The sequence below is a fragment of the Lepidothrix coronata genome, unplaced genomic scaffold (assembly GCF_001604755.1).
Source record: "Lepidothrix coronata isolate B3197 unplaced genomic scaffold, Lepidothrix_coronata-1.0 Scaffold111, whole genome shotgun sequence".
Classification (NCBI taxonomy): Eukaryota; Metazoa; Chordata; class Aves; order Passeriformes; family Pipridae; genus Lepidothrix; species Lepidothrix coronata.
This window is the reverse complement of record NW_016690291.1, coordinates 561,991-628,731: the sequence shown is the minus strand read 5'-3', so window position 1 is coordinate 628,731 and position 66,741 is coordinate 561,991. Positions and strand designations below refer to the sequence as shown.

The 66,741-nt window shown below is 38.9% G+C and overlaps 1 protein-coding gene across 3 annotated transcripts; it reads right to left on the bottom strand.

The window, feature by feature from the left end:
* Window positions 1-6,034: 6,034 nt before the first annotated feature.
* On the bottom strand, window positions 6,035-41,623 carry BOD1L1 (biorientation of chromosomes in cell division 1 like 1). Of its 3 annotated transcripts, none has more exons than XM_017824503.1 (25): window positions 41,429-41,623; window positions 40,993-41,117; window positions 39,524-39,714; window positions 37,687-38,307; window positions 37,070-37,216; window positions 35,541-35,710; window positions 34,428-34,551; window positions 33,924-34,068; window positions 33,189-33,264; window positions 26,205-32,286; window positions 24,118-24,185; window positions 22,573-22,642; window positions 20,616-20,659; window positions 19,611-19,698; window positions 18,467-18,543; window positions 17,730-17,814; window positions 16,986-17,059; window positions 15,646-15,721; window positions 15,531-15,565; window positions 13,587-13,632; window positions 10,916-10,950; window positions 10,717-10,801; window positions 10,122-10,275; window positions 8,356-8,499; window positions 6,035-7,282 (listed from the first exon to the last, which is right to left on the bottom strand). In XM_017824503.1, the coding sequence occupies exons 1-25, from the start codon at window positions 41,621-41,623 to the stop codon at window positions 7,174-7,176; spliced, it is 9,066 nt and encodes a 3,021-aa protein (XP_017679992.1). In that variant the 3' UTR covers window positions 6,035-7,173. The 3 variants fall into 3 exon arrangements, with proteins under 3 accessions (XP_017679992.1, XP_017679993.1, XP_017679994.1); XM_017824504.1 differs by having other exon boundaries at window positions 37,067-37,216; window positions 41,429-41,564; XM_017824505.1 differs by lacking the exons at window positions 22,573-22,642; window positions 24,118-24,185.
* Window positions 41,624-66,741: the final 25,118 nt, after the last annotated feature.

The window sequence follows — 66,741 nt, the reverse complement described above, 5'->3', positions numbered from 1 at the left end:
ATAAAGGTTTCCTTTATAATAACCTTCATTTAAACTGTTTCCCACCTGTTTCCCACCTAGTTGAAGATGTTCCTTCTCATTGTCAACCTTTAAAGGTCCTCCCTTCCAACCCAAACTACAGTTCTCTGATTCTATGAAAACTGAGCTGCCCTGGCCTAGACTGAATCTCTAGAAAGCAGCAAGGGAAGAATTTCCACAATACTGAGACCACAGAGAAACAAGAGGCCTGTGATTATAAAAGAATGTACATTAATAATAATTAATATTGTGATATCTTTCTTGGAGGTAGATATCCATTGGGTGTCACACCTCATCAGCAGGAATCCTTCATGGTGCATAGGGAAGCAGTGAGGCCAACCAGGTGACTGGTGAAATGTCTGAGCTGGACAAACAAGCCTTCAAAGTCTGTTTAACACCTAACTTGGGGTGGAAGGGGATGGCTTCTCCTGTTCAGAAGCCACAGACATGAAGTCTACCTTGAAATTAAAAGCCTAAACATTCCTTTTTGACAAATATGGAATGAGGTGGTGGTACATGTATGCCCCTAACATCCATTTCCTCAATATGCTGTGGAGTGGAAAAGTCATCTGTAATGTGGACAGTGAGACCTGGTCCCTTGCTCCTGCTTCAGCAAGTAGGGCATGGCATGGGATATGAAATATCCTAACAGAAGAGAAAGTAGTACCCACCTTTGGATACTGCACAGCCTCACCTTCCTGAGATGTGTGTGTTTAAGTCCCCCCATGCTCTAACCACAGCATAAAATAAGCCTTCTTTCTTTGTGTCTTTGGAAAAAAGGCTAACAAGGTTCCATCCTTGGTGAAACCTAAGCAGATAGATATCATCCTCCGGCACCACATGCTTGTCCTTGAGGAGCTAATCCTAGATGTTTCCTACAGGTCAATGCTGTCAACTTCCAGGACAGCTTTGTGGATTCCATCTGAGGAGCCAAGCTTTGGTGCTTCATTTGGATTCCTAACTTCTTCAGGGAGCCAACTGGCTTAAATTCAGATGTTTCAACATTACACCCAGTTTAAACTTTAAGCACAAAATCAACATTTATATCAGTTTTAGAAACGGGGCTCCAGTTTCTAAAGGACCTTGAAAAATCTTATCCCCTATCAGAATTTAAAGCATCCCTTTAGGGATGCTTTAGGGAGGAGCTGTCACACCTTTCAAGTCATTCCACTGTTAAACCACCTTAACAACTGAGAAGTGACATAGCATATTATAATTAGTTTAAATTTGTCTGGCTTCAGCTTTCGAAAGCTGCATGATCTCTTCTTGGTACATGGTAAATGGTAAGGATCCCTGAACAGTTGGATAATCCATCCTTCTTGCAAGAAGCCTCCTTGTTTTGTCACTAGAAAAGATAAACCCCACAAATTACCTCACTGTCCATTTATACACCAATAACTTGATAGAGGTACCATAAATGAACAGGAGAGCTAATGGTGCACCTGGATGATCAACACAAGGGCACTCAAATCCATGGTACAAGGGTAGGGTGATTTCACAGCCCCTCTCTGCCACGTAGACATCTTCTTTTTGCAGGTAGCAATATTTGCACAGCTCTATCAGCAGCTGGTTTAGTAAAATTACCACATTAAAAACTAATCTGCAGTTTTGTTTTGTAGAGGTAATGTCAAGACTCCTGGTTCAGCAGTCAACTCAGCATTGGCATGACAGAAGGCACTGGCCAAGGGGTAGAAGAGGGAAGGTGAAAAGTGCCTTGCAGTCACAGTTTGACCATGAAACCCCACCCTAGGCTAATTAATTGCACAGTCAGTGCCAAAAATCTATTCCTGCCCTACTAAGTTATGGTCATTTCAAACCATATTTTTCTTCCCCAGTTTTTGGCAAGAGTGCTATGTTCCTAGCTTTAAATACAGCTATCTAGGGACTTCCAGAGAGACATTTATTTTTATTATGTTTTTCTTTTGGACTTTATTCACAAAGTCAGCAAGGATAAGAACTAAAAAGCTGAGATTTGAAAGAGGAAGGGGGTTTAAATCAGAAATACCCTTTCAATTTTAGTGAAAAATCAGAATCTTGAAACAAAGACTAGAATGTCTACATTCGAGTTTCCTTGGTGTATAAACTTTTGTGTTTTAGTAGAAAAGAAACCCACTCAGTTTGAAACAGGCCCCAGATTTTTGAGAAGCTGATGGAAGTAATGAAGTGTGACGTACATAGCTGGGACAAGGAATATACTGGAAGAAGCGAGCACGGTATCTTTAAGAAGCTGCCAAGACCTGCAGAAGGCTGACATGGGCAATTTCCTCTGAATGAAGCTACAAGCAAATGAAGCAGATGGAAGGCTGTTGAAATTGAAGATATGAGTCTTCTGAGCTATAGACAAAACGAACAAGCAGGCAGTGTTGAGAATAGCAGAGTTATCAAGAGTTTGGAGTAGGTGTGTACTATCTGAATGTTCACATGTTCAAACTGAAAATTTTAATGGGAAGAGAACAAAAATATACCAGCTACATTCACTCTTTAAACAGGTAGCTTTAAGGAAATAAAATGCTGCTTTGGAAGTCATTCTGCATCCCGGCTTCAGAGCAGCAACTCTCTTCAGAGCAGTGACTCTCAGCATCACAGAGGTACCACTACCTTTTCCGAAAACAAGGGAGTGACAAAAGTCTGTGGTGGCAAATGATCTTTTCCTAATGCAAAACTTGATACAGGTATCAGACTGTGGCCACTTTTAGTGCAGACATCTAAGCTGGTGTTGGACTTGCATCACAGTGAACACCTGTTCATTGTCACTATGACCAGGAGCACGTGCTGCTCTTAGTTGCCAAGTTTTATGGGACAAATTTTTTCTGAGTTTCTGGACAGATGGAGGCAGCTCACAACAGTGAGCAGTCTCTGAGGAACTGTCCTGTACAGGATGGTCTCAGAACATAGGTTGAGACAGAAGAAACAGTAGATTCATGTTTGGGACAGATGTCAGAGATTAACCCCTGCCTCTCCCAACTGAGAACTAGATGTGTTACTAGAGAAGATGTTGGAATAGAAAACTGAGGCATTCAGACATCTGCCAGCATCAGCAAAAACTTGCCCCAACTGCTGAGCAGTTGGATCAGGTTCTAGAGGGAAATTTCACCAGTTGCAAGAGTTACAAGCTTGCCAGACCCCATCAAAAAAACAAAAACTGCAAATGAACTTTCACTGGTGACTCTTTAGCTGGTTTCAAAAAACACCAACATGATGAAAAACAACTGAACAAAATCCATTTCTGTGATTTAAAAATCTATATAGTACATAACCCCATAGTATTTTAGGTTGATAAGAGTTAAGACATGTAAATAGCTTTATTCAAGTAGAATGCACTAGAAACATAAAGAGATACCGAGAGCTAGCCAACAGTCAGCTGGTAACAGGTAAGCAGGACTCAAGTTCCTGTTTTGTAAAACTCAGCAGGGGGGACTTCAACTCTCTCTCTCCTGAACCGCTTTCAGGACATTCTGTTTCATCATGGTGCAGGACAGAATTTTTTTCCTGACCTCTCTAAATTTGCATGGGCTAGGAAAGTATCTTTGCTTTACACATGTATCAAGATTCAAGTTGGAGTAGGAGCCTAACTTCCAAACAAGAGGAATGTGCGTGACTGTGGCTAAAGACAGTGGAGTCTTTCCACGTATCCTCCTCCCCTCCCCTTCTTGCAATTGTCTTTGATGGGCCATATAATTTGTCCTAAGATAAGAACACCATGTGGGAATTGCAGGAGGGACTGTCTGGATGCTCACAAAATAAATGCATTCTAGAGACCAGGGAGCTGCGATGATGGTAACTGATCCTTGGTACACCTGGGCTGCAAAAGGGTAGAAAATGCTGCCAGAGATGAGTGTCCTGGTTCCGGCCAGGATAGGGTTAATTTTTTGCAGTAGCCTTGAGGGGACATGGCTATGACCCAGAGGTTATTCTATACCACCTCAAATCCTTGCCAGAGCATGGGGAAAGGTACTCCAGTCTGGGGAGAAGGGGCTCTTGCTGGTCATGGCATACATCAAACCTGAATACAGGGAACAATCCTTTCTGGATGTGTGCACAGGTAAAAGCACTAAGATCCAGTCACACATGGAATTAAAATCCTAAAGTAGCTCCCACAGGTGCTTTGTCACTTTGCCATTGTGCATTGTGCAAGGACAAAGACTGTAAATGTGTATGTTTCTAGCTGGACCTGCTTACATGATAACGTTTTAGACCTGCTGATCTTATACACTGCATTGGCATTATTTACATACTGTCTTAGCAATAAATTTAATCATAATCATCCACATAACCAGCATCACACTTCTTGTGCCTGATTGAGAGTTTTCTCTCTACTACTCTGCCACAATGTGACTCCTGCTGCATCCAAGGGAAAAACAATTCTCCCCCTCCCTGTTTTCCGTTCAGAAAGGACTTTGGGAGACAGAAGGTATGGAAGACCTGAAAACTGTAAACATTCACTCACAGAATCATCAAGGTTGGAAAAGATCTCCAAGATCATTGAGTCCAACCTTTGACCAACCACCACATGAACTAAATCATCAAGGTATTTCTAGAGTGCTTCCTGCAACGGTGACTCCACCACCTCCCTGGGCAGCCCATTCCAACGTCTAACACTTTCAGAAAAGGAATTCTTCCCAACATCCAGACTGAACCTCCCAAGTTATGCTTAACTACAGTAGACTATCCCTGTAAAGCATAATAGCAATTTAGATGACACTTCGAAAGTACTTGTAATTTGAGACTACTGAACAAACAAACAAAAAAAACCTCCAAATAGGGATTGCCAGTGATTGTGGCCTGGCAGAAATGTCTATTTTGTTCATAAGGAAGAAGCTGCCAGTGAGTAAAACATGCGTAAGCTGAAAGTTTATGGAACCAGCAATTTTTACCCTCCCTTTAAGGAAAAGTGGCTCTCCTGCTGAAAGATAATTCCTTTAATGCCTTCATATTACAGAATAATTTAATGAGATACACTGCCTAAACAAGATGTTCCTAAATGTTATCCATCACTAAGGGGAAGGACAGTAGAAGATCTTCCAGGAGCTTAGCTTAAAGAAGCTGGCACTGATCTTCAGAGCTGTATTTCTCTACTGAAATCATTAGACAACAGCCAGTCAAAAGGATGTGCCACAAAACACACGTGCTTTGTCAATCACTATAATCCATCAGAAGAGCTGTGCCTGTGAAACAGGCAAAGACAAACTGTACCACAGCAGGACAGGTACTACCAGCAGAGAGAATAAATCATAACAACGTACAGTGTGCAACGGGGGGCTTCCTTAGGAACCTCCTGAGCAATCTCAGTACTGAATTCAGTGTAAGGAAACAAATGGAACAGATGCAGGGAAGGACTCCAAATCCCACCTACAAGACAGTAGATGCACCCTTTGAAAAACAAGCAGTTCTTGTTGAGCCTCACAGAACAAAGGCTGAGATGAAATCTACAGCTTTGGACTATGTATACTGCAGGGGGTGAAGGGAAAGAAAAACAGGAAAAAAAGAAAATATTCAACTTATCCTACAACTGCACACAAAAGAGAGTATACACATTAGTATCAGTAATATGTAGTAATGTATCAAGCAGTATGTTAACAAGGTATGTACTAGTATGGCAGCAGAGTTAAGGTAGAAAGCATCAGGAGTTATTTTTCAGAGCAAGGATATTTTCTTTTTAGACTAATTTGCTTAGAAAAATATTATGTGTGCACTTTTACAGTGTGCTAAGCCAGGTAAACATGTTCCCTACCGTTTATATACCTAAAATATAAGCACCTGTAAACATTTTTTAAAGACACTAACCAGGTAAAACTTATGGATATGACTCCAACCACACGCATTTGTAAAAACAAGTTCCACAGCAAAACAATTAAAGGAAAATAAAATATGGCAACTCAGGTTTTTGGCAAACATTTTATAATTTTTATATAAAAATCTCAGTAAGAAACCTAGCAGAATATCTGACGGAAACATCTGCCTTACAACAAGTTCAAAAAAACTTCACAAAAAAAAGAGAAATAAAGAAAAAAAAAAGTAAAATTCCAACCCCCAAAATATTTTTTAATTATAAACCAGAATATCAACAAAACACTTAAAATAATCTCAGATTGTTTGGCAATTCATCACATCATAACAAGAGACACATTTGATCATATGAAAAGTTTAACTTTATATACAACTTCACTTGAACATTTGCTCTTACCAGAGTTAATATACATTAAAAAAAGATTCTGGCAATAATACCAGCTTCTGTTTTTAATACCTGTGTATAAAATGTAACATAAAATGCTGAAGCTCTATAGTTAGGAGAAGTGACATTTGATTTCAATGGGTCCCTCTTTGTTGAAAAAGACAAATACTGAAAGAACAGCTGTTTAGTTGCAAAATAAAACTGTTTCATTTTAGGGTGGTGTTGGCTGTGAATAAATCTAACCTAATACTATTTACTTCTTGAGGTGGGTAGTAAATTTACAAGTGAAAATATAATCTAGTTAGATTACATTTTAAATTTCATACTTTGTCACAAATGTGAACAGAAAGGAACCAAGTCCCCTTCACTATGCTAAACTACTTTAATGCATGCGAGAAAAATACTTTACCAACTGTCTGAGCATATTTTAGAGAACTTCAGACTTTCGACAGTCCTGGGGGAGCAGAGGGGAAGTTTCCTACTGACATCTGCATAGAATGTAAAATATATAATTAAAAAACCCTAAGGTATATACTAAAGTTTACAGACCAATGCTTTCCATATAATAAATAAAATGTCCATCATCGATTAGATTCATACACAGAGTAAAATACAACCTATTTTTACAAGTTTATGTACAAAATGTATTAGTAGGCACATGTGTGCCTTATGGGTTGGAAGCATTTGCATTAGCATGTCACATTGGGAAACTCCAACTTTCCAAGTCAGTGATAAAATATATAACTACTTTGTTTTTCATTCAGATACAAAGTAAACTTATTTTTCATCTGAAATAAATGTACATAATATTCTGTATAAACAATAGTTTATAAAGCTGTTTAAAATGTAACTTAAAAGTACTGCATTGTTTAACTTAGAGCTCTGAAACAAGCACGTGCAAATCCCTTTGCTTTAAAAAAAATAGAAGCACAGATGTTTTTCTTCCTTTAGACTTTTTCAGGAAGAGTACTAGCTGGTAGAGATTATCGTTTTGCTTTCTTTACTGGTGTTTCCTCTGTTTTCTGCTGGCCTTTTCTCCGTACCACTGTTGGGCTGTCCTCCCTTTTACGCTTTGCAGACTGCGCCTTTAACCTGAAAGGCATTATTAATAATTATTTTAACAATGGTAGGGTCTGTAAAACAAAAAGAGTGGTCAGGCACAATTCTCTTTAGAGGACAAAACTAAATTGTCTATCTCTGATGAATTACGAGGATATATTATTTAAAAATACTAACACACTCACATGTTCCCATCACATCTTAACAGGACACTGTGTACTAATAATTCTGTATTTTGAAGAGTGCACCATATGCAGAATTTGGGGCTAGAACTCTCCTTCCTTCTTTTCTTTGGAAAGGTTTGTGGGTTATAACAGAATATAATGGACTACATTACCTTGTACCCTGTCTCACAAAGACAGAATAGCGGCAACAGCAGCTCAAGTCTTGCATACACAAGAGGGAGTAAAGGGCAGAGGTCATATACCCTTACCTCTATTTAAGCATACATCTATAAGCACACCATATTTCAGATGCAACTGGCTTAAACTCTTGGCCATTCTAACCATTCAAAGAAATGAACATGAGGTGAACTGTTACGGCCCATCAGTGCATGATACACGTGTCTCAGTTCAGTTCGAAGACACTGCCACATTTCACAGAGGATGACTGATACATCTGGCATATAACACATTAAAAAGTGTACCAGGAAAGGAGGGAAAGGGAGATATACTCAAAATTTCATATGAGGACTCTCAAGAGTTTCTCCTCTTTTTATCAGCTAAACTTAAAAAGACTTTTTTAAGCATTAGAATCATGTCATTATATTTGGCTTTAACCTGAACTATCGATGTTCTTTCCCCCCACCTGGGAAAGAATCATGGCTAAAGTTAAAATACTGAATAACACCATTTTCAGATTCTCCCAGATTTCAGGTTTCTGAGGATATAAAGAAAAAAATCTAGTCTTCCAAATGTTAAAGAAAGGAAGAAAAAACAAAAACATAAACAGAAGAAAATCCTTTAAAAGCTTTTATATATCAAAAGAGAACAGAACAAAATTAGACTGCTGTTCAGACTTTGAAACAGTGTATTACATATAAGGAAAGGATCAATGTAGTGGTTTCCAAAACAAATACTCGAAGTGGATTCAACTTTAATACTTACTGTGTCAATGGAGGAGATTTATTAATTTTTGTATCACTTGGAGATCTTTTTTTAGTTGCTAGTTTCTGTCGTTTTCTAGGAGAAACTGAACTTGGACTGCTGCCTTTAGAAGTTGCACGTGTGGTTGGCTTGCTGGGCTGTTTTCTGTAATACAAAAGAATGATGAATGCATATATAACAAGATACTTTTACCAAGTCACTTTCTTCTTGCATTCCAAGTGCAGCAAATTAAGACTACACAGCATTTGCAACTAGTATATAACAGTTGCCAAAAGGAACAGTGAAAAAACTGTATTTGCTGCTTCAAGACAAACTTCAGTGCCAAGCTGTGTATTTTCAAATGGCTACTTTACTGACAATATTTAGCATTTAACTAAATAAAAATACTCATTCCAAGTCCGCAATAATTTTGGTACATAGTGTCCATGTTTAAAAAAGCAACTTGTTATGAATTCACTCATATGAGCTTTGGTATCCACTACTTCAGAAACACGAAAAACTTGTTACTGGCCACTAACTTCATAGTTTGGAAAACAGGTTACTTAAGTAAGAGAAACTGTTAATCCAGTAATGCTGAAAATGAAGCATCATCCCCTTCTACAGAATTATTCCCAAATGCTGCTTATAAAATGCAGACTGTAATATAGCATCTTAAGGTAGAGATGCTTTGTTACAATTGGGCTAGAAAGGCAGTAGTGGAAAACTGAGACACAACCCCAAATCTATAAAAAGTAGATGTTTCCACAAGCAATCAGAATAAAACCACTAATATCTAAACCTTTATTACAATTTTAGAGTTAACAATTATGTGAGACTAACAGAAGTCCCTCTGCCTTTACCAAAACAAAACTATTGTTTACTAAGTGGTAAATGTTCTGAGTTTTTATTTAAATGAAAATCACATAACTGCTTTCTGATTCAGCTCTGAAATTATCAGTTCAAGAGCATAGTGCGAACTGTGCTTCAAATAAGGCCCAAGGGCTAACATATAACATATAATATCTTTATGACTGAAGTAAATCCGGTCAATTTAAAGAAATCTCACACTAACATAAAAAAAAAGCCTGGACTCCAATTCTGTTCTGGATGGCAGCAACATAAATCAGAACTTTCCAAAGTTCCTTTCTTTCATTGTTTCCCCAATAAAATCAAGAGGATAAACTTTGCTAGAATTCCGTTTGCCTACAAAAAGGCAGACCTGTGCTAAGGGAGATGAGAACAGCTTCATAAAAGAGCTCTTGCTACCACACCAGTCTTTTACAGTAAGACTGCTCTCCAATCTTGCAGATAACCACACTAGAAATTAAATCCTCCAGCACTGCAGATTCATGTATTTAAAAACCAGAAACTTACATGGATAATCATATTTTCACATTCTTCCAACTCCAAATACTAAACAGTGAATTGCAGAGTCAAGTCAGAGGTCCCATTTTTACCTATCAGAACTAAGTGCCCTTAGACTCAGCATCTGAGGCATCACTTAGGATGAAGACTGCCAACAGGACCAATTCTTACCTTCTTACATACTCAAGTATGCCTTTATGAGATCCTAACAGTTTCCCCCCACCCTTCACCTTTTGTCTCTTCATCCCTAGGAAAGCTGTACTAGAATTAGAATCATAATTATTTGGGAAGCTCTCATCAATTTAAAGCACATAAACAAAAAAAAGACAAAAAAAGGAAGTAACAATCTCTTCCCTGAAACAAACCCCACAACTAAGACCAATGCAGAAAAAAGCTTGCTATTGGTGTCTCTATGCAGTTACCTTTGAGCCTCTAATCTTGTGGCTGATCTAGTTGTGGCCCTGGAATGTGCATCATCATCTTCCTCACCATCTTCTTCCTCAGCTTCCTCTTGCTCTTTTAGTTCATCTTCAGAAGACGTTAATTTCCGACGTTTTTTCTCTGGCTCCAGTGTTTCTGTCCATGTAAAAGTTTACACACATGTTGTAATTTTCCAAAAGCCCTCCAAAACGACATGAACACTTAACTTAGAAAAGGTATTCTAGTCACAGATCCCATTTCCAGTAATTTTCCATTTCCTTCATGCTTCAACATTTTTAATTCACACTTGTTTGACTTAATCTTGCTAACACATTCACCATAGTTTACTTACACAGCTCATAGCCAGTATTCATAGAAAATTCATGAGGCTTTACAGAAGCATCTGGGATGTAGCAATTCTGACATGAGATTACAGCAATTTACACATATTTACATAATATTTACACTAGCTGTAACTCAATGATTTTTCCTCAAGAAAGGAAAATTGAATAAAGCTTATCTTGTTGCTATTAGTAAACAGAAAGGCACAGTAATATCTTCTAATTCTTATGGAGTAGCACAGTTTCATGCTTTTACCAGTTTCCTCTGACTGAACCAGAGAACGTCTGGACTTTCTTCCCCTTTTACGCACAGCCATTTCTGCTTTCTCAGCTTCATCTTCCTGAAAAAACAAAATGGAAGCAAGTAAGTCAAGAACACTTTACTTTACATAGAAGACAGACATTTTTCGTTACATACAGCTTATAGATTTACAAATTAAAATGGTTGCACTTACATTTGTTGTTTCTTTCTTATCGGATACATCTGTACCTAAAAAAAAAGGAAAGAAAAAAACTTAATCCTGAACTTCAAATCTTTCGCCCATCAATTTGAAAGGGTGTTCTTTCATACTCTGTCAACTTTGCATAAACATCACAGAAGATCAGAAAACATTTAAAGTCTCTTTTTAATTTAGAATATGGCTTTCTTGTATTTTGTTATATACAAAGACTGGGACAATGATTAATTTTTTTAAGTACTAACGTTTTATATGACTGACAGTATTTATTGCTTTGTTGTATATGCTGTTTTATTTTCATGGAAAAGCAAAAGTTACTCACTCCCTTTTAATTACTGTCAATTAATGACAGAATCACAGAAAAATTTAGCTTGGAAAGGGCTTCTGGAGGTCATCTAGTCCAACCTCCTGTTCAAAGCATGGCTAAATTAATTGACCTGATCAAGATCTTGTTCAGTCCAATTTTGAAAGTCTCCAAGTACACGGTTCCTCCATGTGTTCTAGGCAATCTGTTCTAGTGCTTAACTGTGCCCATGGTGAGGCACCAAGATGACTGTAGCTCAAAAATACACTATTTAAAACCTGTCTAATACCTAGTATGCAAATTACATGACTCTCTGCTGAAGTACTTCTTACTTCCAATTCAGTGTTGGGTCATCTACTGCCAACACCTCCAACTCCTAGAACGCTTCCATCATTGCTGCCTCCGTACGATCCTAAACATCCACTGGTCAGATTATGTGACCAATACACCTATTCTAGAACAAGCAGCAGTCACAAGTATTGAGGCCATATTGCTGAGAACACAGCTGGGCTGGGCAGGGCACGTCTCAAGGATGAAGGACCACTGCCTCCCTAAGATCCTGCTTTATGGTGAACTTGCCACTGGCTGCCGCAAGAGAGGAGCCCCGAAGAGGAGATACAAGGACTCCCTGAAACAACATCTCAGCCTTGGCCATGTTGATCACCATAACTGGTCTACTCTGGCCTCCAATCGGGAGGTCTGGAGACACACCATCTATAACGCTGCCGCTTCCTTTAAGAACACACGCAGGATCACTCTCGAGGAGAAAAGACAATGCAGAAAGAACCGTGTCTTGCAGAATATACCACCTAAGGAGTCTTTCTGCTGTGCCTTTTGCAACCGGACGTGTCTTATCTCGTATTGGCCTTTTTAGCCACCAACACACTTGTAACAAACGTGGGTAGAGCCCTCCCCAAATCTTCGTTCGTGAAGCCCAGCCAAGATGAATTAGTTTCAAGTTCAGTGTCTGTGCTATGGAAGAATGCTGCCTTCAGAAAACAGATGTCTCAACTTCCTCTGCTGTACCGACCAAAAAGAAACTCTCTGCACCCCACTCCATATGCGAGTCTGTCCCTGCCACGAACACCCAGAAATCACCACATTGAGTGAACTGCATAGAGGGATTCTACTTTGCTTTCTCTTCACTGCCAGGGGTTTTCAAATCCTTTTGTCACATGAATGCTAACAGAGGATGAAAAGTTTAACAGTGTATTTCATCTACTTTATACACTCTTTTTAACATTGCTGTGAATTAACAGCCTTTTACCTGGAAAATGGAATTAAGCTTTAATTACACAGTCAAGTGACTGTCCTTGTCAATAAAAAGCAAACCAGAATGCAGTTTGACTCCTTTGTCACATTCTTGTTTTTTCTCTTTGTGTTGATAAAAGCCAAGTACCACACAACCAGCTAACCCTTCAGAGACAATTCTGAAGCAAATGGATTAAAGTTGACATTTTAACGAATGTGGAGAAAATAGGAAACAGTTCATATGTGCAGTGCAGCCAGATTAATATCTCTGTAGAAACAAACTTTTGGAAACTCTAGAAGATTTGTTTTGAAGATTTGTTCTCCAGGTTTGTTGCATGTTTGTTTATATTTCTTTACAAACCACTTTTTAACCTGCCTTTCAGGTTCATCTGCTTCCTGCCACGGGTTTTAAAGTCTGTTTTATGAATGGTCATAATTAAAATGATATGTTTAAACAACCAGTGCAGTTCAGACTCTATACACAAGAAAAATTAGGAAAGCAATAGCAAAGTATTTCACTTAATTTTAGTTTGAAGCACCAAAAGTACCTTTCTCAGTCAAGCTACGCAATCATCTTCTAAAGATCTTACAGCAGCTGTGAAAGGGGAAAGAAATATCCCCTCGAGATACCACTAAGCTCTTTAGACACATATCCACAGATAGGTCAATTAACTGAACAAAATTTAAAATTTTAAGAGTTAATGTAGTGTGATTAATAGTCACTGTATGAAAGAAAATCAGCAGAAATGGAAAACAGTCACTAAGAACCAGTCTGACGGGTTACCTACCTTCCTCTGAAGCTCTGCCATGTGGTTAGCCACACAAATTAGTTATTAGGTGTATTCTGCTATGCATCAATCAGCACTTAACAGTGCTGCTGCATCTTTGAATTTAGTTCTTATCAAACTGCTCTTTTTCAAAATTAAAAACTTGGTAGCAATTAGGGACAAGTCTTCAATTCATCTGTTTACTCAGATGTTTTTGTTCATGAATAACACTAACTGCCAGAGATGATGTTTAGGAAGGACACATGCGATTTTCTTTTTCTTGAAAACCCACCTCTGTTTCTTCTATCTTTTGTTTTATATGGTAAAGCAGATATAAATTTCTTACCTATTTGAGGTGTTTTCCCTCTACTTGCAAAGGTAGAAAACTGCAGCTGAAAATAAAAAAAAAAGTGGGTTTCTTAATTTAAAGAAAACCAGAAAAATCCAGCATTGTATTACATAATCACGGAGACTTGCTTACATGCATTGTAGAGTTTATCTGTCAATCTAGAAGACATGAACACTCTAATGAGCACCACAAAGTTTGTACTGAGTTTAACATAGGATACATTTTTCCATTTCTGATAAAAATCAGAAACAAGCCAAGTCAGCCCATAAGCAAATAACAGCAGTTCCAGTAACCTAATTTACACTAGTCATTGCAATAAAAGACACAAAAGGTAAAAGCCCTTTCAGTCAAATACATTTCCGAAAATTTAACTATCAACAACACAAAAAAGTTTAGTACAGTCACTTGATGTAATCACACAAACAGATTTACAGAATTACAAATCACCAGAATTTCTAATTTACTCAGAATGCAACAAAGTTATGTATAATTACACAATCTCCTATGATAAGCGTCCAAAAAATCATATTCTTTCATCACTGAACAACTCCACTAGGATGCCTATGCTTCCTCTGAAGTAGCACCATGTTCCCAAAGCAGCCTTGAGGAACCTGTCATGCAAAGGTAGTATCTCACCTTACAGAACCCTCATCTCAGATGGGGGCAGGTAACGCTCCTCCCAGAGCCAACCTGTAACTGACTGACACCACTCACTCATCACTAAGAGGTACAGGACCTTTACAATAGTTGAACCAGAACAAGATGGTTCTGTTCCAGTACTGAGGCTGCCAAGGTACATCTATTTCTGAGTGTGATTTTAAAATTAGTTTTAATTCTTAACTGAACAAAAAAAAACCCCAAAAACCAACCAAACAAAATCCAATCCAAAACATCAGAACAGAAAAACCAAATACCAAACCCCACACCAGTTCAAATTATATTTCATTAAATTAATATTGGGGGGAAAAAATCAATTAGGAAACATTAGGAATTTTGAAACAGGACTCAAAGAGCTGCCTGAAATGCTGTGAGGAAAGAGCAAGCAGGGATAAGAACTCCTGCTATCCATATCTGAGGTGAATTTCCAAGATTTTTGACAGCCATGCCAGCCGGTGCCTCACCAGGCAGGCAGGCAGAAAACACATATTCCAACACACCTTCACTTTTAAAATCATCCCTTTTCTACACAATAACGTTGATTCTGATATACAAGAATTCCCAAGGGAGGAGCCTTCCACTAGAATAAATCCAACTACTTGTACTCCACAAATATGCCTGATCCGTTACTACCCTGTGTTGTAATCCAATTGGATTGCAGAAACAATACCAACAGAACACTCTCTTAGCAAGGAATCTACTTCAAAGGGTTAAGAAATTAAACTACTGCTGAGCTTTAAAAGACATGTTTCATGAGCTCTTAAGTTACCAACCAGCGTGTCTCAAGCTCTTGAATGAACTGTAATGTTGTAATACAGGTAATACAACTGCTTTACATAATATTTTATTTTACAGCTATTAAGAGATACTATGAGCTACTTTTATGATACATTCATTAGAGGAAAAACAAATTCAAGTTTTTGAAACAAAGTCACCCTCGCTCTTCATGACAAAATTAACTCTCAGCACAAATTAAAAGACATGTGTGCACACAATCAAAATTTCACCCTGTCCACAGGTATATATTGCCAGCTAGTGTAACAGTTGAGATTTCTACTAAGTGAACTAAGTTTGAAGCTGATAGGTTATTTGCTACATTCTGACTTTTTGCTTAAAAGGTTCAGCTATATTAGGAGATTCTATTAATAGTTTTTGTTTGCTTAGACTGAACCCAATGATCAAGTTTCCCATAAGATGTTTCTGAAATGCTGTTAACTATTAAACAGATAAATGGCTCTTGAATTACCGTGTTTAAATGCACCCAAACAAAATAAAGGCACTTACATTCCCAGTGCTCATATCAGCTTTTGACTCCCCACCTGAGGGAAGAAATATGAGTTCAGAACTTGAATATCACTATTTTCCTTGTTTTTCCACAGAGGTATTATGAACTACTTACCACCAGGTTGTACTGCTTCAAGAGGGTATTTACGAGGCCGTCCCCTTTTCCTTTTCACTATTACAGGCTGATTTTCCTATTAAAAGTAAAGGAAAAACATATTTTAGTTACTGAAAGTGACATTTAGCATTTGAGCAATACAATGCAAAGACTGCTGATAACCAAATTCATAATGTGATAGCGGCAGAAGTACTGCCTGTCAGTTAAAAATTACAGATGAGGCAGATTTCACAGGAAGAGACACAGCCTTTTATGAAATCAACTAATATAGCTGAAAAGAAACAAGGCAGCTCCCAATTATGCAAAATTCTCTGTGGCTGAGCTCAGGCACAAAAAATGCAGTGCCTTCTTCTCCCTTCCTCACAATGGTCTCACAAATGCTGCTGCCTTACCCTATACAATAACTCCAACCTTTGTATCTTGTCAGTCCCACTCCCCAGTGCCACACAGCATAGGCTACATCCTATAACAGTTGAGCAGGTGCTATCAAACAGTTAATATACCAGTTATCCCAATACACAGATTGCTGATATTCTCTATATAAACAAGGTCTTTAGCAAAAAAAAAAAGGCCCCTTATTTTGAAGTTTGAACTTTGAAAGACAACTTTAAGTAACAAATATTGTCAGATGTTCAGACTGCAAAATCTCCAATAACAGACTTTCTCCTATTTACGAGGAAAGAAGATTAAATGCCTCATTCAGCATTTACTGAAGTCTAGCAGTATCTCCCCCAGAAGGGTTCTTAGTGACTCAAGCCTTGAGTGAACAAACAAAAACATATTCTTTAAGTTTTCTTCCACTTCCAAATCTGAGGCAAGATGATGAAACCCAATGCCTTTATGAGATCAGCATCAATTTTCACCTCTAGGGTTCAGACATTTGTCTACAACCACCACTGCAGATTGCCACAAGTATATGCCTAAGTGATAATGTATAGAGTTTTAAAACTGCTAAAAGATAATATTTTTGTAAAGCCAAGTCATATTTGTTAGTGACTAAACTGTCCACATCAATTACAGGATTTTCAGGGAACATGATCACTATACAATACAACTCTACAGAATTGCTTTTTAGACAATTTTAAGTACTATTAAGTGTATGAAGGGAGTTACTCCCACTTCAATAATCAGCCACTGATGCTTTATGGTCTGTGAGTTTATACTTTGTGACAAAGCACGACATGAGTCTTTGGTACTTTAGAGTACCAAACAAATTTCCACAACTATTTCTATGTAGGTGAAGTCATAGTTTTAATATTGCTGTCAACAAAATTTAAAGTACTTATTTTCAGTGTGAACTTGCACTATCTCAGTTAGTTAATATGAATAAAACCACTCACCTCTGGAGAATTTTCATTTAGTTCTACACAGTGTTTTTTATTTTCAGACATTTCTTCTTCGATGCTAAATTCATCTTCACACATGCAAAAAAAAAAAGTTGTATACCTTTGCTTTATTAGGCAAAGAAAAAGGTACAAGCCATAACCTCTGCACTGAAAAAATGATTTCATTCTCTAGCCTAAAATTCCCTAAAAACACCCATCGGATATTAATACTGTGGATACACCATCTTTTATTATTTATTTTAGTGCAATTCATAAGTCAACTACAACAGTGCAATTTGCATGCTCTTTCCTAGTTGGTTTCTCTACAGAAACAAACAGGATTGATGATGGTGAATTTTGATGGTGAATACATAACAATTTTTACACGAAAGGACACCTCTTGCTTGTGGTCAAAGCTAGGAGAAATTCTTGTCACATAATCCTAACTGTGCTATTTTTCCATCTACCTGTTTTTTGACAAGTTTATTTCCAATTAGCTTTCCTACCCAAGGTACATACTGAAGCAATAACTGAGCAAATGGGTGACAGCACAGCAGAAACATCAAAACTTCTCTCACCATTAAGGAACTAAGATTAATGCATTACTTGATAGCAGTAATAGAACAGACATCAACTAGAGAATATATGCAAGTTTTTACTGGGATCAAGTTCATAATTTTTCTTAAAATCATTCAAATGAAAAGAAATTAGCCTTTAGTATGGGTTCAGAAAATCTACCATAGTGGGCAGTTTCATTACCTTTTTCTTCCTCAGTACCTTTAGGAGGTGTACACATTACATCAATTTCTTTGGACACTTCCGCCGTATCACCTGAAATAACGTCCTACATTATTTTGAAACAAGAAAGAAAAGAGAATCTTACTACAAATTAAAGATCAGTCAGTTACTTACACTAAAAAACAACCAGTCCAATACATGAGTATTGTACTCATCAAGATTTTGTAATGTCTCTAAAACACTTTGGTGCTGAGAAGCTTCATCAGAAATCAGTGTGTAAGCCAGTCTGAAAAATTTTCCATGTACTCCTAAAAAGAATATCCATTTTGTCCTGAATTCCTGTTTTGACTTAGTAGGAATCAGTGCAAACCCAAAACTCAGGTGAAGTCCAATACCCTCTTGAGGATCTCAGATCAGTATGACCATGTAGGTGCTGAACTGACTGGACAGCTGGGATCCAGCAAAGTTCCACACTACCCTAAGCTCCTAACTACTGTGCAAATCAGCCCACCACACCTTTAAGGGATACAACAGAGACTCCAGCCTTTTTTTTTCTTGTTTTTTTTTTTTTTTTAAATTGTCTCCCCCTTGAAAAAGTAACATTCTCTAGTCAGTTTGTATTCAAGACAATGCAAAAGTAGTTCAGAGTTAATAATGAAAACGTCCCCCAAAATAAACAACTATAGAAATAAAGACTTAGATTTTAATCTTATTTACATTGTAGTTGCAGAACATTAAAAAAAAGTTCTTGAAAATACCTTCATGTTATCAGGTTTTGTTTTGGAACACTGATTTTGTTCATCTTTTTTTGCATCCTGAGCAATCAGCTGGTTGCCTGCAAAACCAAGTAATAATTGAAGTGTTAGAAAAATGTCTTCTGCATTTGTTATATTTTCATGCTGTTTTTATATCAGTTCATCATTACTGAGTTTCAAAAGTCTGAAAAGTAGCATCTTAAAAACATAGGAACAGAAGTTATTCTAACCACTCTTCGAAAAAGACGACAAAACAATTCCAAAAGAGAATTCCATGTTTCTTGTATGTTACAGGTGTGGTTTGCTTTGTTTGTTTGTTTTTAAAGATAAGCTCAAAATTGAAATTTGACAGGTACCACATCAAGAAACAGAACGTCAACTTTAACTTCAACTCACCCAGAGACAGAGAAAGCAGTTAATGCTATGTGGGACACTAATGAATACGTGACTTCTAATTACTCACTTAATCAAATCAAAATTCTTAGAAGAAGAATAAAAACTGTTATAAGAAAAATAATACTAATAATTTTACTAACTTTTTTTTTTCTTAAATTGTTCTGATGGTGAAAAGACAAAAAGCAGTTAAGGCCAGAGCTTAAACAGATATTACACAGTCAGTCTCAATTACTATGTCAGCAAAATGTGTAACTTATTTCTAAGTTAACTTCATCTAAATTTAACTTAAAAATGTTTATGCCATTCAACGGACTGAATTCCTTCTCACTTTTTGCTTCTAGACAAATAGGTTACACTAAAACTTAGTTCTTTCCAACCTAAGAGAAGGAAGCATCCAGCCCCAAATTCTACTCAATGTTTAGATTTTCCTCTAATGATCAGCTTCCTTCCCTGTGTTTTATTTTAGAAGGATAGAATTAGTAATTATTTTAAAGACCATACAAAAATTTTTGTTCACTTACAATGGAAAAAGTTATAATATTCTCCTGTGCAGTAATTAAATTTGTTATAATATGTTTTTCAAATATAGTAAGTGTAACATTAAAAAGCTGTTTTGGGAGGATAAATTGCTTTGGACTTTGCAATATTCCATTCTTTCCTCCAAAATACCATTTTATGGCCTAACAGCACTAGAACTTCGTTTAGCAGCAGAGAAGCTCTGCACAAATTCGTGTAGTTCTGCTTCACTTACATTTTTCTATATCCGTTGTTTCTGAAGATTTACATTGTATTCCTCTAGATCGATGTTCTTCAGTTATCTGGGTATCCAAGTTTTCCACCTACACATAAAACACAAAAAAAGATTAACTCCTTACCTTCTTTTAACTTTATAAACTTTTATAAAGTTTATAAACACAGACTGGAGAAACTTTTTCCTTCATGCTACTTTCAAGTACAACATGCATTAAAATGGAAAACAGCAGTTTACAAAAGGAATTTATTCCTAGAGCTCAAGTAACATTACTTCTGCAGAACGGCACCATGAAAGAATTTCTAACTTGTAGTATTTTCAGAATTTGATCAATATTTTTACAGAAAAAAAGGCTCAGAATTAATTAAGTGCCCTACTAAGTGTTTTAAAAGCAGTTTATCACGGCAAATCACGTAAAATATTTCTGGATTTAAAAGGACACTCTCCTACATGCAGGAACAATAGAAGCATCTCACTAGCACCAAAAATGTGGCCAATCAACATTACAGTACAGTAATAAATAAATTTACTACTCAAGTTTAAGAAACCACAAACACATTTTCAGCTTCCTAGTTGCGTTAAATGTCTTGTTTCTGCTCCATAAGAAACTTTGCAGCTTTCCCGGTTATCCCTCTTATATTTATGAGTTCCTCCGAAATCACAGCAGACTGCATTAAAACAGCATGTTTCTAGTCGTGATCAAAAGCTCCAAGAATAATCCCTACTTTTTCCCTCCCTCTATTCTCATGGAGGACAAGCAAGCTTATCTTTTCTGCCAGTTAACAGTCTTGAAATAGTCATAGACTGTGGAACAACAATACAAGATTTATTTACTGGCAGATTTGAAAGAATAATTAGACATCAACCTACACAGCTGCACAGTCTCAATATACATAGCATATACAAAAATATTATTTTCCTTTAGAGAATATTTAATGTAAATAGAAGTAAATGCAAGTATGAAAAAAGCAGCACAGAGAATAAATTTAAAAAACAAGAACTTACTTGAGAAGTTTCTCTTTCTAAAGCAATATTCCTCTGCAGCAAATCTATTAAATAATAATTACAACACAATCAGAAAAGCTAAGCAAGAGCAAAGCATCACAGTATCCTCTACTTCACCTCTCTGAAAGGATTCCAGAGAACCTGAAACTATATAAAACTTACTTTCAATGTTGGAAATAAGAGACATCCAATCATCTTCTCTTTAACAAATACGCAAACAAAACAAAACAAGAGTATGGATTTCTAAAGCACAAGATAACTGAGAATCACTTTATGACTGAAATACAGGCCATCAAGGGGCTTTCATCTTTGAAATGTATGGTGACTTTGACATTTCAAATATAGTTCTATCATTCGAATGAATCAGAATTTCATCCATCAGAACCTCATATGCTGGATCATGGGATGAAGTAAAACATGATTGAAACTATGCTCTAACATGCTTCCAGAGAACTAAAGTTTGCATAATTGTACTAGTGAGACCTGTAGCTGATGGAGTGCACATAAGGAAATTGTCCGATTGCTAGACTATAACTGACAAAGTAGAGCCTTAGCCTTCCATATCACAAAAATGGGGAAAATAATTATAAGTGCTGATTAGTGCTTTGGAGTTCTGAAAGAATTTCGTAACTTCCAATACATAAAGAGAATCATAAAGAAGCTGCTCCATCGAGTGTTCTTAAAATCTGATTCATAAAAGCACTGAATTAATATTCTAATTAAAAAAAGCTGCTAAAGTATTCCAAGCAGCTTTACTTTCAGCTGCAGTAAGAACATAAACCTATAATCCAATAAAAAACACTTTTTTACATACAGTTTTATACAATTTGTAGCTTATTTCTTCAATCTACATGTTTTAGCAACAATTCTTCCACAGCTATACTGCTGAGTTGCACATCCTTCAATTTTTAAAGCAGTGTCAAATGAAGAGCTAGTTCCTACCCACTCAAACAGCAATGATTTGTTTACATTCCAAAGAATCTTGGACTACTAAACTACTGTGTCTGCTGTTCATACTCCTGACAGGACACACATTTGTCTTTTAAACAACTTCCTTTTACGTACGTTGAGCTGTATGTATATATGCATGTATATATACATATAAGAGAGATTACTGTGGAGAAGAAAAAGAAAAAAAACCTCTCTACCAAGAGCTACAAAGCATTATTCTTCAGTCTGTGTCATATCCAACATGATTTACACAACAAATGGATTTTTGTTAAACATTTTACAAGAAACAAGATTATCACAGCTAGTTCAATCTGCACATTTTAAATCTTAAGTACTGTCTGTCTGGGAGACTGAGCGATGGAAAGTGGCACAGTATTACAGGCACTTCAAGAAACCTCAGAGTACAGAAAAACTGGTTCAAATTTTAGATTTGCTGTCCTGAAGTCCCCAGTCTTTTAACCCATTCTCAGGTTTACATTTTCTCTCTTGTGAATAGAGCATGTCTCTTATCACCCAGATGAACAGATACCACCATGAAACCAGGTATGTGAATCTGACCTACTCTGAGAGTAAAAAAGAATTCCAGAGTTTTATACCAATGCTCGTATATCATATCCTCACAGGGCCCGTCACAACACCCAAAAAACCAGGATGTTCTAAATTCATAAGGAAGAAAGCCATTCTTTGGGGAAGGTTCTGTATTCTTCCTGGGCAAATGTTTTTCAGTATTTATTGATTTTAAATGGAACGTTAGCAGTCTACTTTTTTAAAATCCTAAATGCTTTCCACCTTTCTTTCACCATATCATTGGAAGAAAAGTATGACCCTCCTTCTCTATCACAAACCAAATTCAAAGCCACCCGAACTCCTAGAAACATTTCAAGAAGATTCCTGAAGGCTTTCTTCAATTTCTCTACACATAGTATATAACAAATCTGCAACCCTCCCATCACAACTAATAGTCTTTTCAGCATGAAAAGTAAGTTGCTATCAGTATAAAAATCACCTTTTTGCAATTCTTTAGCAGGAAGATCCACACATCCCTCTTCACTTCTTGCACTTTCAGGCTGTTGTGACTAAATACAAAATCAGAAGAGACAAGTATAGCAGACATTCAGAACAAGTATGTCTCACTCCCCTCCCTCATGTCAGGATGAACATTGTCTTATCGTGATCTACAGAAGTCTACCAAAGCTTTAGTAAGACATCAGTACAAATATTAATAAGGAACACTGTCAGAGCTAAGTCACATTACTGTTCAACAGTGACCTTAGAGTTAACATTAGTACCAGAGATCAGTTTAAAAAAGCAGATCTCAAGAGAAATCTTAGGAAATCAAGGTGCAATGCAAGTTCCAAATACAAACAATATTCTAGAAATGTTCACATACATAGAAAAAAAAAAAGAATCTGCAATGTATAACGAGGTACAATGAACTCTTTTCAACTCGTGTTTTGGGTGGTCTGGTTTGTTTGCTTTAAAAAAAAAATAAAGTTGCAGATCAGCTTATCTAAGTTATTGCTGCATGGATAATGCTGTATGGAGCTAAATGTATTTAAGTCTGATCTAGACACTGTAAATTCAGCTACGGTTCCATATTACTTGGCTGTACTGACTCTAGAACCATGTTATGCTGGTAAACAGTAAGCTGTTTGCAAGTCGAACTGAAGTCTAATCAATAAATCCCATCGGACTGACTTGGATTTTCCTGAAGCGCATCCCAGGTACCAAAACTGTGGTTCAGAAATACTCAGCTGGTCTAACAAGGACCTGCTGCCAGAAGCCCTGTGGAGACTCACCCTTCCATAGATGCTTGGGAGTCTCTGAACCATGTTATGCCTCAAAAAGCATATTTTTAGAGTCTGGCAAGATATGAATACATGGGTACACTCCTGTATCTGAATGAAGAATTAACCCATGTGGAATCCTGGCTACTATGGATCACAGCCCAGACAAACAAACAGACTCAGCTTTGGTCTTACAGAAGCTGTAGGTGACCATGAGCCCCAGCACCCTGGATTATCAAGGGTGCCCAACTCTTCTGTAACAGCAGATAACGGGGCTGTAGTTATCAGAACAGAACAGTAGCAAGTGTTCCTCAAACACAGAGAATGGCAAGGAATCGATGCAATGAAGTGAAGTGAAATAAAATGAACAGCAGTGTGTGTTTACTGTTTCAAAGCACTAAACGAATACCTCCCAGCTGTAAGAGCCAGGGCATTGATGACTGTTTTACAAGCACTATCACAGGCAACATGCAGATGGTACAACCAATTTTTAAAAAAAGCAAACTTGGATGTTGTGGTCACAGAAGGAGCATGGCTGAGGGAGGGAATTAGTTCTAACACAGAAGACCATGGACAGCCCACAGTTTAAATGCCAGCTGCCTAGAAAAGTACAGCTGAATAATCCGAAAAATGGCTCCTTTGAAGTTTTGCAGTTTAAATGCCACTTTTGCTGCACAAAAATCAAAAAGTACAGTAAGAAACCAGAGGAAGATGTATGATAATACAAGAAACAGTATAGTAAAAATTTTCAAAACAACAAATACCTTGTCAGTTCTCAAGTTACTTTCAAATTCTAGTTCTTCTGCCAACTTTGGTAAAGCTGCATTATTGCCTAATGAAATACAAATATGTTAAAATTATCAGGTTATATTATGCTGTGTTTATCTCATGAATGCTCTAGTAGAATGCTATTTCTCAGTACCACCTCATGAATACAGCACATGAATTGAAACCCTTCCTGTAGACAATGGAAACAATACCAAGTCTGTTCACTGGAAAACAGCTCAATAAAACTCCGAATTGCCATCTGCAAGAACACAAGTACTTCTATGTTTTCCTTAAATACAAAAGGCTTAGAAAATATGGGCTTTCAGGATTTACCATAGCATGCTTGTGAATTCTGACTTTGGCTTTTTTTTCTTGGTTTTCCTTTAAAAAGAAACTGTTAACAGCTTTTTCAGACCAAATAATAAACAGCAAAGTACCTCTGTATTCATGAATGAACAGCTAAGAGTTAAGGATAATATTTTGCTGTAAGTGACAATTAGATCTAAATCCATAAGCTCTAGAATCATAACCACTGAAATCCCCCAATTGCTACAGAAATTGAAAACTCAGTAGCTCCTGATAGCATCAATATAATTTCAGAAATATCTTAAACCCCCACCCATTTCATTCCCCAGAGGAACAGCTTTGTGTTTATAACATCTGAAAAACAGGCCATGGCAGACAACATCTTCACATGACTTCTACAGACTTTTTCGAAACCTATTCAGAAGCCTGTTTATACAGCTTTTCCTAAACAAAAAGAAACACTTATAACATGACAATTCATCAATGGCCATGTGAAGTGATTAAATTGTGGTTGCAATCCACAGAATAAGTACCATTACCCCTGGTACTTACAGGGGCTACATCAATGGACAACAAGGATTGAGGCAAGCCCCGAGACAGAAATACTTTACTGTGTGGCAGCTTACACTTTCATGGCTCATGCTTATCTCTTATGTAAACACTGAACAACATTTTTTAAGTTTACTAGATCAGCCTCTTTCCCCAACAAATTTGTAAGATCCCAAGATCTGCAGAGAGAGCTTTCCAAGCCGAACATCATTAAAACTAGAGAATAAAGCCAATTTTTGAGAAACTGGACCTAAAGTCAAGTTATAAAATGTTTTTGAAATAATAGCAAAAGACAGACATGAGAAGGAAAAAGCTTTACAAATAGAACTTGATCAGCACCATTCCATTTCCTGTGGTAGAAACAGATTCTTCTAGTATTTTTCCACAGTTTAATTTCTCTAAAATTTATAATGAAGTCATAATCTTGACTTGACTATAGCATCTACAGAATTTATAAATTTTAACTTGGTGCTTCAGCTATTCTGGAAGGTCAAAGAGGAGAAAGGTTGAAAATAGCAGGATGGTCATTACACGGTATTTTAGGAACTAACAACCATGTAAGTTCATTTCCATTTTCTATAAGTTTTCTATTTAAAATAGACATCTATTATCATTGCTCACTTAAAATGCCTGTTTAGGATAACTGTCTGATTCTTTTGTAACCTAAAGGAAGTCTATTCACAAGACAAAATTTAGTGTAAGACAATGAATCTGAACATGACCATTAAATAACGATCCAGAGAAAATCTGCAGTTATGATTACGAATGGTCATTCTTAACCTTCAAAATTGCTACAAAGTTACATTTCTAAAATGAACATACATCTAAATGAAATGCACTCTCTTTCCTAAAAAAACATTTTTGAATTTCACTACACATCAGTAACAAACCCATCTGTAGCTCCACAATAATTTCCCTTGCAAACCACTTCATATATTAGCTCACAATTTTAAGTCGATGTATTTTAGTAATTTCTTTGCACTCTTAATAATGTTTTCCAACACAGCTCAGATAATTGTGTTCAGTGTATACCCCCAAAATCACATGCTTATTTAAATATTTGTCACCAATTCTTATATATATTATTAACAGTTATTTTGCAAACAAGAAAGCAACAAGGTACATTTGAACAGTGCACGTTATTTCTAACTATAACAATGGCAAAATGCACCTACTTTTGACAGCTTTTAAACCCAAGAATGTAAAAAAAAAAAAAAGAAATCCTCACCTGCATTACTTTTCTGAAAAGTAACTTCAATGCCAGTATCATCTATTTTGACCAAGTTCGTTTTATCACCACTGCCACATAGCTCTTCTACATGTAACAAAGGGAGGTCACTTCTTTGCCCTAATTCTGCTTCTATTATTACTTCACCATGGTCGGTGTTTACAGTTACTTCATTTGCAGAAACTAAAGAAAGAGTCTGTGCCTTAGGCAGGGGAGTCCTTATTTCAGAAAAGTCACTTTCTAAAAGCAAGTTTGAGTTCAATTTACAGCTTACATTCTTTTGAGTGTCACTCTCTACCACTGCTTCTGAAATCACAGAAGAGAGTTCAGATGTAACATCCCCGTGCAAAACGCCTTCAGCTTGCTCACCATCCTCATGTGCCTCTGAAGAAGGACTCTCAGCAGTCTCTGTACTAATCTCCACGCAAAGGGCTTCATCTACACTCATGAGGTTCACTGAATTTTCATCAGTTTCTGTGATTTCACTGTCTACTGTGGTCTGAGGAGCTGCCGACTCTGCACCCACACCACTCTCATGCGTCTCACTCTCCCCACCAATGGCAAGCAAAGAATTCCTGCCAGGAATCCTACAGGCCTCCTCTGGGCCTGTAGTTGATAGGATGCATTCAATCTGGTTAGCAGTATTAAAAATTTCTTCACTTTTGTCTTTTACTTCTGTACTCTCAGCAGCGAGTTGACTTTCTTCTATGACTGTGAAGGTGAAGAGACTATCACATTCTTCCATTGTGCTCAGGGTGATCACTGCCCCCTCCTCCTTATCTCCTTCACTTGAAGCAGTGTGTTGATCTTCATTGTCGGTGGCGACCCTTAGCACAGGAGCTCCACATTCTCCCACAAAAATCACAGAACCTTTGTTTTTCCCATCTGCATCAAAAGCAGCTAGTCCAAACTGTTCATCTACAGCTGCAGTGGTCTCCACAATCTTACATTCCTCTGATGTATTCGGAGAAAGAATGGTATCTTCTTCTCCTTCTGCTACAATGAGCTGACTTTCAGCTTGTGGTGCTGCACTGATCAGGACTATCTCACATTCTTCTGTCATGCTTGTAGTGATCATAGCAGCTTCGTATCTTCCTTCTGTTTCTGAAGCAGCGAGTTTGTTTTCATCTTGCATAGCTACACTTGACATAGGAGCTTCAAAACATTCTGCTGTACTTGTAGAGATGATTACTGTTTCATTTTTTGACTCTGTGTCTGACAGGTGTTGAATTGCCTCTTCTGTGACTTCACCTGACATTACAATTACCTGTTCTTCCATAACACTTGTGGAAATCATAGCACACTCATCTTTTTCTTCCTTACCACTAGCAGTTGGATGACTTTCATCATCATCATCTCCTCCTGTACTGGATTCACTAGGCATGGGAACCTCATGTATTTCCATATCTACAGAAACCACAGCATTTATTTCTTCTGTTTTCACAGAGGAGAGCTGATCATCACATTCGACAGCTGCACTTGACATAGGAGCCTCAAATTCCTCTACAATACTGGTGGAAATCATAGTGCACTCATCTTTCTCCTGCTTACTGCTAAAAGCATGCACACATTCTTTAAGCTCTGTAGCTGTACTGGGCATAGGCACCTCTGTGTCTTCAGGGTCTGTTAAGATCATAGAGCTTTCCCCACTTTCATTTGCTCTTGCAATAGCAAGTGGACCTTCTTCAGCATCCACTGCTGAATGTAAGGGAGCATCTTCCACTGTACTAGTAGAGATGATATCACCTTTTACTTTTACTTCTCTGTCACCAGGAATAAGAGAAGTCTCATCTTCCTTTGGAACTACACTACTTATAGAGGCATCAAGTTCTCTGCTGTCAAAGGAAGTCATGGCATTCTCATGTTTGTCTTCAGCACCAAACTGGGCCTTATCTTGCATGGCCATAGCACTCGTCATGGGACCCTCACATTCCTCAGCAACTACGGGAAGCAAGGTACCTTCATGCTTTGCTGTATGCGCTGCCAAGGCACCCTCATTTGCAGCATCTGCACTGGTTACACTGCTTTCAACAATCCCCTTATCATTTTTACAGTTCGTGCCAGAATTGGCTTCTTTCTCTGCACTTGTCATGCTGTCAATAGTAAGCTTATTTGTATTTGTGCCAGTCACTCCTGACTCAGCTTCCATTTGTTCAGCAACTATGCAGATAATGGAACTTTCACCTTCTTCGGCATCTATACAAATTAGTGCATTTTCACTTTCCATTCCTGTACAAGTAGAAGCATGCTCATTTTCTTCATTTCCTCTTCCCGTACTGGTCACAATGTCCTCACCCTCTTCATCCTCTTCTTTTGAGCCTGTACTAGTCACAAATCCCTCATCATCACATAGACCTACACTGACTGTAGTGATATTGGCTTCTTCCTTTGCCCTTATACTGTCCATTAGGCTTTCACATTTTTCAGCTTCTAAACAAACTGCAAATCCCTCATTGCTGTCTTCTAGCCCTGTGCAGACTGCATCATCTTCTGGAGTTATGCCTGTGCTGGTCACTGTGCTTTCACCATTTACAGTATCCTCGGATTTGTCACCACCAGTTCCAGTAGTGGCACTGTTGTTTGTGACCACTGCAGTACATGCACCAGTCACAGTGCTTTCTCCTTGGGTATCTGTACCACTCACAGCGCAGATTATGAAGTTATGACCTCTTTCTTCTGCACCTGTGCAAGTCACAGTACCTTCGTGTTCTTTCACTTGGCCAGCTGTCACACTGCCCCTAAATTCACCTGAACTGTCACCACTGGTTGACCCTTCACCTGTTTCTGTTCCTGCACTAGTTACAGCTCCATCGCTCTCCACTTCACCTAAGCAGGATACAGAACTTTCAAGTTTGCCTGTGTCTACACAAGTTGAGGTCTTTCGCTTTTCTTCAGAGCCTGCGCTAGTCACAGCATCATCTTTTTCTTCTGCTCCAGCACTATTCACAGTGTCTTCAATTTCTACTCCACTTGCATTGACTGAAACCTTATCACTTTCTTCTGCATCAACCATGGTACAGTCACCATTTTCTTCTCCTTCTGTGCTTGTTAGGAAACTTTCACTTTCTGCCAATCCTGCAGTGACAACACTGCTACCACCTTCTTCAGCTGCTGCAACAGTACAGTCACCAGCATCTGCTCCTGTGACGAAACTGCAGCCCTCACTACTTTTTACCCATATGCCTGTTGTAAAACCTTCATCAGCCTCTATGCTTGAGCAGATTGCTGCCACCTCACTTTCCTCTGAGCAAGTGGTCGTAGCATCACTGCCCTTTTCAGAATGTGATGCACACTCAGTTCTTTCCTCTCCTGTACTAGTCGCCATTGCAGTGCTCTCAATGATCTTTTCTGTGCTAGTTCCTATCACAGTGATTGGAGTTGTTTGTAGGCTGCTAGGTTTACTACTTCCTGCACTGGTACCTACTCCATTGCTTTCATTTTTGTCTTCCACGCCAACCAGACTATTCCCTTCCTGCCCATTGGCTGTAACAGAGTCTTTGACACTTTCCTCAGGAACTCCTTCAGGCACTAATACAGAGGAAGACTGTATCAGATCATCATTGTCATGCACCTCATTCTTTTCCACATTATTCATCATTACGCTTCTTTCTCCTTTTGTGGAAGGCTCTCTGTTCAAGTGCTCTCTTTCTTTTCTTCTAAGGGGAAGTTCTTTTGCTGTTACATCTCCACAATCTTCAGTTACATCAGACATCAAGTTTTCCTCTTTTATTTTCAACTCCCTGTCCTGAGAGCTTTCTGACTTTGCTGCTTCATTATAATCTTCTTGACTAGGTAACCCAGCTGTACTGTCTTCCATTGCCTCTTCATCAGGCTGGGGGATCTTGCTATCTTTTCCTATACTGTTTGTCATGGTGTTGTCACCATCATCTTTCATGACAGAACTCGGCACTGCACTATCTTGCTCCATGTATACAACCTGTGCTTCATCATTTTTCAAAGTGAAAGTGTCTTTCAATGAAGAAGTCTCACCAGAATTATGGCATTCTTTAGACATATTACCTAGGGAATTTGTAAAATCTGAGACATACATATCCATGGACTTTGCATCAGCAGCATCTTCTCTGGAAGAACTAATTGCTAAAGGAACATCATCTGAATTAGAATTTATCACAGTTTTTGGATTCTTTGGTCTTCTGCTATCTTTTGAAGCTTGATCTTTACTGGGGACATTGCGTAAGATTCTACCACTTGTTTCATACACAACCTTCCTTTTAGAAGCCCCTTTTTTACTGGGTCCTTGATCCATGGAAGTTTGTTTGGACAAAGTTTCTAAGGCACCAACTTGTTTATTAGAAATAGCTTCTTGTTCAATAGTTTTTTCAGCTGCGGGCAGAAATCGCAATTCACGAGTTTCAGGATCTGTCAAGCTGTGTTTTATTCCCTTATTTGAAACGGAGCGAGATGCTTTTTGTTTTGCTGCATTTTTGACATCTGCGGCTTGGATTGAGTTTTTTCCTTCAATGTTCGATGTTTCCTGTACTTTTGTTTGTTTCAAATCAAGTTCCATCAGCTCTTCTGCATGTCCAGAATCATTATTCATAGTTGCCTTTCGAGGGGCTGGAGCCTGGCTGCTTTCAGTTGTGCTGGCTGATTGCTTTTCCTCCTTAAGTAAATCTTGGTTTGATACACTGCCTTTTCTATTTTCACAGGATACCTTCTTGCTTTGTTTTTTATCCATTGCCACTGTGACATTCAACACTTTTTCATGCCCACCGTCCACTTCTTTAGCATCTTTATCTTCCGATTTGACGCTCTCTTCCTTCTTCTTTATTTCCTTGTTGCTATGCTTTAAGTTCCTGCTTTTGTGACCTTCAGCAGAGAACCTTCTTTCTAGCTTGGAATTACTTAAATCTTTATCACCTCTATATTTTTCTTTTACGGATCCCTTTTCTCCAGAATGTAACTTAACTCTGTGACTTAAGTCTTTTTGTGATCCCTGAGTTGACTGTGTGCCACTCACAAGCTCAGACTCAGCACCACTCTCCTCAAAACCTTTGTCGTCATTCTTGGATTTGTGTTGTTTATCTAAATCACTGTCTTCCAGGCTCTTATCTTTGTCTTTCTGTCCAATCTCTTGTTTTGTTAAATTTTCCTGTAATTCTGTTTCAGATACTTTGACCTGTTTACTATGACTCTTTGACTTGGACTTTAACAAAATCTTGTCTTCTACAAGGCTCTTAGATCTTCGTCTATCTTTATGAACGCCGTCTTCATGTTTTAAATTACAATCAGAGTTAGTTGATTCTATTTCATATTTATCTTCTGAGTAGCTTTCACTCCTTCTGTGTGATGCAGAAGCAAGTTGCTTTGAGGCACTTAGGGAATCCTTTTGTGGTTTAGAATCACTCAGGGACCTTTTCGTCTTGCATTCTGCTCTTGATTTTTCTGTTGAGAGATGTCTGTCTTTTTTATTTTCTTTCCGCAGCAATTCTTCAGCTTTTAGGGTTGATTCAGAAGTGGTTTTCCCATCTTTTCCTGTTACTGATATTTTCCGTTCACTTCGGTGTTTACTTTTCCTTTCAGATTTGTCATCTGAGGAAACCTTTACTTGTTGATTATGTTTCTGGCCACCATCCTCTCCTTTCGAACTTCTCTCAGATGAATGGAGTTCAACATCTTCATTTGATTTATGAATACCATCTCCTTTATGTTTGTGCTTTAAAGAAAGTTTATCTTCTAAAGCAGTTCTTTCCTTTTCATTTTTATCTCTGTAAGACTTGGCTTCTTTTTTGGCAGCATTTTTTGTATGTTGAATTTCTGTGTCAGTATCTTTTTTGGGGTGTTTTTCATTTTTAGATATGGATTTCTGCTTCTGTGGTTCTTCAGTATTGACTTCTGCTCTATCCGATTGTCTTTTTGGATCCCTTGCTTCACTGTCCTGCTGGACTCCTTCGGCCTGAAGAGAAGTCGAGGGTTTTCTTCTGTGTTCTTTTTCTGCTTTAGAATCACTTTTGGTTTCCTCAGTTGAATGCCCCCACTCTGAAAGTCTTCTAAGTTGTTTAGGGGTTTCACTTTTCCCATGATTATGCTTCAATTCTTTGGAAGAATTTTTTTCACAAGTCTAAAAAAGAGATTTTTTTATATATATAAGTAAATGTTACACAGTTCCTTCACTATGTGACCGAACAGAACTGCTAAGGACAAATTCTCCATAAAAACAGTACACCAGAGGATACACTTAACAATGTAATAAAAAAATCACATAAAATAGAGTTAGTAAAAAAATGAAACTTGCCATTTTCATTTCAACTATCTGCCATTGCATAAAAATCCCAAGGAAGAGAAGGTAACCTTAAGCAGACTTTCTAAACTTTATTATCTTTTCTTTATAAGATGATTTTTCTTTCTAAAATGATTTAAACAGATTTTTGAATGGACAATCACAATTTCAAGTACTCCATAAGATACTTTAAACAGCCATTATGCTGTCTGTTAAAAGAAAACTACAACTAAAAAAATCAAAACTAAACAACACACCAAAACCTACAAAAGACAAATCTAGACTTCCAGTTGAACTTCTAACTGCTACTTTTTTTTTTAAATAATGTTGTTTATAAAAATTCTTGCCATAAAAATTCTCTTTTAGCATTCAGACCACAGTCAGTTTTCCTTTAACTTTCCAGTGAGAAGTTTAAACAGATCAAACTCCTCAAGTCTTTGCACATAAGACCTTGCTCTTTTCTAAAACCGAACCTCCTTTACAGATTAGAGCTTAAAACTCATCTTGTGTTCTACTACAACATGCATTAGCACTAAATCACAGCCCATGTATTTCAGTGGCTACTGGAATTCAGAAAGCACTACTACGGCAATCTCAGACCACTAATACAACTGAAAGAACTGTCAGGGAAAAACTAATTAATAAGAACGAATGCAATTATATGCAGTTTAGTGTGGACATATGAAAAGGTCTATTAGAATTAAAAAGGAAGACCATAAAGTTTATATTTGAGAAACACATACCTCATTTGTCTTTTGCACTTCTTTAGAATCTTCTTCAGAGGGCTCATATTTCTTTCTGCAGCCATCTTCAGCACGCCTGAAACAGGTATTTGGACAATTTAATAAAGAAAAATTGCTATCAGCCTAACATTACTTTATAAACTTTCTGCTTTCAAAGCTGAGAGAGAAATGCCTACTAAAAATATGGAAACAGAGCTTGATCACCCCACTTCTGACTAACTAATTTGCTCAGGCTTTTCTCTCTTGTAAAATTATGTGTATCAACTTAAAAAATATTCTCTGGATATCAGTGCTTTATGAGTACGACGATATTACTACTGCAGTTGTCCCTGTAAAATGGGTAACAGCTCTCCTTGCCCCATATATACCTGTACATAGAGAGTTATGTACAGGTACTTATCTACATAAAACATCAGTTTCAAGATGAAGCCAAGTTGACTTACATATCAGATGCACAAGCATGTAAAAGCTCTCTATTCTCATGCCTTTATTACCATTCTGTGTATGAAAAGTCAGTAAAGACTGCTACTGCAGTCTGAGTTGCAATATATTTAAGCAGCTATAATTTGACTTTCTGCCTGAACTTCATGCTTATTCGTAACAAAATTATGTGAATATTCTAATAGAAAACTGTTAAAAGTCAATAAGGCTAAGTACAAAGTTGAAAAGAACCTTTGAAATCTGCAAAAATGAATATTCAAAACTTTAATTCCTTTTGAGAAAATACATAAATACCTTGAATATCTTTTTCTTTTTCTGCTCAAGGCCACTTTTTTTTCTAAAATTTTCTGTTCTTTAAGCACATCCTTAATGCTGGTACCAGTAGCTTTTGACTCCAGACTTTTTGATGGCGGTTCTTCTAAGTGCAAGCCACTTTTTCCTAATATAATACACAAATGGTGAAATACATATGCATGTCATTATATTACTGTTTCAGCTATAAACATGACTGAAAGCAGTACAGACAGTACTAATGTGTCACAGAGAATACCTGTGTCTATGGGTATTCACTGAGTCTAAGCAGTGTAATGATACATGGAAAAGTGGAGATGAAATTTCATACAATTCATAATAATTTGCTTTATACATTTTTCCTTTACATCAGTGTTGAAACACTGGGTTGTTAAGCAAAGGAAATTACTACAGACCTATGACCATTATTAAAAGCTGAAAGTTTTCTTTCTAGAGTGTAAGTTAGAGCAAGGTCATAGGGGCTAATCATACCTTCACTTCTCATACCTTTAGCATTTTGATTTCCAGTTTTTAGGGATTTTGTTTTTTCTGCAGCCTTCTGTTTGCGTTTTTCTTCAAGTCTCTCTCTGTTAATTTGTCTTCTTAGGAGTCTCTCTTCTTTTTCTTTGGCCTAGAGATAAAAACCAAGGAAAACAATAATTATCATTAGGTCAAAGAGCATTCTTTGATTATAAATATATATCTAAAACCCATAGAAACAGAGTATGCTAGCTTGTGATGTGAAATTAGCTGAGTTCCAGAGTTTCACTGCTGCCTAACACCGCAGACTGAAGCTATGAGACCTTCTCAAAGAACATTTTTTTTAATTATATATATATATAAGTACTAATATATAATATGTACATAGTGTATATATACAACTATAAATATATTATATATACAAGTTTTTACCTGGCCAAAGGAGAAAATCTAAAAGAACTGCTGCTCCCTCTTCTGCGTGTTGGTCCCTTTTCCAAGGAACAGAGTGCACATGCTTAAATCTCTTTCCATTCTCAGTGGCTGCAGACTCGCTACAAACTGATTTCATGGACAGCAAGAACTACATTTTTAAAGACTTGGTGTAATGAAGTCACCTGCAGTACTCAACACAAGCCTGACCTACACAACATCCCACTGAAGGCAGAGGACAGGTAGATATGGGCTACTGTGTCCACCCGAATTGTCATTATATACGTTAAATCTACTGAAGACCAGATTTTTCGTAAGTGCAGCAGTTCTTACTCTCCCCATCAAATCACTCAGTTGAGAAAGAATTCACCCAATGCTGTGATTCTGTGAAGACACTGCATGTAATTAGCAAATCCTCTGTCAACATCAAAAGACTGTTTATTTTGGAGGAGGGGAAAGACACAGAAAAGTGTGTCATTGTTTTCACCACCAGAAGCCTTCAAACTATAACTAGCAGAGTAGAGCACTGTGCTGCAGAGCACGTCATGCCATACTGATAGACACCTGAAGAAAGGGCAGTTGTAACACAAGAGAAAAAAAAACCAAAGTGAGAAAGAACAGAGGACTCCACAACTCCCCCTCACAAACCACCACCACATCAGAAGTGGAATTTCTGCTCTATAAAGAGCAGTAACAAACCACAACACTTACAATGGACTGACGGAGCTGCTCCACAGTTCGCTCATCATCAGAGTCACTGAAGTATTTGGAGTACAGGAAAGGCTTGTGAACGTACGCGTTGCGAACGGGCTTGGCTTTCCCATCGCTCAGCTCGTGAGCGTGAGGCTTCATCCTACTTTGACTCTTTTTCTCCTCTTCATCTAAAGAAAGGTTAGTGAGTATAGAGATATATTGATAAATTAGGGCACTGCTTTCAACACGACTTTTGAGGAGGCAAAGCTACTCAAAATGTATTAACAATTATTTACTCTAAAAACATAAACAGTTAAAAAATACTCTTTTACCATCAAAATATCACTAGATTATGAAAAAAATGAAAGGTGCATTCATGTGTTTGTGTACATCATTGAGCCAAAAATCTGCAAGACACAAACCCCAAAATAAACTGGGATAGAACAACTGGGCTTGTAATGCCATTGCCCTTTTATACACAATATTTTGTGGTTAACTACGTGTAAGAAATCAGAATGTAATTTCTGCTACGTGTTAAATTATGCTTCTCCCCACACCAAAAAAACTGTACAGTACTTGAATACCTAAAAACTATATATGCTTACTGAAATACACAAACAAAACACGCTGTTGTTTACACTCATGAAAGTATTAATCAAGTATAAACAAATAAATTTATTTCCGTTTTATCTTGATTATTAGAAATAGTGCAAAATCACTTGTGCTCCATACTGTACAGATTATTTCTATTCCCGAAACATACTTAAAGGCTTGCTTTCTTTTCACAAATGTTCAGTCCTAACTGAACAACATCTGTTATATTTTAAGGTAAGAGCAAAGGCAGAGAATATGCAAGTAATTCAACGCCTCTAAATAATATTCTTAGAGCAGAAAAAGTAAGCTGTGGGCATACTAGAGAGAACGCATTCAGGTACTAAGGCACTCTGCATTATGAAGTGGGAAGTCTTACTAACTGCAGAAGTCACATCTGCAGAAATCAGAGTCTGAGGTCTGTACTGGACAGGGGGAACACAAAAACGTAACCCAGTCAGTGAAATGATCTGGTGTTTCTGAATTTTTAAGGCTAGATCCATTCCTGTTTCCTCTACTGTAGCCAAGTAGAATTTGGACATTCCTGCAATCCTAAAGCTCTAAAACCAACCTGATCTGCAATGCCAGCTACAACCACTACTTCAAAGTTGCAAAGCACTCTAATGTTACACCAAGTTCATGGCAGCATTGAGGGGAAAAAGACCCAGAGAGACTGACATATTCACCTTTAAGTGCTTTTGTCATCTATAAAATACTGTAGCATAAATAAGATTTACAATATTTAGAATACACCAAACTATTAAAAAATATTCAAAAAGTAAACGCAATACTTGTCTTTTTCAATTGCACACATACTATCCATTCCACAGTCAAATTCTTTCCCACAGGTAATTACAATAAAACATACTGCAAGCCCTAACATTTATGACATGATGCACTCAACAACAGCATTACATACTCCTTGCTGCTGCTTAACAATCTAATTATTTTACTACCTGATGTGATCTCCCCCTCTTCAGTACTGTCAGAAATTACAGGCTCCTCTTCACTCTCTTCTTCAAAGGAAGAAAGGTCACTGGTGTGGACAGAGCTGACCGTGATGTCACTGAGTACATCCATATCTGAATCTATGAATGAATTTTCTTACAAAGGAAAAAATTGAAACAAAGAGCTGTGATGCAGCACACCATATTTGTGAAACTTTTTTTACCAAAACAGCAATTTTATCACCGAGAACAAAATTATCTTAATAACTAGGAATAAGAAAACAAAATTATAACACCTTAATGAAATGTTATTAGCCTAACTCTGGTTTACTCAAAACAAAAATCACCGTGAGGTACAACTACAAACTTTAAAATGAAGACTGGAATTGTCCAGACAACTTGTCAGATTAAAGCAGATGACCAACCACACACTTGAGGAATCAAAGCTAATCTGATTCCTAATTTGGGTGCCTCAGTTAAGAGATATGGACAAACCCAACTGTGCTAGCAAGACAAATTTATCAGAAAACTTACATTCCAAATATACTTCTGATTCAACTTCTGAATACACTTAAAAAACCCACCTCATATTCATATTTTGAAGAAGAGTATTGCCCACACCATACCTTCTTTAGTTTCTTTCGTGCTTTCAGTTGTTTTATGTTTATTGCTATTTTTTTCTGGAACTAACTGTTTCCCTGGTTCTGATTCTTTTGCTTGCTTTTCTTCTTTTGACTTCACAGTATCATCACTTTTCTTTGAATGGTCAGACTTCTTGTCAAGCTTTTCTTTCTTTTCTTTTCTTCTTTCACTTTTTTCACTGCTGTCTGATTTCTTGTCACATTTATCCAATAATTTACTCTTTTGATCTTCACTGTCCTGCTGAATATCTTTATTTGTAAAAGTCCAAACATTAGTATCCTTTGCTGAATTTTTTATTTCTTCACTTTGGTAGGGAAGCTCATTTACATCTTCACACTTTGCAAGTGTTTCAGCCCCTTCTGCCGAAAGGTCACAAATTGCTTTCTCTCTGTCTGGCAAGTCCTCCATGTTTTTGTCTTTATCAGTGCTACCATCCACACTCTGCTGAGATGAGAGTTTTTTTGCAACTTTGTCACTGTTCTTGGAATTTGAGGTCTCTGTTGAAGCCCTGGCAGCACTTGCTTCTTGGTTAAGAGACGTAATTGTTTCCAAAATGGACATTGCATCACTAGCTACGTTAGCACTAGGAGTTGTAGCAGAGACACCTTCAAAAGAAAGAACAGTTTTACTTTACCCTAGTTTATGTAGTACTGTTCAGATAGGATGTTAAACAAGTGCAAAGAAACAGAACAATTACTGTCTATAAAATATGCATAATTAACTATTTGACTAATTTTGCAATGAAAGATTTTGGTTAAAAAAAAAGACCAACCAGATAAAAACTCCATGAAGCTGCATTCTTGCAGCAATTATGATGTTATTACCAGGGATTCATTCTGCTCTGTGACACACCTCTGTTCCTGAGGTCCGCTAGGGAATGTGGGGATTGCCAATGGGAAGGATGAACACCATCCTTGTTCATCTTTACCAACATCCCAACTGGGATGATGACTCTGGATATATATATATATATATATGCATATAAAGAATTATATGTACATTCTCTCTATATATATAGGTACACACACACACACATTGCAGTAGATACTCTGCATCTCTAGTATCTCCATAAAATCACGGAAATTGGACTCAGCATATTGATTATATAACAACGGGACGATCAGATATACCTTTTACCACTTTTCCACCCTCTTAGAACCAACTCTGAAGATGGATGAGAAAGGGTTAAGTGGAGTAGAACTAAGAGTTGCAGCTGGCTTGTTAACCCACTTTAAAGGAAGTGGGCCTCACAGGAAAAAGCTTTGGATTTAAATAAAGGGTCTGGTTACAAATAGATGTACTGCTGTGGAATATCTTAGGATGTGAAAGAACGGACAGTTACCTGTAGGAGTGTTTAGAAGTTGACAACAGGCAACATAAAGATTGGTGACCTATAGCACAACTTAAGCTCCTGAGAGGACCTTAGCCATTCAAACTTTAAGGCACACAGCAACTGCACAAAGATAGGGAACTGTCTCTTAGGTAATTTTTTTCCGATCTACCAATGGATAGAAAAATTGAATTGTTCTTCTCTTATCTGCGTTTGAGGGCCAAACACTGAGACCAACTTTTCTCCCTACAGTAAACTGATTCCTCATAATCTCAAGCAGAAGTGACAGTGACATGGTCATAACAGGGTGACATCTCTTCTGCCTTCTACCTTTATACATACAGTAACAGACAAGTGTTATGGTACTGCCTGGTGCTCAGCTTGCTAATTCTGATGCTAACAATGTTATGCCAGAAGCAAACTTAGTCAATGTTTCTGTTCTCTTAAACCCCACTTTTGTTAATAGACTGCTCAGAGAAATGGTAGAATACCTTGTACTGTAACAGAAGCATCTGCTTTTTCCTCACTCGGAGCTGTACTGGGCCCTGCCTCCTCTTTGTGATTCAATGTGGCTAAAAATTCATGGACAGCTTTTTCCACCTGAGGTCTAAATGTGTGGTTGATCTTTGGGTCCACAACCTGAGAAATAATTCTGTCAATTCCAGATTCCAACATTCCAGACCTGGAACAAAGTTACAGGAATTAGTAAGAAAAATTACATTTCAATAACCTATTAATGAAGTATGACCATTTAGATGTGACGTAAACACTCATAAGAAACTCCATGGAAACATTAATGTTTTCTGAGCATCACTGCAGCTATGGATTTAGCCTGTGCCCTATCCATAATAAAAAAAGTGCTAGAGAAACAAACCAATCCAAGCACATGGAATTAACACAATAAACAGACTGCTGTTGCATTATTACTGGTTATACCTACAATTGTTATTTAATTGCAAAAGCCACTTGTGGAAAAAATTAAGAAGAAAGCCGATATGATCAATTCCCATAGCATAAAAGAGATGACTTATAGAAGGCATGAGGGACAAACAGCTACTAGACCACTTATTGCCACTCTAAGTTACTTACTGCCCAGTAGAGTGCAGCAAGTTCTGCAGCTTTATAGAACACCTTTAATCTTCAGTAAAATAAAATAAATGGCAATAGAAAGCTTTATATCTGTATCAATGTCTTTAGACCCCTGTAATCTTCTGTGGGACACATACTGCCTCTTGTCCTCACTGCTTCTTTAACAACAAACAACATCCACTCTTCTCCCTACAAACCAAACAGCTCCTCAGTACAAGTTATCAGTGGTACCACCACAGCATAACTAAGTTTGTTCCTATATCCCTAGTTTGATCCAATTCAATGACCAAGCTCACTGTACTCTGAAGAAATGTCCTAACTTTTCTTATCACTCTTAAAATTTGAGAAGAAAAACTGGAGGAAACTTCATGAAATAATGTAATATCAAGTAAGTGTTTGACATCATTTTAACATAACAGCAATTCTTAAAAGCCTCTTCTCTGTCCAGCTAGATTTACATCCAGGTTTTGCTATGTGATTTTTGCCTTGTACTCTGCAGAGCTTAGTTTGTCAAATACCTTTAATTTTCCTTAGCTCTAAACATGATAGGTGAAATTTAATACCTCCTTTAGAAGAAAAAGTAAAGGCAGATTTTAGCTAGGGGGTTACATCGAAGTTAAAATCAAGGTTTCCACCTCTGCAGCATATTGGATCAGATAAAAAAATATCTGCAGTCTAATTCTAACTAATGCTGATGGCAAGTTGCTATCTGAAGTAATACCGCATTTTAAAGGTTACAAAAAACAAAATAATGAAAGAGCTTCTTCAGAATTTTCTTTGAAGAAAGCAGATGCTTTACATTGACCCAGAGTCTCCATCACCTAGCACGGTAGAGGAGCACGTTTACAGTAACCCCATGGCTGTCACTTACTTGAGAACCTGCTGCCTAATGTTATTTCTCAGCTGGTTCTTGTTGAGATGAGGACTCCAGGTATGAGTCGCCAAATGATTGGAAACAAAGTTGTCAACGCGCTGTCTCAGATTCTGGTAGGCAGGCTAGAAAGCAACAGCAGAGAGGTTGGACTGGAGGGGTTGGATAAGCGGCTGGTTATTCCCCCGGAGGCCGGGCTGGCACGTCGGACCCCCCCCGGTCCCCTGAAGGCACCGCCGCTGCCGCTCCCGCTCCCTGGCGGCGATGGCAGCGCGTTAAACGCCGTATCTATCGCCGACACCACGCCGAGCCGGTCGTGTATGCGCCCTGCGCGCCCCGCCGAGCGCGGCCGCTCCGGCTCTGCCCCGGCCGGGCCCAGCCCTGACCTGCCCGAGCCCGGGGACCCCCCCGAGACGCTGGTGCCGCCCGCCCGAACCTTGGTGTCCACGTCGGCCAGGCAGTCGCGGCGGAACTGGTCGAAGAGCCCCTGGCTCTTGAGGTGGTTCACGATCATGGAGACCAGCTCGGGTTCGGCCGCACCGCCCCCCGCTCCGGCCCCGGCCCCCGGCAGCGGCGGCGGCTGCTGAGGGGGCGGCGGCGGGGGCGGCGGGGGCTGCGGGTTGGTGGCCATGGGGGCGGCGGGGCGGCGGGTGCTGCCGGCGGTGCCGGGCGGGCCCCGGAACGGGGCTGCTCACCGAGCCGCGGCGGCGCTGGCCCCGGAAGCGGAAGGGGACGGCGGGAGGAAGCGGCGCGCGGCGCGGGGGGGGGCGGGGGAGCCGCCGCCGGGAGCGGCGCCATCGGCGCGGGGCGACACTGGGGGGACCGCGCGCAGCCGCCGCGGGGCCCGCGCGGGGGCGGGAGGGGGGCGGGGCCGCGCGCGGGCCCCGCGCCTGAAGGGCCCCGACCCGCCGGGCCGAGGCTGCGAGGGTTGGGGAGGGGAGAGAGGAGCGGAGAGGAGCGGCCGCGGCGGCGCTCGGCCTCTGCCCGCCTCGTCCCCCGCTGCGGCCGCCGCTGGGCGCTGCGGGCACGGCGGGGGCGCGGCGCCCGCCCCGGCCGCCCGGCGCCGCTGCTGCGCTCCCGGCGGCGCCCCCGCCGCCCCGCCCCGCGGCCCGCCCCTTCCTGCGCCCGCCGCCATCGCGGTGCGGGCGGTGCCGCGCGCTTCCTCCCGCGGGCGGGGGCGGGGCCGGGGCGGGGCGCGGGAGCCGCTGCTGGTGCGGCCCGAGGGGCGCTGAGGGACGGCCTGGCCTTCGTGCGGGATGTGCGACTTAGCGCTCCCTCCTCCGCCCCTGGGCGAGGCGGGCGGGGGAACTCTGTGACATTGGAAACACTTGAGTTTAAACATGCCGCCTTTACGTGTCAGTGCATTCTCGTGGTTTTTTGTGATACACGTGTTTTAAGGCTGTCTCCCGCTTGCTGGCTACTTTTTTCGTGTTTGTTGTTTGTTTTGTTTTGTTTCTGGGGTTTTTGTTTGTTTTGTTTTGCTTTGTGTGTGTGTCAGTGTTCGGGTCATAACTGTCCAATGTGCTGAGATGGGAGATTTAGATTAGATAAATTTTTTTCACTGTTAGGCATTCGAATGGGTTGCCCAGGGAGGTGGTGAAGTCACCACCATTCCTGGAGGTGTTTAAGGGGTGTCTGGATCTGGCACTTGATGATGTGGCTTTAGTGGTTACAGTGATAGTTCTGGTTGATGGTTGGACTTGATCTGAAATGTCTCTTCCAGCCTTGATGATTCCATGATTCTATGTGCTGCCCTGAGGTCGTCACTCTTGAGTATCTGATGTTTTCATCATCTTTGAAGTTGAATTCAGTGCAGATTGTGGTCTGGTAATTCCCTTTATGACTAAAACAGGACCCCAGAGGCAGGAAACGAAATCTGGAAATAGAGAAATTTCATTATACCTGGAACAGTAGCTGTGGGACAGTGTCTGTCCTACTGCTGGTTTGGCTCTCCAGGTTCTTCTTGATTAGATCTTAAATCTTCTCTTGCCTCTTAGATTCTTCTTGCCTCTTAGATTCTTCTTGCCTCTTAGATTCTTCTTGCCTGAACTCCTGTCCTAACCAGGATGGGTAAGGATGAAAGGAAGTTCAAAAATGTACTTAAAAATAAAAAAAGTGGACTTGGCAGTAATAGTATTTTGGTTGTACAAATTTTGTGGCATGAATATCTTGTCCAGGTACAAATGTTAAGAATTGCCCTTTTCAGTAATTATTAAAAATCAATTTGAGTGTAAAGAAAAGCATACCAGGATTGTCATTGCAGACTTAAATGCATGTTAGAAGTGTAAATCTTGCTGCTAGTTTTCCTCCTGTAAACTAAGTACTCCTAGACTGTTTAGAGCTCCACAGAAGGAAACAAATCTGAGAGGTATTTTAAAAGTATTGAGATATTTTAATCTCTGGATTTAAAAATTTAAAATCAGTGTTTTAAAACAATCTGGCCTCTATTTGTGTAGTTTCATATTTTCTACATGGACATCTAGAAGGAGTAAAGCATGAAAGCTTAAGAAGGGTGGGGAATCTGCAGCCTGGTACAACCCCTACTGGTATATCCTAGTGTGCTATCTACTGACTCAACTTCGTTCTTCTCAATAAAAAATGTTTTCTTCACTGCTGACTAAAAATCGTGTACCAGTAAACAAGAAAGGGCAGAAGTGAAGAGTGTAATTTTAGTAAATGCATCTGTTAATTTCAGGCTTTACTGAGAAATTCACGTTTTCAGCATTTTGTGTTAGGCAAAGGCATTTTAGTCTCTCTCCCCCAATCAAAGGTGGTGCAGAAGATGTGGAAAAAAAAAATTATTCTTTATTTTAACAGCACAAGCAGATCCCTGACTTGCAGAAGGATGTACCATTAACACACAAGGTATCACAGACAACCTGGAATAGCTGTGGCTTTTGACTACGTCAGTGAATGCACCCTGAAGGATACATATGAGAGAGCAGAAATCCGTTAATGAGATTTGGGAATTTAAAGGCTATCGGGGATCAGTTATGCCCAGTGGTCTGAAACTATTGCAATGAGTAGTCCATAGTGAAATTGATTCAACAGCTGAATGTAAAAAATAGTTCTGTGCTCTGAATTAGGTCCCATCCTGTGTTCATGCAACTTATGGAGTGTTGCAGGCTTATGGGATATCTTATTTATCAGAGAAATTGTCCTTATTCCAATTCATCTTCTTTCTCTTCTTTTTTTTTTTTTTTTTTTTTTATGTCTAGCTGTACCTTGTCCTACAGGAAGCTGTTGCAAAGGAAACTAGAAGGTTCCTGAAAATAAACAAAACAGGAGTTCAAATTAAACAGAAATCAACCCTTTGTTGTTGATTTATTTTAAGGATGCTGAGATATGATTACATGAAGTCTTGTGAATAAAGAAAATACGTTATTTATTGGTTGCACTATAGTATAGTTATACTAAGAATTATGAATGTATGGCTTACTGTTGTTATTACTGTTATTTGATGTAGTCACTTAGTGATGCCTGATATCCAGTGCTTGTAAAAAATATTTTTATTTGTGGGCTAACAGTTTGAAAAAGACTCGATAATTAACAGAAATGGTTAGGAGTGAATATAAAGGACTTGAGATTTTTTTCAGTAATTTGTCATTCTGAGTTGAGTACTCTCCTTGCTTACTTTCATAGCCCCAGTTAATTTTCGTAAATTTTCACATGCTTCATAAATTCCCTTATGCTTGGAACAATTTTTTTTCCAGACAGACCCAAGAGTACTTCTCCTTTTGCTTTTTTCATATTCACCTTGTTCGTCAATTTTCAGTTATATAAACAGTTGAACTATTTATAGTTTCTGTTTGGCTTATGTCTCACACTGCAGATTTTCTGGACGTTGAATTATACTTTTTTAAAAGTAATTTGGAGTATTTCTGGTGTTAAAATCTGCGATCCCTAATCATAGTATGAGAATCTTCATTTTATACACTGAGTTCTGACTACGATGCATTTTACTTTGGAACTTTTAGTGAAATGTTTTTGTTTTTAAAAAGTCATGTTACTGTTATTTATTAATTTTTTCATATACTGGAACCTGTAGCCCCTGCCATGCGTATTTACAAACTGGTGATGACTACAGTTGCTTTTGCATTCTCTTTTAGGAACAGTTTCGTTGTTAAATATTTTGACATATGTTTAATGTGAGAAGTCTCAGCAAGTTTCTTAATATCATCTTACTTAATAAGGTAGATAACAGGTATTTCTGAGTCCCATCTGCAGTTCCTAAATTTCAGGCAACATTTAAATTGCTGAAGAAATACTAAAATATGAGACAGAAAAAGGGAGATTCGTCTGATATTGTGGGAACAAAAATTTTTCACGGCTGCAAGAGGAGACTGGCCAAGTACACAGGGAAAGTGCTTGTGGTCCAGAATGTACCTGTACTGTGTGCTCCCAGGGGCTGGGAGGGTATTTTGTTCTCTTCCTAGCTCTAGGCTTGCTTTTGGTCTCCCTGAATCCAACACAGGACTGTAAGGCTGGGCAGACTCATTTCAGCCATTGCTGTCAGGACAGCAGAGCCACACAGCTTGTGATTGCAGATTAACATCTTTTTGTCCCAGGTTATAGTTGAATAATTGGGGACATAAATGGCATGATTCTGAAGCAGAAAATCTGTTCCTAAATATAATGTATGTAATAAAATATAATGTTGAATTTGAAAATGGTGTTACTGGTAGTAGCATAAGTCAGCTCATTCTTTTTATTTAGACAGTGTTGCAGAAATCTTATTCTGTGGATGCCTACCACAAGCATCAAATTCAGAGTGGCCAGCATGCCCAACTGATTCTATGAGTGTTAATAGAATTAAACTCTCTTAAAGCCAGTTCATACCATGGTTGATAAAAGTGGTAACTTGGTGGCTGAACTTGGCAGGTTAGCTAATGTTTTCTAAATTGGCTTTTTCTGTTTGGATTTTCTTTTTGTCTTTTTTTTTTCTTTTCTTTTTTAGTTTGGTTTGGTTTGTTTGTTTGTGTGTTTGGGTTTTATTTGGTTGATTAGGTTTTGGAATTGGTTTTGTTTATTTGTTTGTTTTTCCCAGTGAAACACTTTGTGCAATTTTTTCCTCAAAAACTTTGCTCACGCCATGTATGCTGATAATGAAACTAAATGTATGAAGTATCTGAAATCCAGGTGGCTAGATTAAGAAAGTAAAAAACTTTGCATAGATGTCAAGTACCAATCTGAACAAGTTTAATTTTGATAGGAGATGGCCTTCCTCTGTGATGAACTCTGTGGCAAAATTCTGTGCTCTCAGAAGGTAAAGTATTGCTGCCAATGTTGAGCTTACAAGGGGGATGTTCCTCTTAAACCACTGTAGTCTTTTACAGAGGAGGATACACAGAAAGGGAAGCTATTTAGGAACAATTTGGGTTTTCTAGGAAAAATAAAGACTTTTTACCAGGACTGACTGAAATGCCCGAGCAGATTCTTGGATAGTAAAAACTCTAATGCTGCCCAACACCAGGAAGAGATCTGTCCCAGAAGAATTACTCACTTTTTTCTTTTCATATGTGGTAACATGTCTGTGCGTTGCACCATCTGTGTTGCTGCCGTTGCTCCATTCTCTGAGGTTTATTTTCTTTTAGTGTGTAGCTCATTGGTATGCTGTTTATTATGGCACAATAAACCCCAGAACTGTGGATGATGAATTGATTTGTTGTATAAATGTGCATCACCTGATGCATATTTCACATTTGTTTCTCCCTGTGCATAAATAGGATACTTTTATGATCGTCTCTAATTAGAGAAAGCCTCAGATTTTCTGATGCTTGCTGTTATGGGATTTTTTCCAAAAAAGGCAAAATTATTATGCCTAGGAGCAGCACTAGTAATCACAGTCCAGTCCACTCTGTTTTGGAACAGCAGAGAAATGGTGCCAGCGTTGCTGAGGTTTTATGCTTCATCGATAACAGCATATGTGGCTTCAGCTGAGCTGCAGCATGAAATGCTGTAATTGCAAGACTGAAATGTAGCCAGGACATGGACTATACCTTCAACAGTGATGTGATCAGAGTGATGTCCATATCCTTACATGGGAATAGTCACAGTAGATGAAATGTTCTTGGACTTCCATGAATGGAGGATATGATTTTGTCATCCTTTTTTTCTTGTATGTAAATAAGAACATTTTGATAAACTGTTGTTTAATAAAGCATGCCTGAATTGCTCTTTCTGGCTTCACAACCATGTTTCTTTCCAGGTGTTAATCATGTATTTATTTGTTCAAGCACATATATGTGTATATATTTTTTTTGATTTGGCACTGGCAACTAGGCCCTGTGTAAATGGTGAAGCTTGGTGGCCTAAGTGAATTATCTGTGGAACGGCGAATATATTTAGATTCAATGAGAAGCTGCCTGTCCTAAGTGTTTTCTACAGGCAAGCCTTTGACAAGTTCAGAAATGAAAACAGTGACTGGACATCATGTATTAAAGTGATGAAAGGAAAGCTGTTGTTTAAAGCAAGCTGTCATGACCTTGCGCTGACACCTCTAGAACTTTTCGGTTACTTCTAAAGAAAATGAGCAAAAGTGAGATCCTTTTGCTCCCACTGAAGCTGAGCAGGGTGATTGTTGTCAGTGATGCTTAAGTTCAATAGACACAGCACATGGTGGCTCCTCAAAGTGGCTGGTCAAATAGATAGACTGAGGCGCTCTTTAAAAATATTAAGGTTTTCATGTTCAGCAGCTAATGCTACTGGTTGTATTTACTGGGAAGTTAAAGTTTCTATGTCATATTTCATCAACTCACATTTTCTAATATTTTTTCATAGATGTGCAGACAAAGGAACTCAACTTTGTTTGGTTTAATATGTGAGTTTAACATGTAAAAGCATTTAAAGTTACACATGGGAGTGTAACTTTATCTGAAGGTTTAGGATTATTTTTTTCCAATTTCAGAACTTCAATGTGACACCAAGTTTGCACATAGTGCTTTTAAAGTACATTATTTTGAAGGTACAGCTATGCCTCTTCTCCCTTTTTTTGTTTTATGTCTCTGTCAAGGCCAAGAAATTGAGTTCCTTGATGCCCAAGTTCTGCAAGAAGATGAGTAGGGCCTATTTAGTGAATGACATTTGAGAGCAAAAAGAGATTACTGTCACAAATAAATTCAATACGCGGAGTTACTTGATTTGATTTTGTTTGTTTGTTTAGGGATTTTTGTTGTTGTTTGTTTATTTTTGGTGTAACCAAAAAGGAATCTTCAAGAGCAGAAGGAGCCTTGAGCTGTCAGAGAGAGGAAAGCTCATCTGTGTGGCCGTGGCTGCGACTGGTGTGATCCGGTGCTTTGTGCTGTTCCCTCTCATGGTAATGAGAAGGGAGAGGTGCACTACAGCTTTCTTACCTCTTCACAAGCAATCAATGGCTAATTGATGCAATATGGTCGGGATTGTTATTGGCATCTACGGGATTGGGAATCTAATTCCTGCTAACGTGATTGATAATCTCAGCTTTTCTTTTTTTTCTTCTTTTTTTCTTTTTTGAAATGTGGGTTCCTCTGTGCTGGAGAAATACAAGTTTATTTCTACATGCAGATGAAAAATGTTAGAGCGACTGACTGTGCTCCCCTTAATAGAGTTTTACTTTGCTGTTTGTTTTTGACTGGAAAATACATGTTTTTGCTATTTGTGTACAGGCAGATAGAGAAAAACTTAATGGAGGCTTGTTCTCCAGAGAGAGCACAAGAGATCATACACTCTTTCTACACTCTTTCACTTTTGCCCAAATGTAATTTTAATGGTAAGGTAAAATGGTACAGCTTAAACATGAAAGCAGAACGAGTGGATACACAAAAACACGACACCTTTTATATCAGCATTCTTTGCTGACTACAGCAAGGTGAAATCAAGGTGGAGGCATTGCTTAAATGGGATGCATGAAGCTTAAAGTAGAGCTGATGGACTGCATTTTGCTTTAATTTATACCTAGTGTAGTTCCATTGAAGTCAGCAGGGGGATGGATCAAAGCAGGACTTTGCTGCTAAATAATAGGGTGCTCAAAATTGCTCATGCCATCATTTCTGCAACCTTGGTTGTAATCCTCAAGTAAAAATGGGAATTATTGTATTTAGTGCAAAAATAGTCTTTTCTGTGGAGAATTTTTGAGGGTTTGTTTAGGAAAATAACAAAAATAAAAAAAAATTGGGCTTTTGACTTGTTCTTTTGTGTTGGGGGTGTCACAGGTTCAGAGGAAAAGGAATGATGAGGAGAAGGGATGGTGAGTCACTTTTCAACAGCATTCTTTTAGGAGATGTGGGGTGGAGGGATGGGAATGAGATGGGTCATTTTTCTTCTGGTGACCTACTTTCCTTGCTTGGTTCCTGGTACCTCTGGGCAATTAAGAGAACTCTGTCCAAAGTCATTGGTAAGGCGAGAGCACACGTAGAAAGGGCTGGTGTGAAGGAGTTGTAGGTGAAAGACCATCCCGCTGGGTCCAGCTGTGAATCAGGGCAGTGGGTCAGCTGTAGTTAAGGATGTTCCCCATTCTCAGCCTGCTGCGGATCCCGGTGGATATCCCAGCAGCATGCCTGGCATCCTTGTCTGTCTCTCCATCAAGGAGGCAGAGAGAAGGAGGAGAGTGTTGCCCACCTGAGGCTGGTCCCACTGTAAATTCAGGTGGTATGCCTGGGAGTCTGGAGATTTACTACCTACGCAGAGGAGCACCTCCAAACTATTGCAATGGAAGCCCTTGGGACTTGTTCTGAAGAATGTGGAAAATGCAGAGAAAAAATCTTCAGTGAAACAGCAGAAATAATAATGATTGCTCAAAATCTTTCCTCCTCACCTATTGATTTGCACAAAGATGATAGGAATTTAATGTCTAAGATTTATGCTTTTCTGCCAGATTTCATTAAAATTGGCCAACCGTTTCAAAAGTTATGGGGCAGGGATTGGAGAAAGACTGACAAATGGTGAAATAACTGTTTCCTGAGGAAAAAAAAATAATAGAAGCCTGGATCGACTATGATATATTGTATATGGAGATAAACAGTTCTGAATCTATTCAGAGAGCAGCTGCTTTCTGAATAGGAACTGATATAAGAGTCAGACAAGGGAAACAATCCTAGACTCATGCTGGGGAGTGTGACAAATGCAAGGTTTTCTATTTACTTTGTTTAACTGAAGGAAAATGGAAAGTTGGGAAAAAGTATTAACGGTATTACCAATGCTAAGCCCAAACATTCAAGCATCCCAATTTTGATCCTACAGTAGGAAGAGAGCATTTTTAAAATTTATTCTTGTGAATGTGTATGTCAGTAAGAAATCTGAATGTATTGGGGTTTTTAGCTTTTCTTTGCTCTTTGCAAGGTTTGAAACCTTCCTGAAATGAAGAAGTGTCATGTTTGCTCCAGCAATGGGATTAGTAAAAACACATTTGTGCTTAGCAAGAAGGAGCTATTGAGGCTGTAATAAGGGGAAAACAACTGCAAGAGCCTTTTTTTCCTGTTTTAAGGGTGTGTTGTCTGGAAGGAAGATGGGTGGCTGAAGCACCGCTGCTGTCACAGAGCTGTTGGATCCAGCTGGTTCAGCTGTAACCCCTTCTGAGAAGTTAGGGCAGGACTGCTATGTCTGCAGCCTCTTCTGCAGACGTTGCATCAGGTATCCTTTTTATGTTTTACCCCATAGTCTTTGTTGCTATGTGTTAGTGATCATCACCTGACTGGCTTTGTTAATGTCACACAGCTTGTTTTGTAGAAGGAATTCTTAAGAGAGCAGTGTTACACTTCAGCGGATTTATTTTGTAGTTAGAAATGTCTTAAAGCTGCCTTCTTTTGCCGCAGGCTCTTTTATCCAACTGTATGGTACACTTTGCATAAAGACAGTTCTAATTTCTTTCTCATTATACACTGACTTGAAAGGCATATTCTTCACTTTTATCAGTAAGGTGCTGGGAAAGTTTTGGGCAATGCCCCTCTGTCCTGTATGTTGTGTAACAGCGGATCAGTGGAGGGAAACCTGATCATCCAAAGTACCTGCTTGCTCAGGGTTCTTTGAAGTGTCTTAGAATTAAACTTCAAGAAAAGAAGGGGTAGAAAAACAATGAAAGGCTTAGTGAATTAAAATACAAACTGTATGGCAGTAGCCCTCCTCTCTCTCCTCTGCAGCCTAAACTCTACTTCCTCCTCTGTCCTAAGGGCTCCTGAGCAAGAACCCACTCTCTGTCTTTCACAATAGCAGTAACACCAGTGTTTCCAGCTAGTGCCAGTAGATGTTTTGGTAGAGGGAAGAAAATGCTTCTGCATGCTGCAGGGGGACAAGGTGGTTTTTGGCTTGCTGAAAACATGTGTGTCAGGTTTGGAGGCTGGTACTTGAGGCGCCTAGCCTGAGAAAAGAGGACAATTCTCCTTGGACCTCAGACTGCTTTACTGCCCTCAAGTGACACAAGCAGTGGGATGTTTTGCAATGTTTATCACTGATAACAAAATTTTCCAGTCCTGCCAAGGCTGCTGGCATCAAAGGAAATGACCTAAAGTAGTGATGATTTTCTCAGTCTGAATGTTGAGAATAGATGAAAATTTATTTCTTTGACTCTCCGTAAGTCTGAATTCCTTTCCCAGGAATGTTTGATTTCTCTTGTGAGAAAACAGTCTGAAAGTTTCCAGAGTTTTGATTGTATCTACTGCTGTCCATTAATGAAAAAAGCACCAGCTTCCGACCCTTCCTCCACTGAGACAGAATGAGTAATTGCCCACCTTGGACAAGGATACTTTAGTAGTCTTTTCTTGATTTCCAAAGTAAGAAGGAAGGAGACCATGAAGCTGTGCACCATTGAGAGTGCTAAAAAGAAAAGGAGCTTCTCAGGACTGGTGCCTCCAAGTCAGTCTGTTAGATTGTCCCACAGTCTGTCTATTCATATGAACAGCAAAACGCTCTGTATCCTGCTCCATGTGTCTCTCCTGGCATGAGTTTGGAAGGTTTTTTTCTCAACTTCGATTACTGAGTGATTATTATTATGATTTTTATATAAAAACTAATACAAAGATCTTCCTGGCAAGATTTGGAATTTTTTCTGTACTTCTGTTTGTCCTTCTATCCTTGCTTGTTTCAGCCAAATTTGTGACATACTGCCTGTTGAAAAGAGTCTGAAGAGACAAGATTATAAAAAATATGATGTACACACACTCCCCATAAACTAAAATTCTATGCAGCATAACAGAACTTTCTTTATGAGCCTGCAATAAAATACGTCCAGAGAGAAAGGGAGTCAGGAGAAAGATACATGAACTTTCAGAACTCAATAAAGGCTGGTAATAGTGACAGTTTGTTAAATTTACCATTCCTGAAAAACATGTATAGTACTAGGTTGTGCCTTGACTTTTTCTGACACAGTTCCATTAGTTGTAGTGGTAGAGTACTGCATGTAAATTAGAGTGGGGTTTTACCTTATATATAGCAGAGGAGGGAAGGACATTTGCCATATGCCAAATTTCTCACTTTGCCCGAGGGATGGATTAAAATAATTTATTAGACAAGTAATCCAAGCCTCTGGGACAGGTGAAAGTATTTCTAGATTCTCCTGGGATGTATATAATAGATTACTTCTCTGATATTAAACGTGTCAGAGTAAATAGGGAAGGGGGGGACCTCCCATATCTATTTCCTCTATAGAGCTATTCTCAAATTCTCTTCCTGTCACAAAACAGCAAAGAGAGTCTGCTGTCTAGGAATTCCAATGAACCTTCCTTCCTTCCTTCCTGCCTGCCTGCCTTCCTTCCCTCCCTTCCTTCCTTCCCTCTTTTTTCTCTCTCCCTCCACTCCATATCTTTTTAAACTCCAGTTTAACTGCAGTTAGAACTTTCTTCTCACAATTGCATTCTGTTGAAATACTGCTTTGTGTACTTGTGACACTATTTGAGATGGCTATTTGGACTAGCATATGAGCAGGCTAGAAAAATGTAAATAGTGCATTAAGTGAACAGGGGTCTTGGATAATTTTAAAATATTAATTTTATGCATTTTGGATCCTTTTGCTCCTGGGCAGACAAAGGAAACTTAAGTTATGGATACTAGAATTATTCCATATACTTATCTAGGCTTATTCTTCTATTGTTCAAACCAGTTCCCCACGGATACATTTGTATAAACAGAAGCATGCTAATTAAAATTACCAGAGAGACATGATCTCTTTAAAGTCTCAAAGCACAATTTTACTTTTAGCCTTCATATTGTGATAGTGTAAAAGAGCAAAGTTTCTCTTCAAGATTTCAACATAATGAAGTGAAAATTTTCGTTAAGTATGTGCTATTTGGCTGCATGCTGCTCTTATCTCTGCTAACATGCACCTGATTTCCTTTTCTATCTTGCCTTTGTTCGTTTGTAAATCTCCAGCGTCTTTCATGTTTTTTAAAGGACTGGAAAACTCATTAAAACTTTCCAATTGTTTATTTCCTTGTGCTTTCTCATTTAACTCTCTTTTCACAGTTCCTGCAGTTTGACATAAAGTAACAAACTTAAAACAGTTCAGGCATACTAATGTCTATACTGATAGTATTTCCAGGTCTATTTATAGTAAAGTTTATTTCTTCTTCCAACATATAGACTTAGTTCTGTTGATTTGGGTTTTTTTCCAATCTAATATCCTAATTTCCCAAACAAGGACCATATAATTCCGTTTCTTCTGGGCTATAACAATGCTCTCTACTTTTTTTTTCCAGGATGACTGTTCTCTTATGGTTTTTCTCCTTGTGTCTTCTCCAAGATGCTGTGTCAAAATCTTCCACTGGAAACACCTGTGTAACTCAATAGCTGTGCATATTTGAACTTCAGTCTTCAGTGGAAGAAGCTCTCCAGTGCTTATATAAAGGGGCACATTGCCACCTGTAGCCAGAAAACTTAAATTTGTTGTTGAGGAAAGTATTCCCACATTCGCTGTGACAAGAGACAGGCAGTAATCCACTGAGCTCATCCAACCTTTCTCAGCCCCAAATTCACCGTCACAACAAAGTGCTCTGTTTGTGCAGTGGTGTGTGACTTACACATTTTGGCTAGAGTCTCTGAAGCAGACAGAATTCTTAGGTCCTTATCAAAAACATGTATAATAGCGAGTTTGGGATTTATGTGCTACTTGCTGCAAAATGGCAATTCTGAGACAAATATCAACAGCTTGTTCAGTGGGTGATAAGTCTGTTGGCTGGAGGGGCAGGAGGAAGCAAGAGAGTAGCTGAATGAATGGCCAATACATACTTGTACAAAATAACTTGCTTAAAAGCCACGAACACAAGTTGGCAGTGGGAAACCTGCAGGTTCAGTACATATGCTTGTGCCTCTAGCACAGAAAAGTTCTTTTCACTTTGAGCATTATTGCAGCAACATTTTTTTTCACAATATATTTTCTGACAATTTGGGAACTCCTGGTTTTGCTTAACGTATGGTTTTGATTAGAGTAGACTAGACTAAAATAGAATAGAATATTTCAGTTGGAAGGGACCTACAACAGCCATCTGCTGACCACTGCTGGGCTGAGCAAAAGTTAAAGCGTGTTGTTAAAGGCATTGTCCTAAGGCTATTTAAACACTGACATGCTTCAGGCATTGACCACCTCTCTGGGAAGCCTGTTCCAGTGTTTGACCACCCTCTCAGTAAAGAAATGCTTCCTAAGGTCCAGTCTGAATCTCCCCTGATGCAGCTTTGAACCACTCTGACATATCCTGTCACTTGATCCCAAGAAGAGATTGGCACCTCCCTCTCTGCTTCCCCTACTCAGAAGTCTGCAGAGAGCCATGAGGTCGCCCCTCAGCCTCTTTTTCTTCAAACTGGACAAGCCCAGAGTCCTCAGCCACTCCTCACAGGTCATTCCTTCCAGCCTTTTCACTGGCTTTGTTGCCCTTCTCTGAACATCCTTCTTAAATTGTGGGGTCCAGCACAGCACACAGCACTCCAGGTGAGGCCACACCAGCACTGAGCACAGCAGGACAGGCACCTGTTTTGACCATCTGGTTGTGCTGTGTTTGATGCACCCTCTGGGCTGCCAGGGCTGCTGCTAGCTCACACTGAGTCCTTCCTTCAGGGCTGCTCTCCAGTCACTCTTCTCCCCACTTATATTTATTTGTGTTCTGACTTTGGCATCAAAGCTGACTTAAGAAATTTCAGGAGTGCCTACCACCTGAGATTGCTCATTCCTACATCTGCATCCCTGTTTTACCTTCCATCACGTAACTTTTAGCAGCTCTTTAGCGTAGGCCAGATCACTGAACTGATCCAGGTTAAAAAAGTTACCCCTCTCTGCAGAAAAAATGCTTGGGTCAGTTTAATGAATCATTTTACAGTAGAGATCTGTACAAGCAAGGCTGCATTGTGCTGCAGTCGCAAGAAACATGAGGCTGAGTTGTGGGACAAAGGGAGGGACTCCTTAGGACAGTAGGGAGTTTGGCATAGTTCCTGCAGCATGGTCTACTGGAGAGGTTGGATGCCAATGACAAGCTGCTAGTCCACACAAGGTCTTTTGGGGCCATACAAACATAATTTCTCTCCAGATGTACTCTAACATTTTTTGTGTGGTTTGATTGTGTTCTCGGAGCCAGGCAAACTCATATGGCCCCTGGCCAGTGTCCAGTGGCCTCTTGCAATTACCTTTGAGCACATCAGGCTGGATTTTCAACCTGGAAAAATGTGACATTTTGATTTCAATTCAACTCTGAATGAAAAATTATTTTCCAAAATCTGAAAAAAAAGAAGAGAATAAAAAAATTTATAATTTTATGTATATTTTTATATAAGTTTTATATTTTTACATATCTCTCGTAGTGTGTGCAATGCATGTCTTGTTGTAATAGACTGTTGTATTTCAGAAACAAAACAAAGAAAGCATTTCCTTGAGTATTTATTTTCTCTTGTCATTATGGAAAGGAATTAGCAGCATAACATAATGATGCCTGGTCTCCCTGGTAAAGTAAGAGACACTGCTCTGATATAGTCTGATTTCCTCTAGATTTATAGAAGTGATTAACTTTGGTATTTAAGAGCTCTGGTTTGAAGCTTCTTCTGTGGCTGAGGCATTTATAAGGTCCCCATTCTATGTGGATCCTTCAATAGCTCATGAAAGGTGACAAGCTGCAGTCCCTCTTAGAGCAAAAAGGGGGGTCCCCCCCTTTCCTCCCTCTTGCCAATTATTCATTCAGAAATGCAGTGCAGTCCAGGACTTGGATTTCCCGGTGCCTATGGCTATTCCAGCTGTGTTTGCAGCCCTCTTTCTGGTGTGATGAGGAGCCTCCACACTTGTACGAGACAGAGCAGCAACATGCCCCTGACTGCAATCCAAGGCTGCCTCCTTGTCTCCACCAGCCATCTCATATGGGGCCCTCCTGCCACTGCAGGATCCCACTGATCACATGTTCCCCTTCACTTGATCAATTGGTAGATGAAAAATTGGACATGAGCTGGTTTTCAGCCCAGAAAACCAACCTGAGCTGCATCAAAAGCATTGTGGTCAGCAGGTCGAGGGAGGTGATTCGGCCCCTCACTCTGCTCTCATGAGACCTCACCTGGACTGCTGCATCCAGCTCTGGGGTCTCCAGCACAAGAAAGATATGGACCTGTTGGAGAGGTCCAGAGAAGGGCAGTGCAAATGATCAGAGGACTGGAGAACCTCCCCTATGCAGACAGGCTGAGAGAGCTGGGGTTCAGCCTGGAGAAGAGAAGGCTCTGGGAAGGCTGTATAGCAGCCTTTCAATACATAAAAGAAATATAAGAAAGACAAAGAAAGACTTTTTGCCAAGACCTATAGTAACAGGACAAAGAGCAGTGGTTTTAAACTGAGAGAGAGTAGGTTTGGATTGGCCATAAGCAGGAAATTCTTTACAGTGAGATTGGTGAGACACAGGAACAGATGGTGGATATCCCATCCCTGGACATGTACAAGGCCGGGTTGGACGGGGCTTTGAACTACTTGGTCTAGTGAAAAGATGTCCCTGCCCATGGCAAGGGGGTTGGACTTTGCAATCTTTAAAGGTCTGTTCCACCCCAAGCCATTCTATGGTTCTATGACAATATGACTATGACTCTACGATAATAGAAGCTCATCAGCTGAAGCTGATGGGACCAGAGACCTATTGTTCATCTAATTTTCTTGTTCTGTCAGCTGTTTTCTTATGAAGATAAAGTAGATGGCTTTGGGTTTGGTTTGGTTTTGTTGTTGTGGGTTTTTTGTTGTTGTGGGTTTTTTTTGTTTTTGTTGTTGTTGTTTGTTTGTTTTGGTTTTGTTTTTTTTTTTGAGTATACGGCTTGATTTGGTTGGCAAGTCAAATTGAGGGCAAGGGTGGGACTCGGCTCAGCCGAAGTGAGCGTCAGAATTCCGATAATTTCTGCAGAGCCTGGATTTCTTTGCGAGTCCCTGGTGCTGCCCTGCGTTTGGCCAGGAGGTGGCAATCTCTACTTTCCGTCCGAACTTTGGGAAAGTTGTGCCCGCACAGCGCCAACTCTGTGTTCAAAGAGCTGCGTCTGTTCTGACTGGCAGCGGGGCGAGATCTCATTCCAAATCTCTCTTAGCATTTAAACGCTTACTTAGTCATCAAAGTATTTTTATAAACAGAACTTAGAAAGCCTATTGCTTTATAAGTCATAGTTGTTCCTTTCCCATTCTCTGCTCTCAATTACAGACAGAAACTCCCACAACTGAAAACTCAGCCATATAAATCTAGTTGGGTGTATCATATCTATTACTGTGAACCACAGACATTAATTAATATGCCAGGACTCAGACCTCATAAACTTGCATGTTCAAACATCCAGACTTAATGTCACTTATTAATATTTTAAATTAATCTTGTAAACAGGCAATAGAATGAGAAAAAAATGCAGGTAATTTCCATGCTGTTGTTAAATGCTTGCCTCGCTTATTAGGTCTAGGCAGTCTAATGTTCTTTCCTTGTGGAACAATTGGCCAGTAACTTACCCAAGGTCAGCAAGTCCTTGAGCTCTCTGCCGTGTAAGTGCAGTGTTGCAAACTAGTTCTAAGGTTCTTTCAGTATTGACATCCCCTCTCCCTGCCCCATTCTGAGACCTCTTTTGCATACCAAAATGTACAGCAGTGCATGGTTTCATATAAAAATGAATGAGTACTGATTTTTTTTTGCCTAAGCTTTGTGGGAAATTTGAATTTCTCCTTGAATTTGGGATAGACATATGTATAAGTCTTTTCACAACAGGTATTTTGATTTTAGTCTTTCTGTCTGAGGCACATAAGCAAGCTAAAATACCATGATTGCTTGTCTATTGGCAGTGTCAAAAATAGGTTTTTCATTGTTTAACTGCCATCTGCTCTGGACTATTAATACCTAGAATCTGCTATTTAAATACAGTCTGTATTGTGGCAGCTTGAGGAAATTTGATGAGGATTATTAGGAAATTGAGTCAAGTTACAGTTAAGTTAAACAATTACACTAAGGGCATGCAGTCCACCAGAATAAATAAACCTACACAGATTCATACTGTCTGTTAGTCAGAAGCAAAGTATGTAACATTACTTTTGTTCCATTAAAGAAGTACAGTGAGAGTTTTGTGGAGTTTGTGTAGTTACTGCAACAGATAAAGAAAAATGTGTAGGTCATTACATTTTCTAGTGTAATTTCTCAGAGAAAGTTGCTGTTTTTAAGAACCTCCTGTGCTTTGTTTAGGACCTGGATGTATCTCTGTGCTGCTTGTGATGATACCTGAGCATCTGCTGGCAGCTTGACAACCGTTGCCTGTGTTTACCGCAGGTAGGCAGCTGGAGGTTTCATGCGGGAGCGCAGTCGCCCATGTTTAGAGGGAAATAAGAGTGTGCTGTTAGCCCTTGGCAGCCTGCAAATGCACTGGGTAGTGTGTTGTCCTTGAGTCCTCCTAGCTGTGCTGGGAGCTGCCTTGCAATTTCGGTATTGTTCCTTAGGTGGTTGTTTCAGGTGCTTGGATGCCATGGTGACGACTTCTGTCAAGACAGATAAGTAGGAACGGTTGCTGACTTAAAACCAGTGGGATATTCAGGCTTGGAATAACTGCTGTTCTGAGGCAGCACTTGAACAACAGATGTTTTAAATACACATTTTGGCTGGAGAGGTTCTGCGGTCTCTGTCTTCAGAGGTTTTCAAGACCTGAGTAGCTAAATCCCTGAGCAACCCGGTCTGATCTCACAGCTGACCCAGCTTTGATAAGCTTGGCCTGGAGCCTGCTGGAGGTCCCTTCCAGCCTGAGTCATTGTGGTCATGCACATGGATCTCTGCAATGCCTCAATCCCTGAACCTGGCCAAGCCCTGTTGTGCCTCTACAGGTCCTGGCCCTAAGAGTTACACCTCTGCAAGAACTATTAATTTCCAAGTTGTGCTTCAAATGACACTTAACCTTCAGTAGTTCTGGGACCTGCTTTCTCATATTACTCTTGGGGAAACCATGGAAAAGATGACCTGGCTGAAGCCCCAGGGAGGGCTCCACGAGGGCTGAGATCAGGATTTGGTAATGGAGCTGGGGAAGGAACTCTTTTCCCTCCCCAAATTCGTTTTCTGTTTTGAACTAGGTTGAAACCAGGACATTTCAAAGAAAAGACAGAGAAAGACCTTTTTTTTCAGAAGAAAGAATAACCATTAACTCATTGAGACGTGCACTGATAGGACATGTAAGAGACTAGGTTACCAACTCTGGACCAATGAGACACACCACAGGTTTTTTGACCTTTAGATATTCTAGGTTTGCCTAGTCTTTTTGTAGAGGTTACTAGAAGCTTTTATAGCTTTTACAAACTTGTTTGGCTTTCTGGGCCCAGCGCCCCCTCTTTCCCCACCCCCAAATCTATATGTAGTCCTATTACATTTTTCCTGTGTTAATCTGGCTTTTTATCAGAATATACCTTTTGTTAAATTCCATAACCTCATCTAGTTGGGAAACACCAGCTCCTAATCATGAGCTGAAGGCATTAGACAACATAGTCTCTTTCTTTTGGGAATGGCATTGTTTGAACTGAGTGGCTGATGTAGGTGGAAATCACAGTTCACTTGAACTAGCAACTCTGGTTATCAGTGAATGAAATCCAGACTCCAGAGTCTAGCAGAGTTTGCATTTGGTTGAATTAACAATCCTTAAACTCAATTTTACAGACATTTAATGCTGTAATCATTTCCTCTGAGAGTAAAAAGACAAACCACACCTTTTCTTATTGGAGCAATTTGCCTGTAATGGAAAGCAGAACAACCCCCAAACAACTGCCCTTGACTTTTACACCTTTGTTTTTCTTATTAGTTTTGTATTTTCCTTTTGAAGGTATTCCTTGGTACAAGAAAATTCTTTCCAAAAATAAAATAAAATAATAATAATAATCCAGTCATCCTTGTTCCCAGCTATTTGTTCATGCACATATTCTGTCTAAGCAGTAGATCAAATTAAAAATCTAAGTAATAGTGACATTTCACTTTTGAAACAATGTCAGACTCCACAAAGACGTTTCAGGACATTGTGAGCTCCTAAATGTGCAATAAATGGCCACAGATTTTTCTCTTGTATTCGTACCTAAGAAAGACAAAATGGGGTATGATAAAACAGGCTCATGAAGAACAGATTCTTCTGGACTTCTCTCATGTCACTGTTTGGTAAGATCAAACTTTCGGTTTAGCCCCAAAGTGAAAGTTGCTGGAGTAGAGGCTACCTGAGGGAACTGGAAGGCAGAGAACACAACAACTGTTATCAGTGCTGGGAAAGGAAGTATCAGAGAGAGAATCAAATATTGTTCATGGGGCTTTTCCTATTCCATACCTTCATTAATACTTTATTTGAAACATAGGGAAGCATGCTGGTTGGCTGGAGCTGGGCAACACTGTACATGCAGAGAAAGGCTGGGATATAATATGGAAATGAGGACTGGAGTAAGAGGAGTGAGATGAGATTCACTAGTTCAAAATAAAATATTATTTAGTTCTTCTGTACCCAAAGTAGTTATTGTGAGAAAATACCTGAGAGAGATAAAGATCTAGACATACTACATTAATGGATTATGAATCCAGTTTTCTAATATGATTAATCTGTAAATAAACCCACCTGTTGTGCATGAAAAAAAGGTTCTTCCAGGCTAGACAGGGAATCCTCCAGAAGAATTGAGTCCTGGAAAGGAATATGATTGTTCTTTATATCTTCGTGGTCATAAAAGTTCTGTGACTAGTTCAAAACACTGATGTAGTTTCCCTTTAAAAATTATGCCATTGAGACCTCAAGCCCCATGTTTTTGCGGAAAGTTTAAGGGAGCCAGTTGCCTGTGAAAAGGGGAGAGATTTGCTCCATGACTTACTAACAATTTTTTCTTTGGAGCATATTCAGGGAACTTTGCAAGATGAGTCTTGCAGAGTTTCATGAAAATTTCTGTCCCACAGGAGAAGAGCAGCTTGGCTAAGCATGAGGTTCATTAACTTTTGGGTGACCTTTTCACAGTAGATACATGGCTGTTGCAGAAGCAGGTAATGAAATGCTGATAATTTTGCAGAAAACATACCATAAACGTGGCTAGAAGCAGCAAAGTGGAATCTAAAGAAATAGGTTTCCTGCTTCTAACTTGGAGTTAAAAAGCCAAATTCAAAGACAAATCAAATTGTGCAAGATTATGAATATGATTTAAAGAGAACCAGTGTTGTTGGAGGTTTTGTTTTGTTCTTAGCGTGGAGACACAGTATTTTCATTAAATGGATGAATAATAAACGGATTAACCTGTCAGGGAGGAAAATGACATACTATGCTCAAATTCTGCTGCTATTTTGGGGAAGTTGACAAATGTGTGAGTGGAGATTAGGCTGTTTTTCTTTTAACTCTTTCTTTCCCCTCCAGAAAATGCCCTGTAACTGCAAGTCGAAAACACAAGGCAGGTGTGTGCGGAAGGGTGGGGGTAACTGTGGATGTATATATGTTTTCTTTTAATGGGAGAACTTTCTTGTAAACAGAAGGTTGCATATTGAGTAACCAGGGATTCCAGTACCAAGGGAAGAGAGCATTTAGTGCTATGGCACATCTGATTGTGTCCTCCTTGGGAAAAGGTACCCAGATTTCACCTTTTGGTGAGCCTTACCAGTTACATGTATCTATCAATGAACCACAATGATGAGTTTCGTCAAAAACTGAAAAACCTAAAGAAAGGTCTACTAGTTTGTGTGATCAGCAAATGAGCTCGAATGAATCATTAAAATACATCAAATCTGCTGCCAAGTGTATTTTTTAATGCCATTTGTGTTACTTATTTTTAAGTAGAGAGGTTATTACAAGTTGAAGAAGTGAAACCTCGAGCCTATTTTTTGTTTGCAATGGGATTGGGAAAGGGCTGAGAAATTCCTGTCTGACTCATGAACATTTTTGTATACAGCTTCTTAGGAATTCAAGCAAAGAAATACATTTGTCATCCTGTAGTCCTATAACAAGAAGTTTTGAAGAGCTATCCTCCATCAGTGAAATTCCGTTAAGGGCCTCATAAGTACATGTGAAGACTTTGTGGGTTTCAGGTTGTACTGTAGAGTTCAGAGATCTGCTCTAACATTCTGTGGAGAGATACACAGGTCCTTGGGGAATGGGTCTTTCTCTGTAAAGTCCACAGAATTATCATAAAAGAAGCTTGGTATTTCCACTACTGTAAAATGAAATGCCTACAGCCTCATTATAAACAATCAAATTACTATAATCAAAATGTTGATATTTCTGCTTTTAAAAGTTAGTCTAAAATATATAGCCAATAATCAGAGGTGGGACTGAGCTCACCCTGACCTCTGGAGAGAATTGGGCTGAAGGTCTGTGGATCAGCCTCCCCAAGAGATGTTTTCAAGCATGAAGACAATGCTTTTAAGATGGGAGGGAGAGGAAAAGGGATTGTGGAAATCCCAGTGAGCTCTCCTAGCTTTCACATTAGTTATTTGCTTTACTTTTCTGGAGTGTTTCTGTGGGGCATTGCAGGTGTCATTTTTTGTGACCAGACCATTAGCTATAACTTGAATTAATTTTAGAATAAGTTATATAGTGATAATTGGTCCTTTATAACATTTTTTCTGACTTGCTGCTCTCCTAGGAACATTTTGGGTTGAATTGATTGCGAGGAGTTAGCAACCTTACAGGGGGGTAGCTTGAAGCTTCCACTATTTCCTTCACAAGTGTTTTTCTTGTTATATTGAAGACTCATAAATTTTATAACCTCCTAATTTGGAGTCCTAAATTGCCATCTGAAAACAAACTGAACCACATCCAGTCCCTGTGTAAATGCACTCAGCCACAATTTAAGTGACTTGAATTTTCTTGGTGAAGTACAGCAAGGGCAAGTCTATATAGATAAATTTAATAAACCTGAGCCTCTCTGCCCTCACAAGTGGGATATATGGCAATGTTAATATCTTGACCATTGGTTGAAGTACTTTAAGCTTTGTTGAGATGCTCTGTAGATCAGAGTTAGTTCACATTCACACAATTTAAAGCTTTGCTGCTGAATTTCAGGGACTGGAAGGTAAACGATGGGCCAAGTATTTAGTTTGGGCTAAACCACAGTTTGGGCTCTGAACTTTGGTCCAGCAGCAATGTTGAAGCGCTGTTGTTATGTCCTCAGATACAAGTTTCAGGTGGAAGAGAAGAGGTACCTACAATATACATTATGCAAATGTAGCTTTTAGTATGCTAGAAAATTAGCTCTATAATGACTGCATGTTTATAGATTTGCAACTTGTTGTTTGCATTTGTTTCTTTTTCCTTCTTTACAACAGTAAACAATCACAGCAAAGGAGAGTATTTAATGAAACTAAGCTGAATTCTGCCTGTATTGAGTTATTTGTCAGATTAGACCTCAGGGCAAGGACCTTGTCTCTACTGCAATGATAGGTAGATGTTCAACTTTTTTCTATTGTTTTTTTATTCTATAAAAATAATTCCTAATTACAACATAAAGAATGAGACTTTCGGAATATTCATTGTTAAATGTCTTCCTTAAAAGTTAAGAAAAAGATGTGCAGGACATGTTAATATGATGAGTTCTATATGCGTATTTTGTAAACGCTTTGAGATGACATATCAAATGTCATTTGTGCATGGTGACAGATACTTCTTCATTTTTAGGATATGGTCACAGCCTCCTTAATGTACCAGAGTAGGGAAGTGAAATTGAACTGGAAGTATAGATGAGTGAATGGAGAATACAAACTCATCAAATACTGTGTTGTCATACTGGACAGGAGGTGGAGAAGACAGACTAAAGCAGTAGGTGACTATAAGAAATATAAATCCTAGTTGGAAAAGGGTCATGGAGCTCTGCCATGTGTAAAGGAGTGTGTGTGTCTTTTACAGTATTTGATTTATAGCAAAGAATACAGGTAATTTTCTTTTTGCCAACCGTTACTTGTGTTAGGAACTGAGCAAATTAAGTTCATTTTCCATTTGGAAGTTGCCTTTTCACAGCTGAGAATCCACCCTGTGCCTCCCTCTTTGTTTCTGTTGCCCTCTGATTCTTGTGCTTCAGATTGCAGCCTAGTTGCCTGGCTGAAACTGGAATTAGTTTTCTAACCACAAATAATGTCAGAGAGAATGAGGTTTCACAGCGTAGTAAACTTACACAGGCAGTGCCAGATGGCTTTTACAGTCCAGTTTGGCCCATGAGCGTTTGCTCGTGTGACTGGATGTGTGTATTTAAAAAAACAAACCCAAAATCTAGTAGCTGCTGGTAACTGGACCATCTGGTAGCTGTTCCATCCAGTATAATGTAATTTACTTTTTTGCTTTTCAAGCAGGTCTGTTTTTAAATGGCTTATTTTAATCACCAGAAACCACATATGTGCCAGTCAGTCGTCTAGTAGTTCCCAGCACTCTTCCCTCTATGCAGCCTCCTTCTGTCAGCTGGGGTTTTCCCCAAGATGCCACTCACACTGATATCAACTTTGTCTTTTCCCCTAGGCATCTTCCAGTTTTGCATATGCAGTGCATTTTTTTCCAGCAGAAAGCAGTTTCTGTCTCTATAATTTCCTCTTTGTAACGATGAAATCTATTCTTCCTAAATACTCATATCTTTTAGAGGCCGTTGTTTGGTCTCATTCTCTCTTAGGATGAGATCTGATCTCGCCTAACCCCAATGAATGCTTAAAAAATTTAGAAAACAAAACCCAAGTTTCCCATAGCCTTCCCCCTGTGTAGCTGAACTGGTTACAGAGCTGTGCAAGTCCCCAAAGCAGGTGCATGGAAAATCATGCCTAACTGCCTTTATCAGTGGGGAAAAACATTTCAGTAAGCAGATCAGGAGGAAGGCATAAATGGCCGTTGGCTAAATAGCTTGTCCTATATCATCCCTGAGCAAGCTGAGAACCTGAGGCTTCAGTAGGTGCTATTATTTAACTACTTATGCCCTTACCTAATGGATTGAATTGGATCCAGGGTCAGGAAGGCAACAGCTAAACTCAGTGTGCTTTCCTGTTAATCAAACTGTTTTCTTTAGCTTCACATACATGCATTTAGTGTCCATAAGATAGTTTTATGACATACACCTTCTGGTGGAAAAAGATTCCAAAATGGGGATTCTGCTGTGAATGCTTATGTTCACCTTTCCCAAATACATGTAGGGAAAAGGACTCTGAAATAAGCTACCTGCTGTGTGTGCTGTACGCCTTAGCTCTCTCTCGTCTTTTGAAAGCATGGCAGATTTCAGATTCTGCTTATCCTTGAAATAAACTACAGCTGTAGGAAATTTTGTTAATGTGGCATGGGTTAATCTACATTTTCTTTTTCTTTTCTGATTGTAATTTTTATTAGTGAAGTACTGTGAAGGGCTTGTAAACATGGCTGTATCTTTGGTTCACACTCACCCTGCAGCATCCCTGCAGTCACGGCACTGGGCTGTGTGATGCAGAGGTTGTAATGCGCAGTGTTGCTCCTAAGATTTAACAACTCTGCACTACTAGCTCACCCATAGGCATCTGTGAACTATATCTGCCACTCCCATATATCTATCTCAAACTAAAAGTGATTTCTCAAAGTGAGCAAGGTGGATGGTGGGTTGAAGAAGAAAAACAAGAAAATAGAATCCTTCATTTTTAGACAGTCTCTGTAGGATAGCAGGTAATAATAATCTGAATTTGGTACTCTGCCAATATTTTCTCTTTTGTGATTTACGTAGTTTCATTTTAATATGTTAAATGAATTCTTTAGCTTAGTCAAGGGGTGAAGCTATGTGCCATTTTGACATTTGTTCACGTGAAATGCATTTCATAACACGTATTTTTAATTTATTCTTCCTCTGAAAAGCTAGCGTGACTGTGTATTCTGGCATTGCAAGCAAAACTGAAATACATGGTTGCAGTTCTGTGTTTTATTTTAAACTGCATAATATTGTATCTTTTCATGTGAAGACAAAGTTCATGTTGAATGAATGCATGATTAGATAATTATAACTTGAAAAACGTATCCTAGGATGGAGCTGTTTGAAGTCAGTCTTATAAAGAGGATTCTCAGCAACAATCTTCACTGTCATTAAAGAACCATGGCATTACTATGAAATAGAAATGCTTTGTTTTCTTACTACTCACAGAATTGTCCAAGACAGTCAACTGTGATCAAGAAATTGAATTGGCAACATATTGTATCTATTACATTGTACCACTGTTGAGGCTGAAAATTGTAGCTGATTGATTGACAGACAGGATTCATATGTACTCTCATTTATGAAATATAGTATATCAGTAACTCCAGCAAAAATACACATGAACTGGTGCATTTACTGGTACCTGGAAGACATCTATGTGCACATGTCCATTATTTTGTACAGATGTGAGCTCTTGGCTAGCAACTACA

Bases quoted from the DNA above. Each gene is read 5' to 3' on its own strand.
- BOD1L1 (XM_017824503.1), bottom strand. From the start codon at position 41,623: ATGGCCACCAACCCGCAGCCCCCGCCGCCCCCGCCGCCGCCCCCTCAG. The intron at 15,722-16,985 runs GTGAGTGGTTTT...TACTTTTAATAG, and splicing joins TAAATGAAAATTCTCCAGAG to GAAAATCAGCCTGTAATAGT. The intron at 8,500-10,121 runs GTAACTGCATAG...TTTGTATTACAG, and splicing joins ACAAGATTAGAGGCTCAAAG to AAAACAGCCCAGCAAGCCAA.